The sequence below is a fragment of the Antennarius striatus genome, chromosome 8 (genome assembly GCF_040054535.1).
Source record: "Antennarius striatus isolate MH-2024 chromosome 8, ASM4005453v1, whole genome shotgun sequence".
Lineage (NCBI taxonomy): Eukaryota > Metazoa > Chordata > Actinopteri > Lophiiformes > Antennariidae > Antennarius > Antennarius striatus.
The window spans coordinates 713,022-768,785 of NC_090783.1; the positions used below are offsets into that span (position 1 = coordinate 713,022).

At 48.1% G+C, this 55,764-nt stretch overlaps 4 protein-coding genes across 7 annotated transcripts; all 4 read right to left on the reverse strand.

The window, feature by feature from the left end:
• Positions 1–8,571: 8,571 nt before the first annotated feature.
• LOC137600758 (N-acetyllactosaminide beta-1,3-N-acetylglucosaminyltransferase 2-like) lies at positions 8,572–11,942 on the reverse strand. Of its 3 annotated transcripts, none has more exons than XM_068322552.1 (2): positions 10,590–10,717; positions 8,572–10,518 (listed from the first exon to the last, which is right to left on the reverse strand). In XM_068322552.1, the coding sequence occupies exons 1-2, from the start codon at positions 10,623–10,625 to the stop codon at positions 9,295–9,297; spliced, it is 1,260 nt and encodes a 419-aa protein (XP_068178653.1). In that variant the 5' UTR covers positions 10,626–10,717; the 3' UTR covers positions 8,572–9,294. The 3 variants fall into 3 exon arrangements, with proteins under 3 accessions (XP_068178653.1, XP_068178655.1, XP_068178654.1); XM_068322554.1 differs by lacking the exon at positions 10,590–10,717 and adding an exon at positions 11,701–11,942 and having other exon boundaries at positions 8,786–10,518; XM_068322553.1 differs by lacking the exon at positions 10,590–10,717 and adding an exon at positions 11,502–11,940 and having other exon boundaries at positions 8,787–10,518.
• A 119-nt stretch (positions 11,943–12,061) lies between these two features.
• commd1 (copper metabolism (Murr1) domain containing 1) lies at positions 12,062–14,001 on the reverse strand. The gene is made up of 3 exons (XM_068322573.1): positions 13,723–14,001; positions 12,930–13,220; positions 12,062–12,494 (listed from the first exon to the last, which is right to left on the reverse strand). Exons 1-3 carry the CDS (start codon positions 13,894–13,896, stop codon positions 12,378–12,380), a joined length of 582 nt encoding a protein of 193 aa, XP_068178674.1. The 5' UTR covers positions 13,897–14,001; the 3' UTR covers positions 12,062–12,377.
• A 1,557-nt stretch (positions 14,002–15,558) lies between these two features.
• On the reverse strand, positions 15,559–24,899 carry LOC137600752 (zinc finger protein ZFP2-like). The gene is made up of 3 exons (XM_068322536.1): positions 24,346–24,899; positions 20,553–21,482; positions 15,559–16,866 (listed from the first exon to the last, which is right to left on the reverse strand). The coding sequence occupies exons 1-3, from the start codon at positions 24,521–24,523 to the stop codon at positions 16,073–16,075; spliced, it is 1,902 nt and encodes a 633-aa protein (XP_068178637.1). The 5' UTR covers positions 24,524–24,899; the 3' UTR covers positions 15,559–16,072.
• A 754-nt stretch (positions 24,900–25,653) lies between these two features.
• On the reverse strand, positions 25,654–39,074 carry LOC137600759 (zinc finger protein 70-like). Of its 2 annotated transcripts, XM_068322557.1 has the most exons (3): positions 38,471–39,074; positions 29,331–29,954; positions 25,654–28,665 (listed from the first exon to the last, which is right to left on the reverse strand). In XM_068322557.1, the coding sequence occupies exons 1-3, from the start codon at positions 38,646–38,648 to the stop codon at positions 28,646–28,648; spliced, it is 822 nt and encodes a 273-aa protein (XP_068178658.1). In that variant the 5' UTR covers positions 38,649–39,074; the 3' UTR covers positions 25,654–28,645. The 2 variants fall into 2 exon arrangements, with proteins under 2 accessions (XP_068178658.1, XP_068178656.1); XM_068322555.1 differs by having other exon boundaries at positions 25,654–29,954.
• Between the last annotated feature and the right edge of the window lie 16,690 nt (positions 39,075–55,764).

Consider the following 55,764-nt stretch of genomic DNA (forward strand, 5'->3'; position numbering starts at 1 on the left):
AGCACCCTACATTAGACGCTCTTGCTAACACCCTGCATAAGATGCTGATGCTAACCTGATGCTAACACCCTATATTCGACGATGATGCTAACACCCTGTATTAGATTATGATGCTAACACCCTACATTCGACGCTGATGCTAACACCCTACATTATATGCTGATGCTAACCTGATGCTAACACCCTGCATTAGATGCTGATGAAAAACACCCCACATTAGCTGCTGTTGCTAACACCCTGCATTAGCTCCCGATGCTAACACCCTACATTAGATGCTAAGCTAGGTGTAGCCAGGTGGTGCTGGGATCAGGTGTCTCACCTGCTGGGTCTTTGGTCTCCATTGTGTCACGTCTAAAAGAGTCCCCCAGGAACCTGAGCCCACATTTAAAGGTTCTGGGTGATACCATGTGGTACTCAGTGTGGGGGTGTTGTCCTGCTGTTACCATGGTGATGATCTGTGATGTGTGCTCATTGTTGTGTTTGTGTCGTTCAAAGTGAAGGAAGTGAACACGCGTGTTGACAGGAGCACTCGGAACCCACCCATATGACGAACATGTGACCCCCCCCCAAACACACACCGTCCTGTGCAGGAACCCGATTGAAGCGCTGACACTTCAAACGGGTTCCTGAGCCGCTGGGAGGTCACCCCCAGGGCCCCCCGGCCTGAAGGGGGGGCGGGGGGTATCTGACATTGGTGAAAATCAAACAGATCCCAATTAAAGCAATTCTAACCAGCCAATAATCAGAGGAGGCTCAGCTGGAGCCCCGCCCCCCTGAGGAGCAGATGCTAACGGTTGCTAGCTAAACACTGACGGTCAGGAAGCTAACTGGTAACAACTGACCGGTACCGGTCTGTGGGTCTGTGGGTCTGTGGGTCAGTCGGTCTGTGGGTCAGTCGGTTTGTCAAGTCAAGGCCCGGGGGCCGGATTCGGCCCTTGGCTGAGTTATCTCTGGCCCCCCAGATATTATATAATTACTGTTGGAGTTTGAGGTTTTACGACTCATTGATATTTCCTGCTAACTTGTTGATGCAGCTTCAGATCCTGATCCAACTCCCTTCAGTTAAAACGGTTGGGCGGTGGAACACATACCAGTTTTCAGGTTCTCATCGGGAACCGGTGCAGCCTGACCCTCCTGCCTGGATTTTGTCAAATCTTCACGTCAAACCCGTCCGTGGAGGAACATGGCATCCCATTGTCACCTCAAACACGTGCTAAGCTCCCAGTTATGCGTTGTCCTGCAGCACCTGGCGCCGACTTCACACGCCGGTGGTTTGGAGCCGTGACACGGTCACGCCCGGCTGGAGCAGCGGCATGACGAGGGCGCGCCACATCAGAGAGCGCTGGCGCAGGAGGCCGCTCCAGGACAAGGGCTGCAATTAGTACGCCACGCTAAGGGCGCGAGCGATGAGTCAGCCCAAGATAACCCCCGTTCGGTGGCGGATCGAGCTCCCGGTCGGACCACTGGACCCATACAGTAGAGTCTGATGCTACGTTAGCTTAGTTCAGTCTAGCTAAGCCCTCTTCCTTACTTCAGACTGCCTCCCCTCACCCCCCAGCTCTCACCACCATCACTGCCCCCTCCCTGCCTCACAGCAGACCAGGTGAGAGGAGAACTGAGGAACTTTTGGCCCCGAAAAGCATCTGGAACACACATCATACATGGTTCCAAAAAGAACCAGCCCAGCGTGCCCAACGACTTACATCTGATGAAGACTCTGGAGCGGCTCTTCCTCAGGCTCCTCAGGTGCAGCATGCTGAGGACTCTTTACAGTCTGCCTACCGGGGGGGTCGGCGTGCAGGACGCCATCCTCTACATCTAAAGAAGGCAAGCGGCACTGTGAAGATCCTCTTTCTGGATTCTTCAACACTACCAACCGGTCATTGACTTCGGGAGGGACCGACCCGGACCTAGACCAGTTCTGATTGGTTGTGCAGACCTATAAATGTCGTGGGCTGTGGCTTCGACAACAAGCTGGACTGGACCAGCAACACGAGGCAGCTGGACCAGAACGCTCCCACAGGATGTATCTCCAGAGGAGGCTGAGGGCATCCAACGCCTGCAGGAAGCGCCTGTGGATGTTCTACCAGCCTGTGGTCACCAGCATCCGACAGGACCCTGTGGTGCAACCTACCTACCTACAGTACCTACCCTACCTACCTACCCTATCTAACCACCTGCATACCTACCTACTTACCTTCCTACACCACTTGCATACCTATCCTACCTACCCACCTACCCATGCTCAGCTTCATTTAGCAAGACATTCAGGTGATCTGATATATATAAAATTATATATATATATATATATAAAGATGATAGATACTTTAATAATCCCGGAGAAAGTTGCAGAATTCAACAGACAGACAGACAGACAGACAGACAGACAGACAGACAGACAGACAGACAGACAGACATCTCATTGAATCGCTGGACCTTAAGGCGAACAGGAAGTGATGACATCACGTTATCTGTCTCAGGTGTACAGAGATAAATAAACAAACAAATAAAACAAACAAACAAACAAACAAACAAACACCGGACCCTAAACATGTTCAGATCAACACGTGACGTCATGTCAAACACTGCTGCTGTCATCCCCATCGGCTGCATCAGCAGCATCAGCTGCCCTCTGGCGCCCCCTGTTGGTCACCTCCAAACACCCCAAACAGGGTAAACTATCATCAATCGATCGATCCATCGATCAATGAATCCTCCTGCTTAGTGGAGCAGCTTCTGGGGGTGGTGAAGCAGGCGGAGCCAGACACCCCCCCACCCCAGCAGGAAGGTGGGGGCATCAGGCGTGATGGAAGCTGCTGGAGAAACCCTTCAAACCACCAGGCATCAGCAGCCAATCAGACGGCAGCGTGCGGCGAGCGATGACCTCATCATCGTAGTGTTTATGGATCACTGGGCGCCGGCCGGAGCGATCTGATTGGATTACAGGAAATTCATTCTGTTATTGAAGGAGTGGCTTCAAAAGCCAATTAGACAAGCAGAGGTCGTCGGTCAGGAAGCCCCGCCCACAACCGGCAGCAATGTCAAAGATGGGGGCGGGGCATCTGGGACCCGCTTCAGACTTTAAACGAGGCAGAAGCTCGCTGGCTTGGTGGGCGTGGTTCAGATTCAATCCTCCAATCAGAGACTCCCTGAACCCATCAGGACCTGGAACCGAACCCGACCCGTGCCCCCCCCCCCCCCCAAAAAACCCGACCCGGCAGGAAAAGGTCGTCCCGTATCTTTAATTAAAATGTGATAACAGGCGCCGCTCCGTGGGGGCGGGGCCACAGCCTCCCGGGCGAGAGGTGGAGTGTGTGGGTTCCCCCCCGCCGCCTTCGGCCCCTGGAGCCGGGCCGCTCTGGGCTGGGGGGGCCACACACCTGCGCCGGCACCGGGGCCGGATGAACCCGGATTAAGCTCAAGTTACCGGCTCTATCGCCGCTGTGACATCCGAACCCCCCCGGCCGCCGTGCGGCGGACAAAGCGCCTTTTGGGCCCTCCTGATAAACGCCATCAGCTCCAGGACATCAAACAAGGAGGATTATGGGATTTTCTGGCCAGGAAAAGATGGAAGGTGGGGGGGTTTGGGGGGCCCTCGAGCCCCCAAGACCACGCCGCAATTTGTTTCCCTTTCTATGCCGTTTTGAAGGCTCCTCCCCCTTTTTGCAGATTCCTCACAGACACACACACACACACACACACACACACACACAGACACACACACACACACACACACACACACACACACACACACACACACACACACACACACACACACACAGATCCAGGTGATGCTGAGGCCCCGCCCTGAATGGAAGGAGCCATAAATCAAGTCATCCTGAACTGGAGGTCAAAGGTCAGCGGCTGCTAATCGCTGTAACCCTAGAATAATCCTCAGGGCTCCGCCCCCCCCCCCTTTGTTTTGGCTGTAAGCGATCTCCAATCGGTTGTTAGAAGGGAGGGGCGGGGCCTCGACCACAGCTGGGCGTCACCCAGTGGCGACTGTTGCCGTGCTGATGTTTTATGGCGTGGGGTCCATCATCATGAACACCACACACACACACACACACACACACACACACACACACACACACACACACACACACACACACACACACACACACACACACACACACACACACACACACACACCTCCTGCATTAATCCTCCCTGAATTTATTCATGCAAAGGTCATCCGTGATTCCCATAATGGAGGTGTGTGTGTGTGTGTGTGTGTGTGTGTGTGTGTGTGTGTGTGTGTGTCTGTGTGTGTGTGTGTGTGTGTGTGTCTGTGTGTGTGTGTGTGTGTGTGTGTGTGTGTGTGTGTGTGTGTGTGTGTCTGTGTGTGTGTGTGTGTGTGTGTGTGTGTTTCTCACATCACAGGAACAGGAATCCAGACCAGACTGCCTTAAACAGCCTCTGGTTGCGGTATGACTTCCTTGAAGGCGGTATGTCTTCCTTTAAGGCGGTCTGGTTTCCTTTAAGGCGGTCTGACTTCCTTGAAGGCGGTCTGACTTCCTTGAAGGCGGTCTGACTTCCTTTAAGGCGGTCTGTCTTCCTTTAAGGAGGTCTGACTTCCTTTAAGGCGGTCCGTCTTCCTTTAAGGAGGTCTGACTTCCTTTAAGGCGGTCTGGTTTCCTTTAAGGCGGTATAACTTCCTTTAAGCCGGTATGACTTCCTTGAAGGCGGTATGACTTCCTTTAAGGCGGTCTGGTTTCCTTTAAGGCGGTCTGGTTTCCTGTGTGGTGGCGGCGTTTCATTGGACGCCACACCTCAGAAGAACCTCCTTATCGCCCAATCACAGCGCCGGCGTCATCTCGGGTTCTGCGAGGGTGGGCTGGCGTCGCTCACGGGGGTCCGGCCTGCAGGAACACGCCCGGGGGAGGAAACCCTCACAGAAGAATCAAACAACCCCAGGCTGCTTTTTACCCAGCATGCATCTGTCCGTCAGGCTGCAGGACAGACGCTCTGATGACGGCGGGACCGGACTGTAAACGCTGCTCTATCTACACCTGAGGGGGGGTCAGGGTTAGAGGAGAAACACGGCCCCCCAGGACGAACCGGATACAGGAGCTGTGGCATCCTGCAGACCACGCCCCTGCAGACCACGCCCCTGCAGACCACGCCCCTGCAGACCACGCCCCTGTCTTTCAGCCCAGGATGAAACGACTTCGACTAATGGAAAAATAAATCGCTGGGGGGTCGGATCAAACACGATGGAACTGGTTCCTGATGAAGCCATGACACTGATGGGATTACTGGGGGGGGGGTTATACTGGAAACACCAGGTCAGCGTTTCTGGGAGCCACCGGGACAAACGACACTTCATTTAAACTGAATGTGGAAACCCACTGGGGGTGTTTTTGTTTTGTTTTTCAGGGTGGGGGGGGGGTCACGTTGAGCTTTTTTTAATTCAAAACTGAAAATCTTTATTTTATCAATTCCAAATCAAATATATTTCCTGACTTTACAAATGACCCCCCACCCCCCCATCGACCTGAACCCGGACCGGGTCCACGTTCACGTCAGGTGGGGGGGGGAACTCAGACCAGGTGATGCTGTTTTTACCACTTTAACTGAACAACATTTAAACATTGAACTGACAGAACCAGGTCCACTTTAGGGAGGGGGGGGGTGTCCACCTCGGGGGGGTCCACCTCAGGTACAGGTCTTCAGCAGCGGGCTGAAGCGCAGCAGCGGCACGTCCACCACTGGGGGGCGCTCCTTCACCTGGGACCAGCCCCCCCCGAGGCCCCAGGCCGGTGGGGGTGGGGGCGGCAGGTCGGCGGGGTTGGAGTAGTTCTCATTACGACTTGGGGGGGCGATGCTGCCGTCGCCATGGCAGCGGACCAGGAACGCCCCCCGATGGTGGCGTTGGTAGAGCACGCCAGCCCCCCCCAGCAGCGTCAGGATGAGGGCGCTGAGCAGGAAGAACATCACGTAGACGCCTTTGGCCCCCCCCGACATGCCGTCGCAGCAACCTGCAGGAAACAGGAAGTCAGGAGGAGGAGGAAGTGACATCATCAAATGGTATCCATTAACAGGAAACAGGAAGTAGTTTGGTCATGTGGGACCCTGAAGGCGTCGCCCCCCCAGAGCCGTTCTTCACTTTGACACCAAATGTTCAGTTGTCTCCATTTGTCTTTGACATGTTTTGAGTTTTGATCAGAGAAAATAAGATTTCAGGAATGAATTTCAATCCCCTCCCCCTCATCTGGCCCTCATCCAATCAGCTGTCAGATCAGAACGTCATGGGACCAGAAGCAGACTCACGGTTCCCTCTGTGATCCGACGCCACCTCCATCCGGTCCTCAGCGTTCGTCAATCTCTCCGCCTCCATCCGACGTGGACCCGCCTCCTCCTGGTGCAGACCCGCCTCCTCCTGCTGCGGACCCGCCTCCTCCTGCTGCGGACCCGCCTCCTCCTGCTGCGGACCCGCCTCCTCCTGCTGCGGACCCGCCTCCTCCTGCTGCGGACCCGCCTCCTCCTGCTGCGGACCCGCCTCCTCCTGCTGCGGACCCGCCTCCTCCTGCTGCGGACCCGCCTCCTCCTGCTTCGGACCCGCCTCCTCCTGCTGCGGACCCGCCTCCTGATGGTGCAGGCCCGCCTCCTCCTGGTGCAGACCCGCCCCCTTTTGTTGTGGATCCGCCCCCTCCTGGTGCAGACCCTCCCCCATCTGGGTTGGATCTTCCTCCACATTTCTTCGTTTGGCCGTTGGGGGGCGGGTCCGGGCTCTGGGGGCGTGACGTAGCGGGGCGACGTCTGAGACCGGCGGTTCTGAAGGGGTCCCACCGGCACCTCCTCCTGCTGGAACCGTGGGCCCGGCTGTGAGGGCGTGGTCAACACCCACCTGTAGGAAGACGGAGGCGGGTCAAACATGACTCAATAGCAGTATCGCGCTAATCGGGGCTGGACTCACCTCCACCGGCCCCTGTGGTCTCTCCGGGGGGGGCGAAGGTTCTTGGTAAAAATCCAACGTGGGGTCAGAAGGTTCCTCCACAAGTCCAGGTGACAGATCCAGGTCCTTGTTCCTTTCCGAGTCCCACTCTTGTGAGTCGTAGACCACCGGGGGTCCGAAGGCCTGGTAGCGGCCGTGGAAGCCCCTGTAGGGGGGGCTGGGCCGGCCCCCGATCAGCAGAACCACGTGCAGGGTGTCGGCGGAGGAGGTGTACGCCGCCTCACGCCAACACTTCTGCAGAATCCTGCGAGCCCTGAAGTGACCGGCAGGATCGTCCAGGTGGACCTGGTCCTGCTTGAGGTGGCAGTCATGGGGGGGGGTCAGGTCCTCCAGTTGGAGGTGGACCCTCTTCCCAGGATCCACCTGGATGGTCCAGTTGCACCAGAGGGGCGGGTTGGAGCAGAGGTAGTCCGGGGAGAAGAAGTCGCCGGCGTCGCCCCGGAGGAGCCGGTGGCAGCTCCGCAGGGCGAAGAAGGCCCCGGGGCCCCCATCTGAGGAAGACCCAGACCCCCACCCCCACCGAGAAACATCTGAACCCCCAAGAACCAGATCCAAACGCAACACGGTCCAGAGATGGTGTCATCCGACGGACCGCGATGCGTTCACTGACCGAAGACCGACGCCTCCAGATTCATTCAAATAAACACACACACACACACACACACACACACACACACACACACACACACACACACACACACACACACACACACACACACACAAACAAACAAACAAACAAACAAACCACCCACCTGGGGGCTCTTCTTCTCTGGTCTCCTACAAACACACAAACAATCCGTTACCGGCTGCGGGTCTCCAGCTCAGCCCAACAGGAAGTGCCTCACCTGAACGCCGCCGCTGCCCCAGAACATCAGAACCAGCAGCAGAACCGGTTCAAACCGGAAGCTGAAGCTTCTCCACATCTTCATACCGACACTGCGTCTCACTGCTTCGACAGGTAAAGTCAGTTTGAGCCTCCGGGCTTCCGTTAAAAAACAGCTGAGAATCATCAGCTGATTGACGCCTCAGTGACGTCATGTCGGGTGTGTCCACCAGGGGGCGGTGTCCGGCCGGATCCGCTCCTGACGTCATTCAGCAGAAACGTAACAATAATATAATATGAAAGTAACAAAACAACAACCACGACAATAACAATACTACTACTACTAATACTACTACTACTAATACTACTACTACTACTACTAATAATAATAATAATACAAATAGTGATTTAAATAATAATAGTAATAATAATAATAATAATAATAATAATAATAATAATAATAACAATAATAATAACAATAACAATAATAATAATAGTGTTTATTTCTCTACTTGTCTTTGACTCAATTAAAAAAATAAAATATTAAAATTTATCGTCTCACACGATGAATAAAAACGAACTAATTTCAGGATCTGAACTTTAATTTTTTTTAAATTTTCTGTTCATCAGAAACTTTATTTACATGTTTGTGGTTTAATCATTTTAAAGTTGTTCTGTCCATTTTTTCTTCCTTCAACATTTGTTTTGTCCCAAAATAATCAATCAATCAATAACTTAAACAATAGCAGGGTCGTCTGGTCGTGATGGGGTCGATGTCTGTCTGGTTTCCATGGTTACGTGTCTCTGAGTATTTCTGGGTTTGTTCAAAAAGGATTTGTGTTTATTTCTGTTTGTATTTTATCTCTGATGGAGTAAATTATGGATCGGCCGACGCCAAAGAATTAGAGAATAGATTTACTGGACAATAAAAACAAACAAACAAACAAACAAACAAACAAACAAACAAACAAACTGTCACTAGAAGGATTTATTTGTAGGAAAATAGATTTACTTTATAAACACCAATAAAAGCACAACACGTTTATTAACATGATAATCAATCACATCAGACCCCCCCCACCCCCAAATGTTGTTAATGAACGTCATTAAACGGTCAGGCCAAATTAAACGATGGCAGATCAGCATCACTGATGGATGACGCTCCTGTTCACAGGACGACAGACAAAACAACGAACAAACAAGAAACAAACAATCAACATGAGGACAGCAAATCCTTCCACAGGTGTGTTTAGCTCCGCCCCCTACAGACGATAGGATGATGCTGGTGCTTTGAGTTCTTGTTGACAAACAAACAAAAACAAACAAATAAGCACAAAATCATAAAAACAAACAAGCACACAAACAAAAACTACAAACAAACAAACAAGTAAACAAACAAACAACCTCCCTTCCAGAGGAGCAGAATCGTTCGACGTGACGTAAACCCTGGGGGGGGTCTCGGGATCTGACGGGACCAAGAGCCCCGGCGCCATCTTTGGCGGGGGGGGGGGGGTCACTGGCAGTCCAGCTCGGGGTCTCGGACCCAGGGCCAGATGGCCAGCATCTCCTGGGGGGTGCGGCTGTGCACCAGCATCAGGTTGCGGTAGATGCAGGGCCGGTCCCGGTCCCGGTCCTCGATGTCGAAGGTCCTGAAGCCCCGGTGGCCCTGGGGGGCCAGGCCCAGCTTCTGGAGACACATCCCGGTGTAGACGTCATCGATGGGGTACAGCACCACCCGCCGGGACGCCTCGGACAGGCGCAGCGCCAGGTCCCCGGACAACAGGTACCCCCCGCCCCCGGCGTAGGGCGGGTACCGCCCCACGAAGACGCTCTCCGGGATGAAGTACTTGAGCTTCTTGTCCCGGTGGGGGGCGGCGTCGCTGATGACGTCACCGACGAACAGATCCTTGGTCCGGCTCTCCGACACGTTCTCCAGGAAGTCCAGGACGCGGGGGGTGTTGACCAACACGTCGTCGTCCCCCTTCAGGACGTAGCGGGCGTGGGGGCAGCGGCGGCCGAACCACTCCAGGAAGAGGACGTCCTTCAGGGTGAGGTTGAAGAAGGTGTCCCGGTACCTCCAGAGGAGGACGTCCTTGTGGATCCGGGCCTCCTGGCGCAGGAGCCCCCGCAAGTCGGGGAAGTGGTCGCCCCCAAAGGTGCTCCCCAGCAGGAAGACCACGGCCACCGTCCGGTTGGCCACCACGCCGGCGCGCCCCCACGTCTCGCGGATGGCCTGGCGCCGGTCAAAGTGAGGCGTGAGCGACTTGACCGCCAGCAGGAGGAAGGGCGTGGCCTCGCACACGCGGGGGGGGTCAATCAGCAGGGGGTACCTCCTGCAGCGCATGTGCAACAGGAAGTCCTGGAAGAGCCGCGGCAGGACGTTGTAGTCCAGGATCTGCGTGGGGACCCTGTAGTCCGGCTCGCAGGGGTCCGGCGGACCCGTGTCGTTCAGCCAATCGGGGAGCTCGCCGGGGGGCGTGGCGGCGAGCGCGGCGGCGAACACGGGGTTGTGGAGGAAGTCCAGGTGCTGCTGCTCCTTGTTCCAGAACGACTGGCTCGCCACGTCCGGACGCCAGAACCTCCGCGACGGGACCCGGACCCGCTGGCGGCCGCTTTGGCTCCGCCTCACGTTCCACGCCAGGCCAATCAGGAGGAAGATGACCACGTTGAGCATCATCATCACGCAGAACGCGATGCCCTTCTTGCGGACCCCCGGCATGTGGCCTCCCCTCTGCATCTGCAAGAGACGACAGGGAGAGTGAGGAACGAGACCAGCGTCACCCTGGGGGGGGCGGGGGAGGTACGTACGGGGGGGCCCGGGTACAGCGGGGCGTTCGGGAACATCCTGAACGCGGGACGGTGGTCGGTTCCACGCCAGACGGGACGCGTGTCTGTCTGTAATCCTGTCAGGACGCCCCCCCCCAGCCCCTCCTCTTCCTCCCCCCTCCCTCGCTGACAGACAGGAGTCACACGCTTTCAATTGAGGCGTTCACATGACGCCGGTTTGCTGCAGCGTTCTTGTTCACAGGAAATGCAGCAGCCAGCGGCGGCGAGGAGGAACCGTCCGGTTTGGGTCGATCCGGTTTGGGTCGATCCGGTTTGGGTCGATCCGGTTTGGGTCGATCCGGTTTGGGTCGAACCGGTTTGGGTCGATCCGGTTTGGGTCGATCCGGTTCGGTCCGGGTCGTTAGTCACGTGTGAAAAAAACGAAGCAACAAGGAAACAAAACGATGAGGGTCAAACTTCATCACCCGCCTTCTCCTTTTGGCCCCGCCCCCTCCACTGGCATTGCCTGTGATGCCTGTAAAGAGGGCGGGGCCAGAAGAAGGAGGCGTGTAAACGACATGATGGTTATGTGGAGCAACACTGATCTTAATCACGTGACCCTCACCATGTGACCACTGATGAGGGTCATGTGACCTCCATCAAATAAATAACGTCCCTTCAGACAACCTGTCTGCGTCACAGGGTCGCTGTAGAGGTCAAAGGTCAGGAAGGCTATAGGAACTGATTGACCTCACGGTCACCCCGCCCCTTTGGGATGACGTCACACCGTAAACTTTACATTAATTCCTGACACCTGCACCGAGCTGAGGACGATCAATCGCGCTGATCGATCCATCCACGTGAGACTGACAGGTGCGCACGAGATCAAATGGACCCTCCTGATCACCTGCAGAACCGATAATCGATTCGGCTGATCGCTTCCTGCGGACTCACCGTTAAACCGACGGCGGGTTCACCGGGACCGACGCGTCCTTCTCGGGAAGCTTTGACCCCCGTCCGAGTCCCGGTGACGTCAGAGGGTCCGTCGGCAGGAGTCACGACCGCTCACCGGCAGGCGGAAGGTGACCCCGTCGCGCGTGATCCGCGCGTGCCGCCGCCGTGACTCCGCCCACAGGTTGACTGCCGGACTTACCTGAGCCGCCCGCTGATTGGCTGCCTGCGGGAATACGTCATCACTTCACCGATTCCCGATGAAGACCTGTGGGTCCAGACTGGATGGGGGGTCTGTCCCGCTCTGACGTCACAGCTGCCTTTGACCCTACAGACCCGCTGGTCCAGACGGGATGTGACGTCACGAGGGCGGAGTCTACTGCTGCAGGTCATCTCTTCTGTGGTGATGAAACTTTATTGCGACCAAAGTCTGTAGAAACTTTATTGTTCTGATCAGGCCACGCCCCCTCAGAGCCAAACACGTGCTCAACTCTGAGGGGGCGTGGCCTGATGTGTGTGTTCACAGTAAATAGATGGAGTATTTAACACACACACACACACTATCATATTAAGCTCTTCTTTATTGTGTGTGTGTGTGTGGGGGGGCACAAACATCAACACACTCTTCGTCTACGCGTCGCGTCTTAACTCTTGCCGGTCACCTGCCGGTGACCTCTGACCCCGGGCTGATTAGTCTGTCTGAAGTAGGTAAAAGTGGGCGTGGCCTCAGACGGGCCACCGCCCCCCCCTGACTTGAGTCTGAATAAAGTTTTGTTTACGGCCTCGGTGGGCGGGGCCAGAGGCCGCTGTGGATCCATCCTGATCTCGCAGGATGAGGCGTCCCCGTCAAGGTCCCGCCTCTCTGCTGCTGTGGACCAATCAGACGCCTTCGCTGCCGCGGGCGAGGCCGTCGATGCTGCGCCGCACGTCAGCCATCGTCCTCAGCGCCTGGTTGACCTGAGCTTCATCGAACTCCAGACACACGAACTCCGAGTCCTGAGGGAGGGAGACCACATCAAGGGGGGGGTCAGGGGTCAGAGGTCGTCCACCTGCACAGCCGTGTGGGCGGGGTCTGAGGGGCCGCTTTGATTGTCGTGGTCATTCATCTGTTTAATACAAGATGAACTCCGCAGGACAGAATGATTGGAGCAGCTGACCTCTGACCCCACCCACACACACACACACACACACACACACACACACACACACACACACACGTAATCCATCGGGACGTCTAAACGTGGTTTTCTCTGATTGAGCATCAAGTGGATGGAAACGGAGGGACGTGATTGGATAAAACCAATCAACAATGACCCGACTCCAGATGGCCGCTGGACACGTTGGGTCAGCTGATCAGGATTAGAACAACAACAACAACAACAACAACCATCCAATGGGACTGATGGGGCCAGAGTTAGTGGGCGGACCCACCTGTCCGGTTCTGCCCAGCTCCAGCTCCATGAGGGCCACAGGGCCCCTGGGGGCCGCGTCCCCCCGGCTGGCGGCTGTCTGGAGGTCCACCCTCCAGGTGAGGCCCCTGAGGCTCGGCTCCCAGCGGCTCCCGGCCAGCAGGCTCTCCCTGACCCGTCCCCGCTGGCTCTTCCAGAAACGGGTGAGGGCGGCGGCCTGGTCGGCAGAGACTCCGCCCCCGCCCTGCTTCCTGGTCTGGGCCGTGAGGAACGCCTCCAGCTGGGCGTGGTCCATGTCGGCCGCTGCAATGGACTGGGGGGGCGGGGCAGGGGAGAATGAAGAGGATGAGCTGAGCTTCACAGATCACGTGATCCCCCCACCCCCATACTTTTTATTAAAATGAGCTCGTCTGTGATTGGCTCGCTGCACCTGGACAAACAGATGTTAATATCCTGGTTAAGGGGCTTACATAAAAATTTACAACTTTAAATTTTGTCTGTTTTCATTTTAAATAACTGCATTTGATTATAAATGAACATTTTGTTTCTCTGATTCCTCGTTGTTAATAAAGTTTAATCTGGCGCGGTGCTGCCCTCTGCTGGCGGCAGCTGGGACCGACAGGAAGGAACCCATCGATAGCTTTGATTGGTGATTCAACGACCATGACATTAAAGAAAATTAAGAAAGTAAGAAAATTAAGGGGAAGGGGAATAATAATGATATTAAAAATATTAACAATAACCCTACGGTTACAGTTTGTCCGGAGCAGACGGACAGGTACGCGGCTAGCATTAGCATGTAGCTACGCGCTGACCTTCAGCAGGCCCCTCATCTTCTCGTGCAGAGCCCGGAACTCGTCCCGGGACACTTCCGGGTAGAACTCGCTCCTCAGCAGCTCCTCCGTGACGTCACCGCTCCCGTAGTAAACGCTCTGAGCGATGCCGTTCAGCAGGCCGCTCAGACACCTCGCTGCTTCTGCCTGCGCCATGTTGGTCCGCGGGCGGGGTCACGTGAGGCCCCAGGAAATCACGTGTCCACTCGGCATTATGGGAGTTGTAGTTTTTACGGCTCCATAAGCGTTTTGTTTTGTAAATAACGGTTTATAAGTGAGTTTAAGTCGTAACGATGTGAGGTTCAACAGTCAGACATCAATGTGAATAAAGGAAACAGAAAATAAATAACAATAAACAAGTCAATTTAAAAATAAATAAATAAATAAATTGTATATATAAAATTATATATTTGTGTGTGTGTGTGTATTCTCCCCATCTATATATTTAAATAAACTCACTTGAAAACATCACGGTGTCACTTCCTGTCAATCAAGCGCCCAACCAATCACGGCACATCTGCCGTGAACACGTGAATCACGTGAACAATGAGCTCCTGAGAGCGTCTGGAATTAAATAAACAGCTGTCACCACAAAAATACTCCATTTTCTGTTTAATATCCACTGACATAATGCAAACAAACTGAACACAAGAGAACAAACGTTTTCTTGTGTACAGCCGTGTAGTTAGAAATAGTAATAGTACCAGTAATATTATATTAGAATGAGTATTAGTACTAGTTCTAGGACTAGTCCTGGTCATGTTAGTAATGGTGTTGTGCATTTTAGGCCCAGACACAATGATACTATTATCATCATCATCATCATCATCAGTTCTATCAAAGCAAGGGGGCGGAGCCTGATGATGTCACGGTTGTCTTGTTGTCTTGCAGCTCTAATTATCGTTCAACCTTTGGACGGATCTTCATGTACTGATTAATGTTTAATGGCACGAATCAAATCTCAGCGTTGGGGTCGGAGTTCACAGGCGTGTCCAGTGACCCCAGACCCGTCTTTGACGGGGATTTGTTGATGACGTGGAGGCTGCAGTGGAGGGCAGCACGGCGGCGCAGTGAGTAGCACTGTCGCCGCACAACAAGGCGGTTCCGGGTTCGAATCCCGCTCTGTATAGAGTTTACGTGTTCTGGCGTCGCGCCCGGAGTGCATGTTTTTATAATCACTTGATGAGTATAAGAGTGTATTTATTACTAATGTGTGTCATTAGTGTATAACCAGCAGTGTGTGTGTGTGTCCATGTTTCAGGAGGAGGCCTCTGAAGTTTTCTTCAACACTTGACCAGGTAAAAAAAAAAGTGATTTGTTTTAAAACAATATTCCAGAATGATTGATTGTTATATGTCATTGACTGACCTCTGATTGGTCCAGATGAAGCCACGAGAGGACGACCCAAAACACGAGCTGCATAGGAGGGACAGATTTACAGACGACTCCGGAGAGACAGGAAACGGAGGACACACCCCTGCTCTCTGATTGGATGACAGCTCCTGTCAGTCAGACGTATGGAGGCTGCAAAGAACTAAACATTCAGTGCAGTTCCACCACCATCTAGAAACCAATCAATACTTTAATGTCTAATCAATCACTGAGGATTTGTTTTAGATTAGACGCAGATTTATTTATTGGAGAACTGAGTTTAAACGTCTGAGAATCTGCATTTTAAGATCTAAAACTGAGGAGGAAACTGTCGCTATATAGGGATAAAATAAATACAAATATTTGTGATAGCTTTAAATATTAACTAATATTAAAAAACAGGTTAAAATAAATACATTTCATTATAAATTAATGATTCAAACACAATAATTTAAAGCCATTTAAGTCCAACTGGTGGTGAAAACTCAGGAAAGTCATCAAAAGGTTTCATGAGTTATTAAATTCCAATTAAAAGGGGAATATTTTCATTTTTTAAAAATGTTTCATTGTCTCTTTGAAAACATTTTGGTGGAAGCCTCCGAATCACCAAGGCAACAGCGACTCAAGTTTTAATTTAGGAACAAAAAGCGATTAAAAAAAAAATCCCTGAAAAAAGCAGAATCATTTCTTCGTTCATCTTCATGTGTCGACACCGAGGCAGCAGAACCTTCATCTTCAGGTTCCTGGGGTTAAACACGAAGGTTCTTCTGTGTGAACACTTCACCAGACAGAAAACCCGACACCTCCCACAAGACCAGCTCACGCTCCGTGGAACTGGTCTCCCTCCGGTCCCCAAGCCGAGTCCTGGTGGACGGAGCTACTGCTGACCAGAACTCCATCTGTTTCTGTTTCACATTAGATCAAATGAACAACCTGAGTAAAGCCTTGATTTTTTAACCCTTCAACTGATGGGTTTGTCCTTGTGGGTCCTCATGTGCTGCCTAAGGTGTCCACCACGCCCGAACACTTTCCCACACAACGAACACCTGAAGGGTTTCTCTCCGGTGTGGATTTTCATGTGCAGCCAGAGATTTCCAGGCTGTCCAAACTCTTTACCGCACTGGGAACACTTGAAGGGTTTCTCTCCCGTGTGGGTTCTCATGTGTCTCACACAAGCCGATTTAAACTTAAAAGTCTTTTTACAAACTGAGCAGCTCAAACACTTGTCTTTTGGATGAAGTCTTTTGTGAGTTGTTTGGTAGGTCTTATAACAAACTGAACAACCAAATGTCTGGACTCCACTGTGTTCCTGCAGGTGTTTCTTGTCACGAGAGCTGGAACCACCTTCAGGGGAGCAAACTAACAGATTTCTAGGATGACATTCAGGCTCTGACTGGGGTCGACTGGTCTCCTGCGGGTCAGAACTGTTCCTGTCCTCTGGTTCACAGGAGTGCAGCACCAGCTCTTCAGTATCTGGTTGTGAATGTCCGTCTACAGTAAAGCGCTTGCCTGGTTGTGGTTCTCCACACTCTTCTCCATCAGTTTCTGTTTTTATCTGTTCAGTGTGGGGAAGCTTTGAGGACATCGGTTTCTCCTCGGAGACATCATCACTCGTCTGTTCATGATGCTCTCTGTTCTGGTTCAGCTCTTTCAGTTCCCCCTTAATATGTGGAACCTCTGGTGGGTTGTTCTGGTCCAGCCTGGGCCTTGAATCCTGCTGCTCAGGGGGGACATCTTCCAGCAGCAGAAGGACATCTGAGGTCAACAAAAAAGTACATTCATCACTATCCGGTTGTACGAGTATCAAGTATCAAATCATTTTGTCCCCGGATTCAATCGAAAACAAAATATTTTACTCAAACCAGATTCAATATCAGCTGAGAAGACATCTGGACTCACGACCAGGCAGAAAAGAATTACAACGCAATCAGCCTCACATTCGTTTCCCAGTATAATAACTGTAATGGCACTTCATGAGATCTGAGTAAAGTGAGCATAGAAGGGGTATGACAACTGCCCGTGATTATCAGTAATTTTTATGATGCTAATTGAGGGTTTCTATGGAAACATTTGTGGCAAAGGCTCGTGAGATATCCTTGTTTAGAATTCTGACAAACCTACAAAAGAAAGTGGACCTTGAGTAGTAATACACCGCTTCAACTTACACAAAAATATCTGAACTATTTCAAAAACTTTAGAATACAACAGGAAATAATCATCTTACCTACAATCTATACCCTCATAGGTGAAATATTTGTGTAAGCCACGAGGTTGTGGTGTGGTGTGTCTGTGAGGATTGGTTAAGGCATGAACATCTGGTCCTACTCAACAGATCTGATCATCTGGTTATCAAGTGACTGTTGTGAAAGTGCACCTGGCAACAAGGTGACCGTAACAGGGCCACTGTGGGCTAGCTACCCGTGGCGGTGGGATCCAGCACAAGTTATGTATGGGTCCCACCCAAACTAAAGTTTGAAGAATAAAACACCCCCTGAGCCTGCGAGAGTGGGGGCGGAGATGACTCGTCGGCAGATAGCACAGTAATAAACACAAGAATGGAACAAACTAAAAGATTGATGATCAACAACCAGAGGATCTGATAGCTACAGCGAGACACAACCTCCAGAATGGCATATGTGGTTGGACAAAAGTTACTTCCAACCCTGGTCTGAAGATACAACAGGGCAAAAAAGTCAGTCAGCAGAACACCACAGTCTGCAGGCCATCAACACCCCCGCCCCAGAGGAGATAGAACAAGGCACAGGAGAGAAACCTGAATCCACATGTCATGTACACCAGAAGGGAAGAAGATCCTGGAACAAAGGATCTTCCTCTCAGGCAGCTGAGAAGCAATGGAGGAAGGCCACAGAGGCAGAGAAGGAGGGAATGATCTGGAGCAGGTGTGCAACACTGAGAAGACCTGAAAGTCTCCTGAAGAAGCGCAGAAACAAGATCATACAAAGACCCCTTAAAATTTGTGAAAAGCCTCTTCACAACATCGTGTCAAGGCATGCACCATCTCCCTGCTGGCCTTCATCCCGGCCATGGAGGTCATCATACGGACCTCTCTCTGGACGAATGGCTGACAGTGATTAAGAACAGGGTTGAGACTGCTGCCGGTCAGAGCCGAAATGAATGACCTCACAACACTGACTACAACCCAGGCTTGCACAGAGCGGCTGCGAGGTAAGCTCCAGAAAAACATGGCTCGTATGAAGATCAAACATACTCCAGAAACATCTCCGTTGTCAAGGGGAAACTGTTAGATCACCGCTTCCACATTGGTGAGGAACCCATTCCAGCAGTCTCTGGGAAGCCTGGGAATAGCCTAGGGCATTAACATGATGTGTCCCTCAAAGACAAAGAGCTAATGGAGCAGCTCAGGAAGGTGTTAGCCAGTAGACTGGAACGCATCAACAGAATCCTACTTCCAGGAAAGTTGAAGCTCTGGTGCCTGTAATATGAACTACTTACACATCTCCTATGGAGACTAACCCTCTATGAGGTTCTGCTCTCAAAGGAGTGCATGCTGGAGACTGGTTAGCTCATATTCAGACTGCTCAAAAGTATTGGGCCCTACGGCAAAGACATGTTACACCTGCCCATTTCCAGAATGGCAGAGGAGTACAAGTACACCAAAATCACACTGGAGTTGATGCAACTAGAGTCAAAGATCCACTTGTAGCCCGAGCAGCCCCCATCATGGCCACTGGAAGGAACTTGACCCCATTGGTTGTAACTGAGCAGGCACAGGCAACACACAGGGACAGTGTGGGCGGAGTTCAGGAGGAGAGGAGTGGTCTTAGTCTCAAGGCCAGTACCCCCCGGCCTGGAACAAGTCCAATCCAGCTGAGAGACACAAGCTGGTGATCCGGAAGGTGCGGCGGAAAGAGGAAGCAGGAAGATGCGCATAAGCCGTGGCGCAGGCATAGCAAGGGCAGTCGATGGCATCGGAAGGAGTGGAGGAAGATCTCAGGGAATGCTTTACAATCAGGGCTGCCTATGGTTTGTTTACCTCTCCTGCAAATCTAAGCCAGTGGTATGGTGAAGACCCCACGTGCCCACTATGTCCAAGTACAGCAACACTGAATTCAAAAAACTATTTGTCCCCAAGGGGCAATTGAACACATAAAGCAGGATTGGTGTAAAAGTGCAACACACAGTGTAAACATAAACAGTGTAAACATAAACAATAAATAATAACATACATTGTTTATGTTAAACAATAATTCAAAGCCTACTTAGGTCAAAACCTAGTCGAATTTAAACCCAGTTAGTTCAAAAAGCAAATATTTTCTGAATCTAAATCTGAATCCAATCTTATAGTAGGATGAACGACGGGCCTTAATTACACCTGATGGCACAACCAGCTGTTAAAGTGTTTTGATTCAGTGCTGGAAAGTCAACGAACAAGTGTGAGTCCCTTTCCTCCACCATGGTCCCATTGGCAGCCAACACCATTTGTCCAAGAGGGTCAAGCCAGCCTCACCACCATGAGAACCGACACTGGACAGCTGGGATGACCGTGGGACTGAAAGATGCTGGCACCCCCAGGCAAGAAACTCTGCTTCCCAATGGCGATCCCATCCACCAATCTGGGACCAGACTTTATTCTGTGGTCACCCTTAACTCAAGTTCATTTACATCATAGAGCTCATGGTGCCCTGGGAGCGGAGGGGCAGTGGAGGAAGTGTATGAGTGGAAGAAGGTGAGGTACACTGAACTTGTTGAAGACGCCAAACAAAAAGGCAGGAAAGCGTCAGTATGCCCAGTGGAAGTGGGCTGCAGAGGATCTGCTGCTGCTGAGAGGGGGGGCCAGTGGCTGTGGATGAAAAGGATCCAACTTCAAGTGAGCTGATGGCATCTAGGGAGTCAACCTGGGAAGCTGGGACTCACTTGTGAACCCTTTGAGGGTGTTGTGGGCTGATGAGAGAAACATTCATGAAAGAGGGCGTCTACTGGACAACCCAAGGGATGTCGTGACTCATTTGAACTCCACAGAGTCTCATTGCTGCGGTAGGTGTTAATCTCTTGAGGTATAAGAACATTTAGTCCTACAAAAAATTTTTATAGGACAGCCTGAATTGGAGGGTTATTTAGATGTTATTGAGGGAAACAGGAGGGCAATGGGGGCACTTTATTGACCTGAAAAGAAATCCCAAAAATGGTCATGAATGATAAAACCACCAAGGAAATGAGTTGGTGAACAGGTGGGTTGCAAACGGTAAATCTGTTGTTTGCACGAGTCTGAAAGGGTAAAAAGGCTGTAGAACCCTGAATATTGATGGAGAACATGCTCCATGTGGCCTTACCTCGCAAAACCACAGCAGCAAAAATAAGTGAACGCCATAAAATGGATATTCCGGAGCTTTTATAACAAACATTTCAACTGATGGGCTTCTCTCATGTCTCATACATTCAACACATCTCAACTCTTTTACCGCACAACGGACTGCAGGGCTCCTCCTTAGTGTGGATTCTCAAATGCTGGTTACGATGTTCGACACGTTGAAAGCCTTTACCACATGCTGAACACTCGAAGGGTTTCTCTCCTGTGTGGATCCTCATGTGTCGTTTTAGGTGTCCACCACGTCCAAATCCTTTACCACACACTAAACAACTGAAGGGTTTCTCTCCTGAGTGGGTTTTCATGTGCAGCCAGAGATTTCCTTCGCGTCCAAACTCTTTACCGCAGACGGAACACCTGAAGGGTTTCTCTCCGGTGTGGGTTCTCACGTGCCTCTCGTAAGATGATTTGAATGGAAATGTCTTTTTACAAACGGAGCAGTTGAAACATTTGTCGTTCGAATGAAGTCTCATGTGAGCTCTTAAGGTGGGCTTGCGTTTGTATCTTTTGTCACAAACTGAACAACTGAATGTTTTCTTTCCTGTCTGTACTCCACTGTAATTCTTTCCAGGATGAGATTTAGGTTCTTGGTTGTTCCTCAGCTGGTTGAAGTCTGACTGAGGTTCACTGGTCTCCTCCAGCTCTTCTGGTTCAGAGGAGCGTGACATCTGGTCTTCATCTGGTTGTAGATGTCCGTCTCTCTGAAAGTAACTGTTTGGTTCCAGTTCTGGCTGTCCGTCAGCCTCTGCTTTCATGTCTTCATCATGAAGCCGGGAGGACTGAGGTATCTCTTCATCATCTTCTTCACTCTTCACAGGGACTGAAGATAATATTAACTCTGTGACATCCTCCTCCTCCTCCTCCTTCATCCCTTGCAGCTGCTCATCCTCTTGATTGGTCTGGACTTCCTCCGGTTCCTGTTTCATGTGTGGAGGTTCTGGTTGGACGTCCCGGTCCAGATTGGACCTTAAATCCTGCTGTTCAGGGTCAACTGCTTCTTCTGTCACCAACATCAGCTGGACGTCTGAAAAACAAAAATCCAACAATTTAAAACATTTGGTAGTCATTGTTTAAATTGACCAATAATCAAATGTTCAAGCTGATGAATTTGTGTTTCAAAAATTTTAAAAAATCTCATTTCTGTAAAGAATTTCAAAAAAGATTATCCTGAGTTTTGTTTTGCCAAAAACCGCAGATGTAAAACTTGGACGTTACCAAATTATTGATGATATGGAACAAAAAAAAAAGTGTGGCAACAAAACAAAGCTGAATAAATTTACAAGATTAAACACAGAAATATTGATGAATGTCCCTTCACACCCCCTCCCCACTGTTAAGAAACCTCTGCGCCATCTGTGACCTCACCCTCTATTCCATCCACCCATCCGACAGATCACCAACACCTTTGTACCATTGTCCGCCTTTGTTCTATCCTCTCTCAACCCGCTGCTGAAACTGTAGTCTACGCACTTACTACTTTAGACTTCCTGCGACAGCTTCCTGTCTGCTCTTCCCTCCGGCACCTCACCCACCCCCGCTCCAGAACCCACAGCACCCCGGTCCTCCACAGCTCTACTGGCTCCCCGTACAACGACACATCAAAAAAAAAAAAATCCAACAAAAAACATCAAAAAGCTTTCGACCAAACTTCTGCCATCAAATAGAAGCTTCAGAGTCCGCCAGGCTGGACCAGACCGGAGGAAGAACTCTCTAGTCCCTCAGTTCAACTGTTACATCAGTTTGGCTCTCAGTAGGCCTCAGGGCTTCTGTGTGTGTGTGTGTGTGTGTGTGTGTGTGTGTAAACCCAATCCAGCTGGATTGGGTTTAAATGTTCTGTTGCTAGTTTTGTGTGGAACTCTGGACGTCATGGGATGCAACTCTTCAGATCACGGACAAAGTCGATGTGATGGAACACGACCCACCAGGAAATCAACACAGATAGGTCGGTGCTGTTAGTTCACAATCCAACAACTGTTGGTAGTTAATAATAATATTATTACCATTAAAGTCAGTAAACACTATTTTTTTTTCTCTGTGGTCAATGTTTCAGGACCTGTGGTTCAACAAAAACAGTTAGCCTGATAAGTACCCTGATAGTAGTCTTGATAGTTATCCCGATAATTAGCCTGATAGTTATCCTGACAGTAATCCTGACAGTTATCCTGACACTAATCCTGACACTAATCCCTACAGCAATCCCTACAGTAGTCCCTACAGCAATCCCTACAGTAATCCCTACAGCAATCCCTACAGCAGTCCCTACAGCAGTCCCTACAGCAATCCCTACAGTAATCCCTACAGCAATCCCTACAGCAGTCCCTACAGCAGTCCCTACAGTAATCCCTACAGTAATCCCTACAGTAGTCCCTACAGTAATCCCTACAGTAATCCCTACAGTAGTCCCTACAGTAGTCCCTACAGTAGTCCCTACAGTAATCCCTACAGCAATCCCTACAGCAATCCCTACAGCAGTCCCTACAGCAGTCCCTACAGTAATCCCTACAGTAATCCCTACAGTAGTCCCTACAGCAGTCCCTACAGTAATCCCTACAGTAATCCCTACAGCAGTCCCTACAGCAGTCCCTACAGCAATCCCTACAGTAATCCCTACAGCAATCCCTACAGCAGTCCCTCCAGTAATCCCTACAGTAGTCCCTACAGTAATCCCTACAGTAGTCCCTACAGCAATCCCTACAGCAATCCCTACAGCAATCCCTACAGCAATCCCTACAGTAATCCCTACAGCAATCCCTACAGTAATCCCTACAGCAGTCCCTACAGCAATCCCTACAGCAGTCCCTACAGCAATCCCTACAGCAATCCCTACAGCTATCCCTACAGTAATCCCTACAGTAATCCCTACAGTAGTCCCTACAGTAATCCCTACAGTAATCCCTACAGTAGTCCCTACAGTAATCCCTACAGTAATCCCTACAGTAGTCCCTACAGTAATCCCTACAGTAATCCATACAGTAGTCCCTACAGTAGTCCCTACAGTAATCCCTACAGTAATCCCTACAGTAGTCCCTACAGTAATCCCTACAGTAACCCCTACAGTAGTCCCTACAGTAACCCCTACAGTAATCCCTACAGTAACCCCTACAGTAGTCCCTACAGTAATCCCTACAGTAATCCCTACAGTAATCCCTACAGTAGTCCCTACAGTAATCCCTACAGTAATCCCTACAGTAGTCCCTACAGTAATCCCTACAGTAATCCCTACAGTAGTCCCTACAGTAATCCCTACAGTAACCCCTACAGTAGTCCCTACAGTAATCCCTACAGTAATCCCTACAGTAATCCCTACAGTAATCCCTACAGTAGTCCCTACAGTAGTCCCTACAGTAATCCCTACAGTAATCCCTACAGTAGTCCCTACAGTAGTCCCTACAGTAATCCCTACAGTAATCCCTACAGTAGTCCCTACAGTAATCCCTACAGTAGTCCCTACAGTAATCCCTACAGTAATCCCTACAGTAGTCCCTACAGTAATCCCTACAGTAGTCCCTACAGTAATCCCTACAGTAATCCCTACAGTAACCCCTACAGTAATCCCTACAGTAGTCCCTACAGTAATCCCTACAGTAATCCCTACAGTAATCCATACAGTAATCCCTACAGTAATCCCTACAGTAATCCCTACAGTAATCCCTACAGTAGTCCCTACAGTAATCCCTACAGTAATCCCTACAGTAATCCCTACAGTAGTCCCTACAGTAATCCCTACAGTAATCCCTACAGTAGTCCCTACAGTAATCCCTACAGTAATCCCTACAGTAATCCCTACAGTAATCCCTACAGTAATCCCTACAGTAATCCCTACAGTAATCCCTACAGTCAGTACCGCTGTGGGTTCCATCCCGCACACAGAACCAGACTGAACCCACCTGCTGTCTGGAGGTGGACCTGAGGACCGAAGACACCGTCCAGGAGCTTCTGTCGTCCACAAAGCTGCTCCTGGTTCTCGTGGTTTGCTAACGTTCTTTCAAACTGCTCCATGATGTCTTCAGCAGCAGCAGTTAGTCGCTGCAGGACAAAAGCTCTCAGCGTTTGGACGTCACACATTTTGACTCGTTCACAGCACAACTTTTCCTCCAGACACGATCCTTTACAATCTGTTCGCTGATGTGCTCCGAGTCCACAAGATGGTTTCCGGCTAGCAGGCTAAGCTAGCTGCGTTAGCTCGTCGGGGCGGAAGCAGAAAGTTTCCTTGTTGAGCGTCTTCCGGTCCAGAGAACAGAACAGAGTCTCTTCTGACAGCTGTTCACACAGAAAGACGCCAGAAAGCCTCTTTGGGATTTCTCCAAGCTTCACCGGCTGGCGAGGCCTGACAACTTCTACCGCTGCTGGGGCTGTTAGCAATAGCCGAGCGCTGCTTCTTCTTCTCCGTTTTCCTGCTCGCTCTGCTTCCGGTTTGGCGCCACCGTCTGGACAGACACTGAATCACAACGACTTGGAGAACTGGAGGAGTTGTGGATTCCATCCTCTTTGACATGAACCATCATCTGAACATAAAGACACCCTGATGGACTCGTCTACATTCATAAATATATCCGTCATCAGGATTCAGAACCTCCTCAGACCCACAATAGTTTCAGGGCTGTCAGTCTCTGCTAAATAATTACTACTAATTTACTTTACTCTTCTAATTGTCAGGAAAATGTTTAAACCCTCTTTATATTATTCCTCTTATTTCTGTCTGATGGAACTTGATCATTAGAACCCATGAACTTGTTCATCTTCTTGGACATCAGACGATAGTCTTCACGCGGTTTTCTATTCATTTACTTTATTTAGCTCCAATCCCGTGGGGGAGAAGAACAGATGGACGCAGCTGAGGATGAAACATAAAAACTTTGTTCAAACAGACTTCTGCAGCATCTCATGGGGGTTCCTCCTCGTTTCATCCTGTCTGACATTTCACAGTAAATATTAAGCAGCTGTTTGAGAAAGAAGACAATTAAGACCAACAGACTTTTTCTCAGCCATAAAACAGGGCGTGGCCCAGCACCTCTGCCTCAAACAGAGGGGTGGGCCTACATCAAAGTATAGGAAGGACATGACACAGGTAATGTCAGATGGCTCCGCCCAAAGGCACTTTGTTTCCTTAATTTCTTGTACATTTTAATTTTGAATTTTTAAAGGTACGTGTTTTTGGACAAAAATGACAACAAAAACAGCTCATAATAGTTTTCCGTGACAACTTTTTCAATTTTATTTTAAATCGAGTAAATCTGCATATGCATTACAAACAGTTCAAATGAAGAATATTCATTCTTATACATACACCTATATTACATAAGAACTCAAGAAATCAAGAGCTGACGTAGCTGTTTTCCATGGTTTCCTTGGTAATAGCCAACATTCCTTTGTTCTTCCACCAATAGCCGTGGTCTATTTTACCTAAAGAAAGTAGTGCATCCCTGGGATGCACTCCAAAAGAAATATGTGCATCCCTACATGACGTTTACGCATCCCAAAAGTAACAACAGAATATACGGTAGAAGCGTATACAAGGATTGAGTTATGCCAATAGTACAATATGAAAATTAAAGAAACCGAATTTTAATTATTTTATTAACTACGTCATAACTGTTTAAAACAAAAAAAAGTAAAATTACATGTTATTTTTATCAAAATGTTAAAGACCAGTTGTCATTTAAAAAAAGTTTCAATAATAAAGATGTATTTTTTTTCACCTTTGCTTTTCAATCAAGTTTTCTTTGCCTTTACTTCATTTAGCGTCTTCTGTAGACGCTGCACCGAGCTGACAGAACCTTCACACACATTTCAGTAATATCTGTAGTAATATTTGTCTGGTTTTCTTCATTACCTTTTGATTGTTTTTTATTCAAGAACATTCTCATTGTCACTTGACTCTTCTCCAACTTTTGCATCTTTTTCGGAAGCATAGTGATAATCAATCGACGTTTATTGGTATAGCGCTTAATCACGCCAGTAGATATTTCAAAGCGTTTTAACAGACAGACAAACCCAACAGTAAGCTTATGATTGTTCTGGAGGATCTGACCCTTTGCTCTCACTGCAGCGTGTACAACGAGCAGAAGTCGTGTTGTTTAGAGTCTACTGACACATCGCTCATCTGGGATGAAGTTTGAGGAAACAGTCTGCAGCCTCCACAGGGGGGGATCAGACAGGCCTATGGAGGTCATGTTTGTTCCTGATAGTTCTCTCCCCACTACTTAACATTCTGGTGGAATACTGTCACGACCCATCTGGGGGAAAGGGAAACAACATAAAATTATCCAGATCGATTAACGGGGAAAGTGATTTATTAAACATTAAGAATTTAAGAATTGATTAACAGAGATTGATAAGAAAAAAGAATAAAGAAAAAGGGCCAGTGGGAGCTGGGAAACTCAAAGTAACCTAAAAAATGTGTCAGTATAAATTTAAATGTCTACACAAACAGACAATAGCTCACTAGGTTTTGAACTAAGTAGTTTTTGAACCATCCCACAATATTTTAAGCAAATAAGGCTCTAAACTAACTAGGTTTTAAACTACTTTTAGAACTAAGTAACTAACCCACTAGGTTTTGAACAAATTAGGTTCTAAACTAACTGGGTTTTGAACTAACTACGTTTTTGAATTATTACTTAACAACAACAGTGAATGATGTTATTTCATTATTGTTTAAGTTGTGTTTGCACTTTTACACTAATCCTGCTTTATGTGCTTTCATTTGCCCCTTGGGGCCAAATAAAGTTTTTTTTAAAATTTGAATTGAATAGAAACAAAGCTCTTCACGACACTTAACTTCAACAAAAGACACCACTTATGCACCCAATAAAACAGCAATCAGTAACATGCATCAAAGGAACACACAAAAGCTGTACAAATAGTCTCTAAATCAGAAAAGCCAACCCAGAGGAGAGCTGCCACACATTTACAAGCCGCCCAGAAACTGACAAAGAGCGGAGGGACCCCTGACGCTCCAATCAGGCTAACTGGCTGCAGCATAGGAGGTGTGGTCTGGAGTCCAGCGAATGACCAATCGGAGCTGAGCAGCAGCAGGAGGATCAATGCCCACTGCAGACCAATAGTCAGATAGATGCTCAGTAAACCAGAGGCTCAGTTTGTGGAATCCTACGTGCAGCCGGGGGCCAGAAAAAGTCCAGTTTGGGACCAAAGGATTTCATCTCTGCTTTTTTGCGGATGATGTCCTGTTATTCTCATCAAGTCACTACCTTCAGTGTGTACTGGGTTGGTTTGTAGCTGTGTGACGTGAGTGTGATGAAGATCAGCACCTCCAATTCCAAGGCCATTGGATTTGAAGGTGCAGGACAATGTCTGATAATGTGAGTGATTCATAATTCCAAAAACTCTGAGTCACTTGACGGATCAGTTCACATTCATTACTCTTTTTCCCTCAGACGGACATACCCCAGAGTAACAAACAACTTGTTCGCAATCCCTCGAAACACGATCCAGTTGGATACCAAAGCCATCAAATCTTTATTCCCCATCCATAACTGTCATCTGAAAACGTTTCCATGGTTGCCAAGATGCACGCATTCCTGAATATGTGACAGAGTTTGACCTGCGCCTGCAATACCTCAGCTTTGTTCCGGAGGGATCAGATATTAGACAAAAAGATGTAGGGATGGGGTATACATGACAAGGGCCAATCCCTGACCTTCAAATTGTGTGGCCCCTGTCCTCCCTCTCTTCCTGGCTCCTCGGTTGTGCCGTGACCTTCTGTCAGAAACAGTCATGGGACTATGATAGTCTTAAAATAATCCAGATTTGGCGGGTTAAAATCTACCGGAGAATCGTAGGATTTCTCCAGATGGAGAAGGAACTTTTCTGTACTGGATCTTTGTGGGGAGGTCCAACGATGGGAGAAGTCCTCTATACTCCGGACCAGGTGGCCACAACAGTAGCAGAGTGACGAGATCCATATCCAGTGAATCCAACTGAATAAAGCGTTCCTGTCTTTGTCACCACCTCTGGCACCTGGTTTGTTGTGGCAGCTTGTGCATCGACATACTTCAAACACGCTAACGTTTTGTTTGCAATTTGGGGATCGACGTTTACCCAGCTTTACTTTGGGGGAAGTCGTTGTTGCATCATGGACCAACTTGTTTGTGTGTCTTTGTGTGAAGCATGGATGAGCCACGCCCTAGGTAGGAACTCAGAGCCAGAGCAGAAGAGAGTCATTGTTCAGGAGAGGGACACACACACTGCGGAAAAAAAACCAGTTTAATTCTGGAAAGTCCACAAATTTGCATTTATTTTTAGGGAGACTGGTGATCAGTTTGGCCTTCAATCCAGATGATTGATCAGGGAATCACATCTATGAACAGTTTACACTAAAACAAACAGACATCTTCATTTAAATCCATTTCTGTTGGTAACACATGTTTGCTCAAATGAACAACCAGAGTTAAGTTTTTATTACAAACACTTTAACCAATGGGCGTCTCCCCACTGTGGGTTCTCATATGTGTCTTTAGAGTTCCACTCTGTCTATATCCTATACCGCACACTGAACAAATAAAGGGTTTGTCTCCAGTGTGGATTACTGTGTGCTTCCTGAGACTACCACGATGTGTGAACCCTTTCCCACACACTGAGCAAATGAAGGGTTTCTCTCCTGTGTGGACTCTCCTGTGCTCTGTTAGGTCTGAGCCACGTCTAAACCCTTTATTGCACACTAAACACTTGAAGGGTTTCTGTCCTGTATGGATACTCATGTGTTCTCTTAGATGTTGAGCTTGCCTGAATTCTTTATTGCAGACTGAACAATTAAAGGGTTTCTCTCCTGTGTGGATTCTTGTGTGCACCCAGAGATCTCGACTTTCTCTAAATCCTTTGCCACAGAACGAACAGCTGAAGGGCTTCTCACCTGTGTGGAGCATCATGTGGCGCTGACGATCTGATCTGAATCGAAAGGTTAGTTCACAAAATGAACAACTGTATTTCTTTCCTGTCTGAACTCCACTTTGTTCCCGCAGAAGTTTCCCGTCACCAGAGCAGGAACCACCTTCAGAGAAGCTAACTGGTGGATTTCCAGGAGCACAATCAGCTTCTTGGTTGTGCCTAAACTGGTTGAAGTCTGACTGAGGCTCAATAGTCTCCGCTGGGTCACAATTGTCACCATCCTCTGGTTCAGAGGAGTGTGACATCTGGTCTTCATCTGGTTCTAGGCCTTCGTAGTCATAGTAATAAGCCTCTGTTTTCATTTTTTCACCATAAAGCCTTGAGGACTGAGGTATCTCTTCATCATCTTCTTCACTTTTCACAGGGACTGAAGAGAATATTAACTCTGGGACATCCTCCTCCTCCTCCTCCTCTTCCTCTTCCTCCTCCTCCTTCATCCCTTGCAGCTGATCAATCTGATTGGTCTGGAATTCCTCTGGTTCCTCTTTGATGTGTGGAGGTTCTGGAGGGACGTCCTGATCCAGATTGGACCTTAAATCCTGCTGCTCAGGGTCAACCTCTTGTTTTGTCACCAACATCAGTTGGACATCTGAAAAACAAAAAAAATTCATGTTCAGACAAATTTTTAATGGATAAATATTTTGAATTTAATTTCTGTAAAGAGTTTCAAAAAGATTGCGGCACACAACACCCAGACCAGACTAAGACCTGACATCATCTTGGTGTCAGAGGCCACAAAACAACTCATCTTGTTGGAACCGACGGTTCCCTGGGAGGAGAGAAAGGATAAACCACAAGAAAGAAAGAGGGAGAAATGTCAGGATCTGGTGGAGGATTGTCAGAGGAGCAATGGAGGACCAGGTTTACGCCAGTAGAGGTGGACAGTCAGGGATTTTCCAGCCACTCCCTGAGCAAAGCATACAGTACCCTGAGCATAAAGGGCGCCAATTGAAGACGAACCATAAGAAAAAGATGGAAGCAGCAGGAAAAGCCTCCAGATGGCTGTGGTTGAGGAGCAGTGGGATCAGTAGAAAGTCACTTGGACACAGGCCAGGAACTGATCAACCTCGGTCCAGTTGCCTGGAGGAGAACCCGAAACATAGCTGTTGCAAGACCCGAAACACCCAATGATCCCAGGAAGCAACACTGACGTTGGGTCCAAGGTTGTGCTTTAGTAGATGTATTGTTAACTTAATTAGTTAATTGTTAATGAGGAGCAGACCACAAAGAGGGTGGTTGACATCTAGAAAGTCAGAGGACGATTGGAGAGACGGCAACCCAGGGTGGGGAGGGTTTACTGCCCAAACCAAAATCAGACAGACAACAAAATAAAAATACAAAGGCAACCCATAATGCCCAAAGTCTCCTAGTGTTGCCTACAACCACTGCCAACATCTCACATGCCCGATTAAGCCCCCGAAAGACAGCAACCCACGGAACATCCAAAGCCAGCAAGCTCCAGTCATAACAACTGGATGGGTGCCTTCGGCTCTAACGAGGATCCAGTGGCCACAATGTGCAGAGAGCTGAATGGAGTCAGTTCGATGACGATGTAGACTATATCCTGAAAGTGACAGCATAAGGGGATGTGGACCATTGGTTGAAAAGAATGATCACCCTCACAGTGAACATTGCAGCTGATCAATATGGATTTGGCCTTTGCTCCAAACCAAAGAGCATGGAAAATCAGGGTATCAAGAGCAGGGCTTCAGCTGCTCAACAGGCAGTACAAGAAAGCAGCAGATCTGGACTCTGTGTAGGGTAAAGTTCCACAGGAGAAGGCGGAATGAGAGTCAGGAAAAGGGTGTGTTTCTTGGCCAATTCTTGCAAGTTGATCAACCATTTTCTTGGTCAAAAGCAGACTGGCTGCCTCATATGCTCTAAACAGGATGTTAAAGGTTCCATATTATGCTTTTTTTAATTCACATCATTCAGCTCCCACATGTCCAACTACAGTAATCTTGCCCCAAACTGATCCGTGGTCCTTGATATCTTTGATTGAATGTTGATAAAATCACTTCCCTCCCAAACACTCTGTTTAATGGGGCGTAGCTCTAAGCTCCCTATCTTCACACCCCTCTGAGCTGCCTCTATCAACACATGCATTAGCTTTGCTCTATGGTCTTACTCACACTGGCCTTCCCCCTCGTCTTTCTATCTTATCCGGTTCCTGAGTGTGCACAAGTTGAAATTTGACCTTGACCTAGTTTTCTAAAGGTCAAGCCCATCATCTCATTTTCATCCCCTTTGCTGCCTGAGTAACGTGCTTTTTGTTTCATCTATCTGCAACAGTTGCGAAGATATTAGGCCAGAGCACTAGCTTTGATCTTTGACCTAAGCAAGAAGGTCAGGGTAAAATTTTGAATTCAGGGGTGTCGCAGGATGTTGCAGTCCCTGACTGCATTGGTTCTTGTTACTTCTTGCACAATTTTTTTGAAGCGCATCCCAGGGGTGCACTACTTTCTTGAGGTAAAATGAAGATAGATAGATAGATAGATAGATAGATAGATAGATAGATAGATAGATAGATAGATAGATAGATAGATAGATAGATAGATAGATACTTTAATAATCCCGGAGGAAATTGCATTGAACTCTGGCATTTATGTATTTATTGTGAGCAGATGATATACGGAATTTTCCCCAGGGTTGATAAAGTATCTACCTATCCATCCATGTTGAAAACAGTGGAGTCTGGGCTCCCTGGAAGATCCTAGGCCTCCATCTACCAGCACGGAAGTCTTCCAAGTATCCTCTGGCTTCTGCTCATACATGAGGTCACCATGACCGTGGTGGAAGGCTTGGAGCAAAGGGTAAGCAGCTACCGACGCAGATGTTTGTGGTTACCACCCAGCCTCAGCAGCATTGGCCTGTGCAGGATGCCTCCAGATGGCTCTGGTTGAAAGGGAGGGGGGGCAGTGGGTGCAGTAGCAAGCCACCTGGACCCAGGCCAAGAACTGATCAGCCTCGTCACCTGAGGAAGGCGTCTGTGGCAAGACCCAAAACACCCTAAGATCCGAGGAAGCAACGCTGATGGTGTGTCACAGGTTGTGCATCAGTGGATGTCTTGTTAACTTTCCTTTATTCATTGTGTTGATTCACCTTCAAGTAACTAAACAGAAACTACATGATGGTCAGTCCTTCTTTTTTACTGTTGTCTTGTTAACTATTAGCCCCCTAAACCGTAAACCTATTTACATCACAAAGAAAACTAAAACGTGATGGACACTAGTTTATGTTTCATAAACTGAAACGTTTGAACACTTCTGGGGCGCGACACGGCTGTGACACGATTCTGTCATCCTGTTTCTGTTTTGTTAGCTTGATTTGTGAAACGTTGGTTGTTTGTGGACCGTATGGACGCGTGGGAGACTGGTGTGTTGTTATATGGACTGGATGGACGTGTCTTTATTGTGTTCTACAGAAAGCTGGTTACGTCTTTGGTACCAGACAGACATCAGCTGATCTAGAGGCACCTAAATGAGGGATCTGCACCTAAATGATCGGTGGTGTCGTCAGAACACCGTGAACGGGGGGATCTGTTCCTGACTTTCAGACCCTTCTATTTGACCAGAAGGTTTGGATGCATCCTGGTTTTATTGTGTATCAGTGACAAAGCGACGCCAGCTACTGAAGCAGACTGGGTTCACATCCCCCAGCTGTTGTTCTCCGAGACAGGAAACATTGGAAACTGGATCCAACAGCCGGGATTTAATCAACTTGTTAAAGGACAAACAAGGAAGAGCAATCTGTGGAATTAACAGATTTGTTTAGGTCACGAACCCCAACAGCCAACTGAGATCATCATGTAGTTCATCTGGTAACAGCTTAATATATTAAAGATATGAGTTTGGTCATCTGACAGCAAAGAAAAAGTTAACTTTTTGTTCGGGCTGAGTGGGAGGAGTTTGTCAGGACTTCATTAAAGATCAACAGTAACAACAGAACACACAGACTAAGGAAATACAAACCCACCCAAACAATAAGACATACAAACAGGTATATAACTATCAGGTATCCTGAGAGTAATCCCGTTAGTAATCCTGATAGTTATCCTGATGGTAATCCTGACAGTAATCCCTACAATAGTCCCTACAGTAATCCCTACAGTAGTCCCTACAGTAATCCCTACAGTAATCCCGACAGTAATCCCTACAGTAATCCCTACAGTAACCCCTACAGTACTCCCTACAGTAGTCCCTACAGTAATCCCTACAGTAGTCCCTACAGTAATCCCTACAGTAATCCCTACAGTAACCCCTACAGTAATCCCTACAGTAACCCCTACAGTAATCCCTACAGTAACCCCTACAGTAGTCCCTACAGTAGTCCCTACAGTAGTCCCTACAGTAATCCCTACAGTAATCCCTACAGTAACCCCTACAGTAGTCCCGACAGTAGTCCCTACAGTAGTCCCTACAGTAATCCCTACAGTAATCCCTACAGTAATCCCTACAGTAACCCCTACAGTAGTCCCTACAGTAATCCCTACAGTAATCCCTACAGTAGTCCCTACAGTAGTCCCTACAGTAATCCCGACAGTAGTGCCGACAGTAGTCCCTACAGTAATCCCTACAGTAGTCCCTACAGTAATCCCTACAGTAATCCCTACAGTAGTCCCTACAGTAATCCATACAGTAGTCCCTACAGTAATCCATACAGTAATCCCTACAGTAGTCCATACAGTAATCCCTACAGTAATCCCTACAGTAGTCCCTACAGTAATTCATACAGTAGTCCCTACAGTAATCCCTACAGTAGTCCCTACAGTAATCCCTACAGTAGTCCCTACAGTAATCCATACAGTAGTCCCTACAGTAATCCCTACAGTAGTCCCTACAGTAATCCCTACAGTAGTCCCTACAGTAGTCCCTACAGTAATCCATACAGTAGTCCCTACAGTAGTCCCTACAGTAATCCATACAGTAGTCCCTACAGTAATCCCTACAGTAACCCCTACAGTAATCCCTACAGTAATCCCTACAGTAACCCCTACAGTAGTCCCGACAGTAGTCCCTACAGTAGTCCCTACAGTAATCCCTACAGTAATCCCTACAGTAATCCCTACAGTAACCCCTACAGTAGTCCCGACAGTAGTCCCTACAGTAATCCCTACAGTAATCCCTACAGTAGTCCCTACAGTAATCCCTACAGTAGTCCCTACAGTAACCCCTACAGTAATCCCTACAGTAATCCCTACAGTAGTCCCTACAGTAATCCCTACAGTAGTCCCTACAGTAGTCCCTACAGTAATCCATACAGTAGTCCCTACAGTAGTCCCTACAGTAATCCATACAGTAGTCCCTACAGTAACCCCTACAGTAATCCCTACAGTAACCCCCTACAGTAATACCTACAGTAGTCCCTACAGTAATCCCTACAGTAGTCCCTACAGTAGTCCCTACAGTAATCCATACAGTAGTCCCTACAGTAACCCCTACAGTAGTCCCTACAGTAACCCCTACAGTAATCCCTACAGTAATCCCTACAGTAGTCCCTACAGTAGTCCCTACAGTAGTCCCTACAGTAATCCATACAGTAGTCCCTACAGTAACCCCTACAGTAATCCATACAGTAACCCCTACAGTAATCCATACAGTAGTCCCTACAATAATCCCTACAGTAATCCCTACAGTAATCCATACAGTAGTCCCTACAGTAGTCCCTACAGTAGTCCCTACAGTAATCCCTACAGTAACCCCTACAGTAATCCCTACAGTAATCCCTACAGTAACCCCTACAGTAGTCCCTACAGTAATCCCTACAGTAGTCCCTACAGTAATCCCTACAGTAGTCCCTACAGTAATCCCTACAGTAATCCCTACAATAATCCCTACAGTAATCCCTACAGTAATCCCTACAGTAATCCCTACAGTAGTCCCTACAGTAACCCCTACAGTAATCCCTACAGTAATCCCTACAGTAATCCCTACAGTAATCCCTACAGTAGTCCCTACAGTAATCCCTACAGTAGCCCCTACAGTAGTCCCTACAGTAATCCATACAGTAGTCCCTACAGTAGTCCCTACAGTAATCCATACAGTAGTCCCTACAGTAACCCCTACAGTAATCCCTACAGTAACCCCTACAGTAATCCCTACAGTAGTCCCTACAGTAATCCCTACAGTAGTCCCTACAGTAGTCCCTACAGTAGTCCCTACAGTAATCCATACAGTAGTCCCTACAGTAACCCCTACAGTAGTCCCTACAGTAACCCCTACAGTAATCCCTACAGTAATCCCTACAGTAGTCCCTACAGTAATCCCTACAGTAGTCCCTACAGTAGTCCCTACAGTAGTCCCTACAGTAGTCCCTACAGTAATCCCTACAGTAATCCCTACAGTAACCCCTACAGTAATCCATACAGTAGTCCCTACAATAATCCCTACAGTAATCCCTACAGTAATCCCTACAGTAATCCATACAGTAGTCCCTACAGTAATCCCTACAGTAGTCCCTACAGTAGTCCCTACAGTAATCCCTACAGTAACCCCTACAGTAATCCCTACAGTAACCCCTACAGTAATCCCTACAGTAATCCCTACAGTAATCCCTACAGTAACCCCTACAGTAGTCCCTACAGTAATCCCTACAGTAGTCCCTACAGTAATCCCTACAGTAGTCCCTACAGTAATCCCTACAGTAATCCCTACAATAATCCCTACAGTAATCACTACAATAATCCCTACAGTAGCCCCTACAGTAATCCATACAGTAGTCCCTACAGTAGTCCCTACAGTAATCCATACAGTAGTCCCTACAGTAACCCCTACAGTAATCCCTACAGTAACCCCTACAGTAACCCCTACAGTAATCCCTACAGTAGTCCCTACAGTAATCCCTACAGTAGTCCCTACAGTAGTCCCTACAGTAGTCCCTACAGTAATCCATACAGTAGTCCCTACAGTAACCCCTACAGTAGTCCCTACAGTAACCCCTACAGTAATCCCTACAGTAGTCCCTACAGTAATCCCTACAGTAGTCCCTACAGTAGTCCCTACAGTAATCCCTACAGTAATCCCTACAGTAATCCCTACAGTAACCCCTACAGTAATCCCTACAGTAACCCCTACAGTAATCCATACAGTAGTCCCTACAATAATCCCTACAGTAATCCCTACAGTAATCCCTACAGTAATCCCTACAGTAGTCCCTACAGTAACCCCTACAGTAATCCCTACAGTAGTCCCTACAGTAATCCCTACAGTAATCCCTACAGTAGTCCCTACAGTAATCCATACAGTAATCCATACAGTAGTCCCTACAGTAACCCCTACAGTAATCCCTACAGTAACCCCTACAGTAATCCCTACAGTAGTCCCTACAGTAATCCCTACAGTAGTCCCTACAGTAGTCCCTACAGTAGTCCCTACAGTAATCCATACAGTAGTCCCTACAGTAACCCCTACAGTAGTCCCTACAGTAACCCCTACAGTAACCCCTACAGTAATCCCTACAGTAGTCCCTACAGTAATCCCTACAGTAGTCCCTACAGTAGTCCCTACAGTAGTCCCTACAGTAGTCCCTACAGTAGTCCCTACAGTAATCCCTACAGTAATCCCTACAGTAACCCCTACAGTAATCCATACAGTAGTCCCTACAATAATCCCTACAGTAATCCCTACAGTAATCCCTACAGTAATCCATACAGTAGTCCCTACAGTAATCCCTACAGTAGTCCCTACAGTAATCCCTACAGTAACCCCTACAGTAATCCCTACAGTAACCCCTACAGTAATCCCTACAGTAATCCCTACAGTAATCCCTACAGTAACCCCTACAGTAGTCCCTACAGTAGTCCCTACAGTAATCCCTACAGTAGTCCCTACAGTAATCCCTACAGTAATCCCTACAATAATCCCTACAGTAATCACTACAATAATCCCTACAGTAGCCCCTACAGTAATCCATACAGTAGTCCCTACAGTAGTCCCTACAGTAATCCATACAGTAGTCCCTACAGTAACCCCTACAGTAATCCCTACAGTAACCCCTACAGTAACCCCTACAGTAATCCCTACAGTAGTCCCTACAGTAATCCCTACAGTAGTCCCTACAGTAGTCCCTACGGTAATCCATACAGTAGTCCCTACAGTAACCCCTACAGTAGTCCCTACAGTAACCCCTACAGTAATCCCTACAGTAGTCCCTACAGTAATCCCTACAGTAGTCCCTACAGTAGTCCCTACAGTAATCCCTACAGTAATCCCTACAGTAATCCCTACAGTAACCCCTACAGTAATCCCTACAGTAACCCCTACAGTAATCCATACAGTAGTCCCTACAATAATCCCTACAGTAATCCCTACAGTAATCCCTACAGTAATCCCTACAGTAGTCCCTACAGTAACCCCTACAGTAATCCCTACAGTAGTCCCTACAGTAATCCCTACAGTAGTCCCTACAGTAGTCCCTACAGTAATCCCTACAGTAGTCCCTACAGTAATCCCTACAGTAACCCCTACAGTAATCCCTACAGTAATCCCTACAGTAGTCCCTACAGTAATCCCTACAGTAATCCCTACAGTAATCCCTACAGTAGTCCCTACAGTAATCCCTACAGTAGTCCCTACAGTAATCCCTACAGTAATCCCTACAGTAATCCCTACAGTAGTCCCTACAGTAATCCCTACAGTAATCCCTACAGTAATCCCTACAGTAATCCCTACAGTAATCCCTACAGTAGTCCCTACAGTAATCCCTACAGTAATCCCTACAGTAGTCCCTACAGTAATCCCTACAGTAGTCCCTACAGTAATCCCTACAGTAATCCCTACAGTAATCCCTACAGTAGTCCCTACAGTAATCCCTACAGTAGTCCCTACAGTAACCCCTACAGTAATCCCTACAGTAATCCCTACAGTAATCCCTACAGTAATCCCTACAGTAGTCCCTACAGTAGTCCCTACAGTAATCCCTACAGTAATCCCTACAGTAGTCCCTACAGTAACCCCTACAGTAATCCCTACAGTAATCCCTACAGTAGTCCCTACAGTAGTCCCTACAGTAACCCCGACAGTAATCCCTACAGTAATCCCTACAGTAATCCCTACAGTCAGTACCGCTGTGGGTTCCATCCCGCACACAGAACCAGACTGAACCCACCTGCTGTCTGGAGGTGGACCTGAGGACCGAAGACACCGTCCAGGAGCTTCTGTCGTCCACAAAGCTGCTCCTGGTTCTCGTGGTTTGCTAACGTTCTTTCAAACTGCTCCATGATGTCTTCAGCAGCAGCAGTTAGTCGCTGCAGGACAAAAGCTCTCAGCGTTTGGACGTCACACATTTTGACTCGTTCACAGCACAACTTTTCCTCCAGACACGATCCTTTACAATCTGTTCGCTGATGTGCTCCGAGTCCACAAGATGGTTTCCGGCTAGCAGGCTAAGCTAGCTGCGTTAGCTCGTCGGGGCGGAAGCAGAAAGTTTCCTTGTTGAGCGTCTTCCGGTCCAGAGAACAGAACAGAGTCTCTTCTGACAGCTGTTCACACAGAAAGACGCCAGAAAGCCTCTTTGGGATTTCTCCAAGCTTCACCGGCTGGCGAGGCCTGACAACTTCTACCGCTGCTGGGGCTGTTAGCAATAGCCGAGCGCTGCTTCTTCTTCTCCGTTTTCCTGCTCGCTCTGCTTCCGGTTTGGCGCCACCGTCTGGACAGACACTGAATCACAACGACTTTATGTAACTTGATCATTTAAAACTCCTTTCTACATAATTTCTTCAGCCTATTCGCCATAAAAATCATCTCATGATCTAACTTAATAATAAACTTTTTAAACCTTCATTAACATTTTTTGAATGGAGTAAAGATCTATTAATCGGGAAATCCTTTTTGCACTCCATATATTTCCCACATAAACAGGCCAAAGGGCGCGCTCAAACACACACACACACACACACACACACACACACACACACACACACACACACACACACACACACACACAGACTCACACACACATACATAGCGTCAGTAAACATCCTATAGGAGCAATTTGTGGTGCCCTTGAGCACCTCGGCGGTGCTCAATATTCAGGTGGTCAATTGCACCTCTCCAGCCACCAGTTCACATTCCATACTTTGGTCAACTTTTGGGAGATCAAAACTCCACAAGTGATTGGCTCAATAAAGGAGCCTTCTTAGAGTCCCTGGGAAGGGTACCAAATAGTACTCCGACTGGGGTGAACGGATAAACGATCTCCCTGATCCCTGATCTGAACACGAGTGGGGTTCTTTTACTGGATTTCTGTGCTAGTCACAGATTGTCCATAACCAACACCTTGTTCAAGCACAAGGATGTCCAGGGATGCATCAGGGCTCCCTCAGACCGAGGTTAGATAGATAGATAGATAGATAGATAGATAGATAGATAGATAGATAGATAGATAGATAGATAGATAGATAGATAGATAGATAGATAGATAGATAGATAGATAGATAGATAGATAGATAGATAGATACTTTAATGATCCCAAGGGAAATTCAGGTGACATCTGCTCGCAAGAGACACAATAAATACACACAACAATGACAGAAAGTAATGGCACAGCCAAAGACCCTGTATAAGTTACATTATATACATGCTGTTACATAATTATAACAACAGGAAAAAGAATAGCCTAAAATAAAAGGAAGGAAGCATAGGCACATGGGAGAAGAAGAGAAGAAAGAGCATTGGGTGTAGAGGTTGGTGCTTGACTTCATTGTATCATCAGACCTCCAATCACAGGTCTTGGACACTTGGGTGAAGAGAGGGGCAGATTTGTAAACTCATCACCACCTGGTGGTGACCTGGATCCAATGGAAGGTTGGGGGGCGTGGAGAGACTCGGTAGGCCCAAATGTGTTTTGAGGGTCTGTTGGGAATGTCTGTTGGAACCCTCTATCAGCGAGGTCTTCAACTTCCACCTCCAGCCCCACAAATGCAGACCCGGGTAATAGTCCCCCTTTTCTGGAGTATGGGTTTTGTGGCCCTTTGTTAAGGGCTGTCCAATCCCTGTATGACCAAAGCCGGAGTTGGGTACACATTACCGTCACTAAGTCAGACCTGAGCTGCAACTCCTCCATATTGAGCAAAGCCAGCTGAGGTAGCTCAGGCGTCTGTTTCAGATGCCTCCTGGACTTAGAAGCCCGTGGCGTGTGTAGTCAACGGGTTAAAAATAAATTGTTGCCTGTCTCTTTCATGCTTCCATGTTCAACACTTTTTTGTACAGAGACAGCAAACCAGTATAGTGTAAAACACTCTGAGTTCATGCGAAGAGAAGTGAGGACATGGACAGGAAGTGACACATGAGGGAGGGACGGAGGGAGACGACAGAGGAAGAAGAATTTTTAGGTATGGGGGTTGATGTGGATGATGACTTAGAACAGGGGTGTCCATACTTTTTAAAAGCTGGGCCAGATTTGATCAGGTGAACGTGTCGACAGTCCTTGATGACAATATGTAAAACAATTAAAGACACACAGACATACTGCGTTATTTAATCTTCTTTCTTCTTTTCCTTTCGGCTTTTCCCTTCAGGGGTCGCCACAGCGAATCAATTTCCTCCATCTAGCCCTGTCCTTTGAATCCTCTTCTCTCACACCAACTACCTTCATGTCTTCCCTCATTACATCCATAAACCTCCTCTTTGGTCTTCCTCTAAGCCTCCTGCCTGGCAGTTCAAAACTCAGCATCCTTCTACCAATATATTCACTATCTCTCCTCTGGACATGTCCAAACCATCTCAGTCTGGCCTCTCTGACTTCATCTCCAGAACCTCTAACATGTGCTGTCCCTCTGATGTACTCATTCCTGATCCTACCCTTCCTGGTCACTCCCAGAGAGAACCTCAGCATCTTCATCTCTGCTACCTCTAGCTCTGTCTCCTGTCTTTTCTTCAGTGACACTGTCTCTAGACCAAACAACATCGCTGGTCTCACCACAGTTTTGTACACCTTTCCCTTCATTTTAGCTGAAACTCTTCTATCACACATCACACCTGACACTTTCCTCCACCCGTTCCATCCTGCCTGGACACGCTTCTTCACCTCTTTTCCACACTCTCCATTGCTCTGGACTGTTGAGCCTAAGTACTTCAAATCCTCCACCTTCTTGATCTCTTCTCCCTCTAACCTCACTCTTCCACTTGGGTCCCTCTCATTCACACACATGTACTCTGTCTTACTGCGGCTAACCTTCATTCCTCTCCTTTCCAGGACAAACCTCCACCTCTCTAGCTTCTCCTCCACCTGTTCCCTGCTCTCACTACAGATCACAATGTCATCTGCAAACATCATAGTCCATGGAGATTCCTGTCTAACCTCGTCTGTCAGCCTGTCCATCACCATGGCAAACAAGAAGGGGCTCAGAGCTGATCCCTGATGCAGTCCCACCTCCACCTTGAACTCCTCTGTCACACCTACACACACCTCACCACTGTCTTACAGTCTTCATACATGTCCTGCACCGTTCTAACATACTTCTCTGCCACTCCAGACTTCCTCATACAATACCACAGTTCCTCTCTGGGCACCCTGTCATCAGCTTTCTCCAGATCTACAAAAACACAATGCAGCTCCCTCTGGCCTTCTCTGTACTTCTCTATCAACATCCTCAAAGCAAATACTGCATCTGTAGTACTCTTTTTTGGCATGAAACCATACTGCTGCTCACAAATGTTCACTTCTGCCCTTAGTCTAGCTTCCACTACTCTCTCCCATAGCTTCATTGTATGGCTCATCAGCTTTATTCCTCTGTAGTTGCCACAACTCTGCACATCTCCCTTGTTCTTAAAAATGGGCACCAGCACACTTCTCCTCCATTCCTCAGGCATCTTCTCACTATCTAAGATCCTGTTGAACAACCCAGTCAGAAACTCTACTGCCACCTCTCCTAGACACTTCCATACCTCTACAGGTATATCATCAGGACCGACTGCCTTTCCACTCTTCATCCTCTTCAATGCCCTCCTCACTTCATCCTGACTAATCTTTGCTACATCCTGGTCCACAACAGTCACCTATTCTAGTCTTTGTTCTCTCTCATTTTCCACGTTCATCAACTCTTCAAAGTACTCTTTCCATCTTCCCATCACACTACTGGCACCTGTCAATAGACTTCCATCCCTATCCTTAATCACCCTAACCTGCTGCACGTCCTTCCCATCTCTATCTCTCTGTCTTGCCAACCGGTATAGATCAGTCTCTCCCTCCTTACTGTCCAACCTAGCATACAAGTCATCATAAGCTTCTTGTTTGGCCTTTGCTACCTCTACCTTCACCTTACGCTGCATCTCCCTGTACTCCTGTCTACTCTCCTCAGTCCTCTCAGTGTCCCACTTCCTCTTGGCTAACCTCTTTCTCTGTATACACTCCTGTACCTCCTCATTCCACCACCAAGTCTCCTTATCTACTTTCCTTCCAGATGACACACCAAGTACTCTCCTACCTGTCTCCCTGATCACATTAGCTGTAGTTGTCCAGTCATCTGGAAGCACCTCCTGACCACCCAGAGCCTGTCTTAACTCCTTCCTAAAAGTCCTGCAACACTCTTCCTTTTTCAGCTTCCACCATTTCGTCTTCTGCTCTGCCTTTGTCCTCTTCATCTTCCTCACCACCAGAGTCATCCTACACACCACCATCCTATGCTGTTTGGCTACACTCTCACCTACCACTACTTTGCAGTCACTGATCTCTTTCAGGTTACACCGTCTACACAAGATGTAGTCTACCTGTGTGCTCCTACCGCCACTCTTATAGGTCACTCTATGTTCCTGCCTCTTCTGGAAGAAAGTATTCACTACAGCCATTTCCATCCTTTTTGCAAAGTCAACTACCATCTGTCCTTCTGCGTTCCTCTCCTGGATACCAAACCTGCCCATCACCTCCTCATCACCTCTGTTTCCTGCACCAACATGTCCATTGAAGTCTGATCCAATGACAACTCTCTCACTTCTAGGCATGCTCTGCATCACTTCATCAAAGTCCAGCCAGAATTTCTCCTTCTCCTCCAGCTCACATCCTACCTGTGGAGCATACCCGCTAACAACATTGAACATCACACCTTCTATTTCTAGCTTCAGACTCATCACTCTATCTGACACTCTTTTTACCTCCAGGACATTCCTAACAAACTCCTCCTTCAAGATAACTCCTACTCCATTTCTCTTCCCATCTACACCATGATAGAACAACTTGAACCCTGCTCCTAAACTTCTAGCCTTGCTACCTTTCCACCTGGTCTCCTGGACACACAGTATTTCTACCTTCCTCCTCTGCATCATGTCAACCAACTCTCTACCTTTTCCTGTCATAGTTCCAACATTCAACGTCCCTACTCTCAGTCCTATACTCTTGGTGTTCCTCTTCTCTTTCTTCGTGCGAACGCACTTTCCTCCTCTCCTTCTTCGACCAACAGTAATCCAATTTCCACCGGCGCCCTGTAGGTCAACAGCGCCGATGGCGGTCGTTGTTAACCCGGGCCTCGACCGATCCGGTATGGAAGTCATAGGTTTGATTCGCATCTTTGATTTGGCAAAAGTTTTACGCCGGATGCCCTTCCTGACGCAACCCTCTGTATTTATCCGGGCTTGGGACCGGCACAATAAGACACTGGCTTGTGTCCTCTTGCGGCTACATACTGCGTTATTTAATGTTTATATCTTTATGCAACAATTAAGTTACCAAATGTGGGCATTCAGGTGAACACATCAGGGTACATGTAATACTCTAAAACACAACTCTCTGTGTGAACAGACATGTTGCTCTGATAACACGAGCACAGACAAACCACTGACACTGATGTGAAGAGTGGACCTGACTCTTGATCTCAGTCCTGACGGAGGTCTGGTTGGACAGCAGTGGTAGGTCAATTAGATGGGAGTTACTGGACTTACTCTTGATTTCAAATCATTCCTGTTCAAGTTCAGAACAGACAGTCTGTTGACCCAAACGAGATGAATATTTTCTAAAAGTTTCATTTTCTGTGAGATTTTTTAAAAATTAATTGATGGAAAGCCGTTTCATGGGTTGACTTGTGTTCCCAGCACTAACTTCATCTAACCACCGTTCACGTCTGTTGGAGCTGCCTCCAACGGAAGTGGTCACCTCCAGAGCTGTTCCTCTGGGGGTGACCAGGAGCCTCCAGCTGGACCTTCTGCCTTGGCTGTTTGTCTGTAGCAAAAGGCAGATGGTGGCACTGGTTCATGTTCTCTGGTCAACATCAAGTACAACTGATTTAAATTCACCTCAGATGAACAAAACAACAAAAGATCACTATAACAACAGTCCTTCTTTACACCGACTGAGCAGCCAGCCCACCGAGCCCTCCACCCCTTTGGAAACAACTGTCAGGTGTCCACATTCGCTGTCGTCACTGGTCCAGCCCACCAGTTCTATGTTCAGGGCGGTTTGGTCCTGTCCAAGGACCATCAGGAGGAGGCCGTCAGCCAAAAATTGGAACTTATATCGAAGAGTTGGTTTGGAGTTCAGGAGCAGGATGTCGTTGGCGTTGTCCTTGGCACAGTTGTTAATGGTGACGGATCCCTTCTTGAAGGCCAACATGTAGATGTCATGTCCATCACCTCCGACCAGGTAATCACCGCCAGTCGAAACTAAAGCGTCGTCCCCGTCCGAGCCCTTGAGGAGACTACTCTCATATCCAGACACCAACATGTCGGAGTAGATGGTGCCAACAACTATTTCCACGTCCTTCAACACGTCACCCTCAGCGTCAGCATGTCGGCCTTGTCCAGTTAGCAGGTTTACATAAACCCCTTTACCCGTGTCAGGATCCCCTCGGTACAGGACCGCGTCTCTACCAGGACCTCCATCCACCAGATCCGCTCCTGGTCCAGGGATGAATATGTCCTGACCTGAGTTCCCCATCATGACATCATTTCCATCCTCGCCATAAAGAGTGTCATCTCCCATGTTCCCAAGGAGGATGTCGTTTCCATCCCCTCCAATCAGTGTGTCCTTTCCTTCTCCACCTTCCAACATGTCGTCCTTCCTCCCTCCAAACAGTACACTGTCTTCATCGTTAGCCTGTATTTTATTGGACTTTTCAGGGCAGCCTTGCACTGTGTGGACTTTGGACAGACGTTGGTGAGCATTTAGGTCCAGCAGGCAGTCCACCTCAGGTTGCTTCAGAGTCACTTTGAAAGCTTGGAAGTCAAACAAAGGCTCAGTTGAGTTCCGAGGTTGTAATCTGAACGTCACACCGTCAGAGCTCAGGAATTCGAGATGCTGATGCTGCTCACCTAACACATACTTTTTCAGAACAACCAGTTGTCGCCCTTCTTTCCTTGTGATCTCCAGGACCAGGTCTTGTGTGAATGTTGTAACAGTGATTTGATCCCAATCCAAGAAATCCACGTCAACCAACACCGTATCGACTTTGTTATCTTCTGCAAAGTTGTCAATCAGAAAGTCTCCAAATCCGTGTTTGATGACGTAAGTGTCGGTTCCGTTACCTCCAGACATCAGGGCGCCCCCGGTGTGAGGGTCCAGCAGATTGTCGTTACTGTTCCCCATCATGACGTCCAAACCCGAGGAGCCGTACATATCTTTCACTGAGTCAGTCTCTGCCATCAGCATCAGTCGACCTTTGAACCTGCATGAAGGTTCTCCTGACGTGATTTCATATCTGAAACAAGCATAATCCACTAGATACTGGACTTTGTCAGGAAGTGAATGAAGTAGTTGAGGTTCCTGGTTTCTGTAGTCCACAATTAAAGGTAACATTACAGACAACCCACATTGGTTGATGTCAGTAATCAATCCGGCCGTTACTCCATCGCTGGTCCTGACCTGCAGGTGCTGAGAATTCTTCGACAGGAACCACTTATGTAGATACACCTGTGTCATGCCTTTAACCAAAATGAGGATGTCTTGACCATTACAGGTACCAGTTATATCCTCATACTGAACATTGAGGAAGAGAAAGTCTGTTTCTAGATCAGGTGACAGGTTGTCGATGGTTTTGGCTCCTTGGCCTGATGAGATGACGTACCAGTCCTCTCCTCCTCTACCCTGCATGAAATCTCTTCCTCTTCCTGGGAAAATCACGTTATGTTCCTTGTTTCCTCTGATGACATCACTGAAGTTTGAGCCACGGACCTCCGTCACACTGCTCAAAGCCTCATCCTCCTCCAGGTCCAATCCCAGAGCAGATGGGGAGCTGCTGTAGTCGATCCGGAGGCTTTTGATGCACTTGGAGAACGGGTCACTCTGCTGGCAATCAGACTTCTCCTCTGAGATTGCAAAAGTAATCAGATCCTTAGTGACAACAAGCAAGTGTCGGTCTGCTGGTGACCTGAACCAGCTCACTAGGGTCACGTGGATGGGTGTGTTGTCATGGAGAGCATTCAGGATGAGGTCCTCACCTTGGACTCGGACACTGAAGGAGTGGAGGTCTGCTTCAATCATGGCCAGGTCTGTTGTGTTGTCTCTTGAGTAGTTCTCAATCCACACTGAAGACTGTTGTCTACCTTTCACGACATAAATGTCTCCTCCATCGCCACCAAACAAACGGTCTCGACCTCCTCCTCCATCCATCAGATTCTTCTCTCCATTCCCTAAGAGTTTGTCATCAAACGGAGACCCAGAGATGCTAATGACGGTCTTCAACAGGGGCTGAGATGCGTCCACAGTCACACCTTGTGTCCTGAACCCTAAGTTAATGCCTTTGGCCACCAGCTGGACAGACGTCACCACGGTGGGGGAAACCTCAAATGAGACCCCGTCTCCTGACAACATGGACATGTGACGGTACGATTCCCCTACAAACCAGTCCTGTATGATCACAGTATGACTGCCTTCATACATCAAAACAAGATCTTCCACAGACTTGGACACAGAAATCTGACTGTACTTCACACTGAAATGAAGCAGATCTGGGGCTTTGGACTCGTCGTAGTTGTTGATAACAGTTTTCCCTCCGTTTGCAGGAATGATGTATGTGTCTTTTCCACCAGATCCTTGCACAGAACTTTTCTGTGGACCAAGGAAGAAGATGTCGTCGCCTGGTTCACCATAAAGAATGTAATAATAACTCAACATGACTTCAATCACATGTTTGTCCTCTGCTTTCTGGATGGCAAAGAAGCGGTTTGAATGACTATTTCCTTTATATGTCCCATATCTGGACCCTGATATAGCTTTATACCCTGAAACCACCGTCACAGAGCCAACCGGTATGAACATCAGTACTTTTTTCGTCAGTGTCGTGTACTCCAAGTCATGTGACTCTCCGAGGCCAAGTATAATGTCCTGGCTTCCTTGGGTGTCAATGTTCCAGCACTTCTTGTCTATTCTTTCATCGCTGGACACGAAGTAGTCCATACAGAGCTCGGACTGACCCTGTTCAGCGAGACAGAAGCTAATCCCCCCTCCATTCCAGGAGGCGTCACCACCAGTAAAGTCAATGGCAGTGGTTCCATCCTGTTCCTTTGTCACGTTGTAATACTTGTGATAGTCTGCAATCTGTGCAACAAGCCTGTGGCCATCTTCAATTTCTTCATAACGCCAATCATAAAATAAACTTGCTACCTGAATGGAGAAGTGTAAAAGCCCCTTCCCAAAGCCTCGTAGACCAGCCAGAACTTTGTCCAGGATTCCAGCGTCTTTTGGGAGGCTGTTGATTTCATTCTCAACACTCATGTAAATGTCATCAATAACCATCCGGACGATGGACAGAGCAAAGCTTATCGGTGCTAAGATCGGCACCAGTTCGGGCTGAGCAATCTCAAGAATATCCAAAAAAATCATCGTGCCATCGAGGACAGCGTCGATGTACCCCAGAGGGCCACCTCTCTTCAGATCTTCTGCAAAATTGTACACGCCCAATCCAATTCCTACCAGCGGTATGGCTGCCATGGTGCCCTTCATCGCAGGACTTCTCATGATTGTCGCTGCAGCTTTGGCCATTCTGGTTTCTGAGGTCAGAGCTTTTGTGGCAACAGCAGCCGTCGTCATGGCTGCCACGCCATGAGTGGTCTGCAGAGCTCCTATCACGCCATCCTTGAAGTCACCATGCTCAAACGCATGAACGGCTCCCTTCATGCTCAGCATGAGTCCCAGCACTCCAAAGGCGGTCCCAGCATGCTCCTGTACTTTGCTGGGTTTATGGGAGGGGGCGGGGCTATAGGTTTCCAGACTGTGAACCGCCGTTTCGATGCTGTTCTGCATCTTTTCTTGATATCGTTGAGTCTCTGGGGAGATCTTCACACGAACCTCAAAAGGTTGACCGCCTTCTGAAACCAGGCTACACATGAATTCTCCGTTTTCCATCCTGACACTGCCCTCCTGAACGGCCAAGCGTTCCAGACGTTCACCAAATTTTATTTTGAACTGATTGTAAATCTCTTTAGAAATTAAAGATTTCATCCTTAAAAACTGTCCTTCAAGTTTGAAGGAATTCTCTAAATTGGAGGCCATCGTCAGGTCGTTGCTGGTTGTGTAGCCGTCGTTGTAGCCTCCTAATGCTCCAGATGGTTTGGGTACACCCAGGTTTTCTAATGTCATTTTAAAATCTGTGTAATCACTGATGAAGTTTTTGTCCTCTATCTTGTAATTGTTGGCAGTTCTCAGTAAATTCTCCAGACTGTTTTCTGGATTCTGTGCCTTCCATGACTTGTACTCCAGGATTTCTTTTTCTAAAACTATTTGAAGTTGTTCTGTTAGCGCCTCTTCAGTCTCCGGGATGAGATTTTTCAATTTACTGGAGCCTTTTGCTGTTGCAGAGCCGGTAAATCCACGCCTGCTGGGGTCGATCCAGCTCTTTCCTCTCGCCATTGGGTGATTGTCAAAAAAGAAGTTCAGGTCTTCCTCACTGACAGTTTGGCCTTTGCTTTGGATGACATCCAGGGCCATGAGAACCAGAGGGAAGGTCCGGAAGTTTCTAGCAGATTCAGATATCACTGACGCTGTGAAGTATGTGGTGCTCCAAGCCTCGGTGGACAGCGGTAGCGTAACGGTGTGTTCGCCACCTAAAACATCATTCACAAAGTTCACATACTCCTGTTTGGATTCAACAACCCTGTTTTGATCGATGATGATGCCTTTTCTTATGCTTGGATAATCAGATTTTCCGAACTGTGCCTTGATGGATTTCTCTATATCTTCTATTGCGTCCTTATTTTCTTTCTGATTGTTGTCCAGCCTCTTTCCAACCAGGTGCACATAGAGATTTTGAGGATCCACTACATAAATCCAGTCCCTGAGCATCTGGTACGATGGGTTTTTTTCTCCTTTCTTGGCGTAGTACCGGATGATATTCCTGACGTCTTCTCCGGATTTAATCTCATAACAGTCGGAGAGAACCTTCTCTTTGTCGTTGTTATCTGTCATCCACTCCACCTCTTTTTCATTTTCCAAGTGCTTTCTGATGATGTAGTCTTTGTCAATGTTCCTGTCCCTAATAATGTTCAGCTTCTTTGGAACTGGCAGGTCTCCATGAAAGAACCCCCAGGACATGGCTTCCAGTTCATTTAAAGCGGTTTTGTCGAGCTGCTCAAATACATTCTGGTCAATGAATCTCATGGGATTGGATGGCCAACTTTTAAAGAAGATTTTAAAGCGGGGTTTTATTCCCTTGTTAAGAGCGAGGGTGTTTCTTTCATTGGTAAAAATCGGCTCTCCTCTGTTATCAGTCATAGTTCCAAAGACCACGTTTCCATTCTGGTCCAGACTTGCCACCAGCTTCCTGCTGTCGTCTTTGTGTTGCCACTGTGTTCCGTCTGTGGAGATGACTTGACTGATTTTCTGTCCAGTGTGCAAGACCTGCATCACAGAGTCCCTGACATGAAGCTTGGTCTTGATGTTGGCGGTCTCATGGAGCTCCTTCAGCAGGGTTTCAACAAACCCTTTATCTGAGCCAACCTCACAGGCCACCACACTTGTTGTTTTGATCTTGTCTCCGACCCTGAAGGTATCTTTGACGACTTGAGGCCACCTCTGGGGCGGTGAACCCCGCTAGTTTGGTTTCCTCTGCTTTGACACCATGTCCTACCAGCACCAGCCTGCTGTCCTCCGTCAGAGGAACTGGGTCTCCATGAATCAGTTTAGGTTTCCGGTTCTCGTCCAGAGTGTAAATGGAGCTAGTGCTTGGATGCTTCTCGTACAGATAAGTTGCGGCTTTCCTGACGATTGGATCATTCTCCATGATGAGGATCTGCTGGATGTCATACTGGGTGGAGTGGTCAATGGGTCTCTTCTTAATTTGGTAACTAGAAACTGAGTTTGGGTCGTCCATGGCCTGGTAAATCTGGTGACTCTCTGTATTTACTTCTAAAACGACTTTGACTCCACGGAGCAAGAAGGTCCTCATGAACCTGTGGTGGAAATTGGAGCTTGTGTTTCCATGGATGGAGAAAACTGCTGCGTCTTTCAGAGCAGGTTTGAACAGGAGCTTCGCCAGCAATGAGCCCGAGAGGCCAGAAACCGTTTGTCCGTCTTCTGAAACACGCCCAAAGATTCTGACCATGGTGTAGTCGCCCGCCTGGGGAAGGCAGGAGGGGTCGTCCAGACAGTCCCTGTTGACGATCCGGGAGTAATGTGGGTCTGCGCTGTATTCCTCATGGGCGCGTTTGCTGGTCAACTCGTCATCATCCGTCATGACCAGAAACTTCTCATTGTAGCTGTGGGACGTTTCTGAAGCACCGATCAGCAGATCTTCTGTTCTCAGTTCACCAATTCCTTCAAAGAAGCTCTCAAAGTCCTGGAGGATAATGTAGGAAGACAAGAGACGAGAAACACGCAGTAATGGTTCTGGTGGTTCTGTTGGTTTGGTTTGATTGTGTTACAGTTTGACAGTTTGTAACTTGATGGGTATAAAGAATGAGATTTTGCTGTAGATCCAGAACCTGAATCAAGACCTACCAGTCTCATCTCAAGGACACAAGTAGAGAAGTTCCGGTGGCAGTGCTTCAGATCGTCCAGCAGACCCATCGGATGGACTTCTGCATCTGACCTAAAGATGGCGTCACAAAGTCAACCACAGCACAAACCACCCTCACCAGCATGTTGACATCATCGGGACCCCGTCCTCACCGACAGGTGGACCTCTGGACTCTGGACCTGTTCCTGGGACGAGATGCAGTCGTTATGATTCCAGATTCCTGACCCTTAACCTCCAACGTCCTTCACTACAAATATGTCACCTGTGATTGGACGGGTTCTGGAGCTTCTCGTGGAACATGTGGTCGGGTAGGCCTTTGAGGCGGTGCAGAGCAGCGATGTCAGGGCGTAGCTCCTCCCACTCGTCGTCTCTCACCTCTGTGAACAGGTATGTCACACATCACGATCACACCAGCAGCAGGTGGCGCTCTCATTGGTCCGTTTGCTGCCGTGTTGGGGCGGCAGTTGTGGGCAGTTGGGGGGCGCTGTGGAGCGTTTGCCGTGTGGCGACTGACACGGTTGTGTTTTCAAGCCGTGTCTAAATCAGTGGGTTGGCTTCAGGGCCGTGACCTACAGGGGGCGCCGTGTGTGGCTGTGTCCCGCCTGCTACCGTCACTACGAGCTGGGACCACTTTAAAGATGTCGACAACCTCAAGGTGTCCAAACGGTTCTTACCGAAGGGTTCCGTGAGGATGAGGAGGCCGAGGAGGACCAGAAGCCTCAGAGCCGTCTTCATTGAACACGCCATGACGCTGCAAAATATGACAGAGAGAAGCATGAGTCAGCACTGCTACTGTCCAGGTGGTTGTGTGGGTGGAACAGACCAATCACCAGTCTTCATTGGGTTCTGAGGGCCAGTAACCACCTCACACGACATCAGAGTCTTGTGATTGGCTCGATTCATGTCACAGAGACCTACTCCATGAAGTACCCGAAGTACCTGAGTATCTGAAATATCTGAAGTAGCTGAAGTACCAGAGTATCTGAAATATCTAAGTAGCTGAAGTAACCCTAACCCTAGATACAGACAGACAGATACCCGAGGTACCTGAAACACTTGAAGTATCATAGATGGATAGATGGATGGATAGATAGATAGATAGATAGATAGATAGATAGATAGATAGATAGATAGATAGATAGATAGATAGATAGATAGATAGATAGATAGATAGATAGATAGATAGATAGATAGATAGATAGATAGATAGATAGATAGGCAGACAGACATATACAGTAGATAGATGGACAGAGTAGGGTTTTACTCTGAACAAAACCCTCTTTGGTCCTTCAGGTCAGTTGGGAGGTGTCAATGATGAGACAAATTGTATTTCAAACAAGGTTCACTGAAGAAGTTCAGTTTACATGTTGGTGAGGATACAACATTGGGCTGTTCAGCAGACGCAGCAACAAACCTCTGGAGAAGAGCCCCGAATGTTCATTAACAGTGATCTTAACAGTGTTTGGGTCAGACTGTCCTTGAGGGATGAGCTCACCATCAGAACGTTCATTGACCATGATTTTGATGGTGTCTGCGTTAGGGTCTCCTTGACTCAGCGTCCACCATTTTGTGAATCACTGTCTCCCCAGCTGTTGCCATGCTGAGCAGTTCCACCGGTTTGACCCTGTCTAAACAGGTTTTATGTGACAAATTTGCACTCGGACCACACTTAATTCCTATTCTCACTTCTTTTTTTCCCATGTTTACGGTTAAGACTTTAAACCTTGATTTGGTGCTTTTAACTTACTTGGCCTGATTTTATTGCCTTGGAACCTGGGGGCTTCTAACCCTTTTTCACCTTTTAGACTGTGAATAATTCTCTAGTCGACTAAATTTACGACATGAGAGGCAGAAAATTTGTCACAGCTGGATCACAAATCCCGATTTTTGAGCTATTTACTGTAGACAGATCTATATTGTGTTGTGAAGCAGAGTCCGACCTACTAGCTCCACAGCAAGTTCATTAGATGATCAGGGTATACAGATGACTCTTGAAATGATGGTTGGAAGTTCATGGTACTTTACTTACAGAGGTCGTTCTCCAATACTACAGAACAATGGTGAATGCAGAATGAGAAGCACAAGTTCTCATCTCAAAACAGTGGCATTTATACTGTTGAAGACAGGCATGATGTCACATGACTCTTTAACAGGGATGCAATTAAATTCAAAAGGGACAGTCTGAGAAAGAAATGATGAAGGGACAGCGTTAGAGACAAATGGTGAATGCATGATAACCTCAAGGTCCATAAACTACATCTTCAAATGCTAGGAAACTGAGGTTATTTAGCAAGTGCTGACTGTATCCTGTGAGCAGACCTCATTTACAGTTAAACAAAAGAACCAAGTAAGTGTGTGGGGGGGTAAAACCTGTGGAAGGGGTTCACCAAATGTTCATCTACCCCTAAAGGTTAGAAGATCTTGATAATGTTTACAGTATTCCCTATGTAATAAACGTGAGCAATAAACCAGAACAACAACCCTGGAGAACAAACCTAAGGGTGAGAAGATGCTCTAAGGGTTTAAATGCTTTTCCAATGTGAAAACCTGAACAATGAAACTAATATTCCTTCAGTTACGTACAGGATTTTAAACCCAAAATGCTGCTTTGTACCAACGGTGGGATCACACTATTTCTCTTTTACACTCTTATTACACTCTATTACACTCTTATTTCGCTGTTATTTCATTCTTATTTCTATAGCGCTTATTTCTCACTTGTCTTAATTTATAATCCCCCCGGGGTCCTTCAGGAATCAAGTTCCCTCCAGATATTTTTGTGCCTACGATGCCACGCGGTCACTGGATTTTCAGCCTTTTAGGGCCAGTGCACCAGCGTGACCCAGGGCCCCTCTAAACCCTTTTAAGATTGGTTCGCTGACGCAATCTAAGGTATCTAAACCTGTTTAGGTGAGACTGCGCCGACTCCTACCAAGGCCTTTAACCTTTCCTGACCAACTTTTTCAAAATATTAACATAACTACATATATATTTTACGTTGAACTGCTGCCTATTCGTAACAAAATTTGCACAGACGCACGTGATAAACCAGGCAGGCTATCTGGTAGAATTTTATAAAAGGTTCCTGCTTACCTTTGTTTGAGTAGTCAGATACTGCCTGGTTCCCACGGAGAACGTCACCTCTGGAGTCACGGGTCACGGCACCCTCTTCCGCTCTTTAAGCCCTGTTGAGAGATGGATCTTCAATGAGCAGACAAGTTGTAGTCCAAACTGAAGAAGTTCAGCAGTTTACAAGTTGGTGAGGATACAACGCTGAGCTCTCCAACAGACACAGCAACAAACCTCTGGAGCAGAGCCCCGAATGCTTATTGAATGTGATCTTTCCAGTGTTTGGGTTGAGGGATGAGCTCACCATCAAAATGATCATTGACCATGATCTTGATGGTGTCTGCGTTTGGATCTCCTTGATGCTCCGCTCCACTGATGCTCCCTCCTCCTGTGCTTCCTCTCCTTCCACCCCTTCCCCCGCCACTTCTCCCGAGCCCACTCCAAGAGCTGCGAAGCTCAACGGCCCCACCTCAACCACTGGACTTCCAACCTCACCAGGACGTCCTGCTCCCACCACGACTGAGACCGTCATCACTGCAGATCTCCCCAAGACTCCTTCGAGCCTGTGCTTTGGAACTAGGGGAACCCCTGCAGCGATTGTTTAACCTCAGTCTGCGGATGGGGTGGGTCCTGTCACTGTGGAAGACCTCCTGCATCGTCCCGGTACCCAAGAAAAGACTCACTACTGAGCTCAACAACCACCGACCGGTCGCTCTTACCTCCCACGTAATGAAGACCCTAGAGCGACTGGTCCTGGAGCTCATGTGTCCACAGGTGCAGGGTGCTATGGACCCTCTCCAGTTCGCCTATCAGGCTAAGGTTGGGGTTGATGATGCTGTCTTGTACCTCCTCCACCGTGTGCTCTCCTACCTGGACACCGGGGGCTGTGCCGTCAGGGTGCTCTTCATTGACTTTTCAAGCGCCTTCAACACCATCCAGCCCCGGCTCCTGCAGGACAAACTGACCTCCATGGCTGTGGACCCCTACCTCGTGAGCTGGATCACGGACTACCTAACGGACAGACCCCAGTACGTCCGTATGGGGGACTGTTTGTCTTCTATGCTGACCAGCAGCACGGGGGCGCCACAGGGGTCCATTCTCTCCCCCATTCTCTTCACCCTCTACACATCGGACTTCAAGCACAACTTGGATACATGCCACATACGGAAGTACTCCGATGACACTGCGATAGTGGCATGTATCCGGGAGGTTGATGAGGGGGGGTACAGGGCATTGGGGGCTGACTTCGTGGAGTGGTGCCAACAGAACCAGCTCCAGCTCAACGTCTCCAAGACTAAGGAGATGGTGCTGGATTTCCGGCGGGCACCTCCCTCTCCACAGCCAGTGATCATGGAGGGCAGTGAGGTGGGGGTGGTAGAAAACTATAAGTACCTGGGACTGCAGCTAGACAGCAGACTGGACTGGTCACTCAACTGGGACTGTGTGTACAAGAAGG

Excerpts from the sequence above, each read along its gene's own strand:
- commd1 (XM_068322573.1), bottom strand. The coding sequence starts at position 13,896 with ATGGCGCAGGCAGAAGCAGCGAGGTGTCTGAGCGGCCTGCTGAACGGC. Across the intron at positions 13,221-13,722 it reads AGATGAGGGGCCTGCTGAAG|TCCATTGCAGCGGCCGACAT; the intron begins GTCAGCGCGTAG and ends CCGCCCCCCCAG. Across the intron at positions 12,495-12,929 it reads AGCTGGGCAGAACCGGACAG|GACTCGGAGTTCGTGTGTCT; the intron begins GTGGGTCCGCCC and ends TCCCTCCCTCAG.
- LOC137600758 (XM_068322552.1), bottom strand. The coding sequence starts at position 10,625 with ATGTTCCCGAACGCCCCGCTGTACCCGGGCCCCCCC. Across the intron at positions 10,519-10,589 it reads CGCTGTACCCGGGCCCCCCC|ATGCAGAGGGGAGGCCACAT; the intron begins GTACGTACCTCC and ends CGTCTCTTGCAG.
- LOC137600752 (XM_068322536.1), bottom strand. The coding sequence starts at position 24,523 with ATGTGTGACGTCCAAACGCTGAGAGCTTTTGTCCTGCAGCGACTAACT. Across the intron at positions 21,483-24,345 it reads GGTCCACCTCCAGACAGCAG|ACGTCCAGCTGATGTTGGTG; the intron begins GTGGGTTCAGTC and ends TTTGTTTTTCAG. Across the intron at positions 16,867-20,552 it reads GCCCTGCAGTCCGTTGTGCG|ATGTCCTTCTGCTGCTGGAA; the intron begins GTAAAAGAGTTG and ends TGTTGACCTCAG.
- LOC137600759 (XM_068322555.1), bottom strand. The coding sequence starts at position 38,648 with ATGTGTGACGTCCAAACGCTGAGAGCTTTTGTCCTGCAGCGACTAACT. Across the intron at positions 29,955-38,470 it reads GGTCCACCTCCAGACAGCAG|ATGTCCAACTGATGTTGGTG; the intron begins GTGGGTTCAGTC and ends TTTGTTTTTCAG.